The 72,089-nt window shown below is 44.4% G+C and overlaps 1 protein-coding gene across 1 annotated transcript; it reads left to right on the top strand.

Moving 5' to 3' along the window:
* Positions 1–17,539: 17,539 nt before the first annotated feature.
* Positions 17,540–48,142, top strand: LOC112238632 (perforin-1-like; the record flags this gene model as incomplete). The annotated part of the gene is made up of 9 exons (XM_042314743.1): positions 17,540–17,887; positions 17,990–18,229; positions 27,357–27,573; positions 28,047–28,076; positions 28,166–28,354; positions 41,063–41,256; positions 42,880–43,164; positions 43,260–43,358; positions 47,948–48,142. Coding segments are annotated over exons 1-9 (1,796 nt in total), but the record flags the coding sequence as incomplete, so codon positions are not given.
* Positions 48,143–72,089: the final 23,947 nt, after the last annotated feature.

Genomic DNA, 72,089 nt, shown 5'->3' with positions numbered 1-72,089 from the left:
ATTATGGGCTACATTCACCTGTGTGACTGTTTTAGTTTTATGGGGCTGTTGTCTATGAGGGCTTATTTCCAGGACTCTGGAGAAATCAATGGAAATAGATGGTGATGTACCAGCGGATTCCAGGTTCTGACCCGTGGAGTGCTGAATGTATGTCTACAGAACAAGTGGACGAAAATTATAAATGAAATTATATTAAATTGGGAGGGTGTCCGTATGGGGATTACATGATAACCGACTTGGGACAGTTCTGGGATTGGAGAAGAGGGTATCCTTATAGCATAGGGAAAACCTGGGAGCACTGTTGAACTTTGTAAAGGTGATGAAATCCTACTAACCATCAAAACTATTAAGCTCTCTGATGCAGACACTTACACCCTCGGACTACAAAGGACCGGGACAGACACGATGGGTGGGTTTTCTATTAAGGTGCTGCCAAAACCAGAGGTCCCAGATGAACCAGGGCCAGACACACTCCTCTACCACCCCTGGACCGAACCTGCCACCACTGTGTTAAAAATCCCATTCAGGTAATTAATGTTAGAGACTATTCAGCTATTGATCAATTAGACACTGAGACTGGTTTTGATGGTAGGGACAATTTGTGGCTGTCTTATATGAGGTATACAGCTAAGACCCTGAAAAGAAAGGACTGCATGAGTTACATGAAACATTGGTCATGCTAGACCTGTTCTGGCTACACACCCATTTGCTACAGGAGAAGGAGAGGGGTGGTTGTGTATTCTGAGAGGTTTTTTACCAGGTTTAGCCCAATTCAACTCTCTGTTCCTCTTTGAGCCTTATGTCTCCTACAGTACCTCCTCATCGGGCCCCTTGGGGTGTTGAGGCATATGGGGGCAATTACAGTTGCATCACGGGTACAGGTAATGGCATTGATTATGAGAGATTGCCTGAAGCTGATTGCAGTAGTAACATAGCCATTAATTCCACTTGGCCAGTTACAGGCCTAAACCAAACTAGTGGTCTGGCTGATGTGTGGTGGATCTGTGGACCCAAAAGAGTGCTGAGACCCATTCTTAGAGGAGACTGGCAAGGTACGTGTGCTCTGACCAGTTTGATAATTCCACTGACCATTGTTGATGTTACTGCTGAACAGCTGTTGGGTTCTGTATCCAGGGGACCTGAAAACATTCCATTCCATGGGAGACATAGACTTAGTGCTCCATGGACAGAGGATGTAGTTGACATACACACTAACCTGTTGGGAGTGCCAATGGGGGTTCCTCATGAGTTTCAGGTCTTGGGTAGGAATGATGGATTATAGGTCCAGCCATAGTGGATGCAAGGCAGACTGCATGGATTCATTACATCTACTATGATCAACAGCGTTTTGTTAATTACCCCCGTGATGCACTCACTAGTATGTCTGAACAGTTTGAGGCCACATCTAGGGTTGCCAGACAGAATAGACTTGCTTTGGGTATGCTTCTTGCCAGTCAGGGGGGCGTCTGCAAGATGTTCGGTGAACAATGTTGCACGTAACACCAGTCCAGATGGTAGTATATCTAAGGCCCTTAGTGGGCTTGATGCACTTGATGCATTATCTGCTGAGATGAGGACCATGGCGGGGGTGGAGGAGTCTGGCCTGTTCTCTTGGGTGGGAGCCTGTTTTGGTAAGTACACTAGTACGGTGGTTACTGGATTTCTGACCCTAATTCTTGTATTTTTGTTATTGATGTGTTGTGATGCTTGCATCATACCGTGTTTCAAGAAGTCTGTTACAGATGTGGTGAAGGCTTCAGGCATGATGATGCCTTTGCTTGATGCTCCAGTTGGAGATGCTGATACTGAAGCATGCTTTCAGGGGAGGATGAGACTGACTGAGGATGACCCATGGTATGCTGTGGGTGAGGTAGTAGAATAAATCTTACACCACCACAGTTCCTTGTTATACATTTTTATGATAGGTTTTCTTTCCAGTATGTTTGTTCTCCCTGTTGTGAAGGTTTCGAGTCCCTGGGTGGCATGAAGCCCAACTGGTGCAGGATAGGAGTAGATGAGGACCAGATGGTTTATAATAATGCTTTGCTCTGCTTTACTCTGTTTTCCATGACCAAAGTTTTATCCTGTATCTTACATGTCAATAAACAAAGTGTTATCCTGTTTTTGCTAAGTGACACCCTTGTGGGTGTCAAAAGGGGACTTAAATTTCACACCATTTTCTTTTGTTCTGTTTTTGAATGAGCTGTTCTCTTTTGACATGAAGGTATTTTAAACTTTGTGACTGTTATATGATTCATTGCTGAATTTTTGTTCACACCCTTGGGGGTGTGAAAAAGAGGGATTATTGGATCCTGTGTTTTACATTATAGCCATTACCATATATATGATTGAATATTATCTGCTGTTGGCTTGTGTTGATGTATGTAAGTGGTATACAACATAGCTGACTTGAAACATTGTTAAGAGTGTCAGGGCCAGGGGACTTTCTCATGCTGAAAAAAAAATAAAAATACAGAAGGGAGGGCACAGAGAGTTCAGAGCCCAGGTGCGAGATAACGGTATGGAGCATGAGAGCCTGGCTGCAACTTCTCTTATGACATTCCAGAATCGTATTGCCATTGATATGTTACTCTCTGAGAAGGGCGGAGTTTGCTCTATGTTTGGTGACCAGTGTTGTACTTTCATCCCTAATAACACAGCCTCGGATGGTAGCTTGACCATAGCTCTGGAAGGTCTGCGGACGCTTAATGGTAAAATGAAATCTCATTCAGGGATTGATACCTCGATGTGGGACTCCTGGATGAGTGCGTTTGGTAAATATAAAACCCTGGTGTCCTCCATTTTGGTATCCATTTCGGTGTTCGCTGCCATTTTAGTTCTCTGTGGATGCTGTTACATTCCATGCATCCATTCCCTTACCACTAGGGTTATCTCTAGAGCCATTGACCCTTCCTCCCCTTCCCAGATGTTTCCTCTGCTGGATAAAGACCTACTTGAATTCGAAGATGAGGAGGAGAGTGCCTATTAGGTTTACATTATCTGCTGTTGCCTTATGGGGATGTATGTATGTGTTATGCAAGTGGATCATTCCGCCTGACTTGCCTAGTTTAATTCACATCTCTTTGGAGATGTGAAGAGAGGGAATCACAACTTTTTCCTGCGGGAAAAAGTTGGCTTATGTAGACAAGCATTTTACTTTTATTTTGAGCTGTTCTCCGCTCTGTTAAATGAGGGTTGTAAGTTCCTAGGTGGCTGGTAGCCAACTTAGTACATAGTGGGATTGAATGGAGAACATGATGGTAATACATATCTATTTCTGTTTAATACCGTGCCTTATTTCATAGTCCCCTTGGGAGAAGTTTCTTTTTGTGTCTGGATCTAGTTAAGTTGTGTCACGTCTCTGGTGAGACGTGAAGAGAGGGTTTTGTAGAGAAATGCTATTTCTCATATAGGTGACCAAACTATTGTTAATACAGGGCTACAACTCAAAGTAAAGCTTATGGGGTCCCCTACAGGATAGCTCCCGCATTACACTAATTGCCAAAACCAGCGCGCACACACATAATCTCCTTTGTAGCTGAACATTGTGTGCCCGAAGAGGATTCTACGATGACGGACAGACAACTGAGCCAATGGCGGAAGACTATAGACTACACCCCAGCTGAACCAATCCAAAGATCCGATCTTCCAGAATCAACCTACTTTCTGTTCTATATATAAGTGGTGTATTGATTGTAACGGCCTCTTTGCCTGCAGTTCCGTACGAACCAGCGGGAGAGCCGTATTTACGCTGTTCTAGATATCTTCACTCTGAATAAACTGTCGCTTGTCATACAATTTACCACCTTGTCTGAATCGATCCTTGACCGACTCGCCCGTCTACATATCTAATTTCTAACAGTAACATGTAATATTACTGTCATCTGATGAAGATTTTCAAAAGGTTAGTGAATTATTTATTTTTTAATCCTACTTTTAAATTTTATATTTTCTGGGACAAAATGGCCGCCGTTTGCCTTTTGTTTCGGTGGTGGTCTAATATAAATGTGTGCTATGTTTTCGCCGTAAAACATTTTAGAAATCTGACTTGCTGGGTAGATGAACAAGGTGTTTATCTTTCATTTGAGCTATTGGACTTGTGTAGGTGTGGAGGTTAAATATGTCTAAGAATATTTTTTCACATTTTGTGTTATGCTAATGAGCTTGAGTTTCGAGTCACGATCCCGGATCCGGGATGGGTAGCATCAAGAGGTTTAACTGTTTTGTCCTCACCTTTAGTTTAATAGTTTTCCCATAATCTCCAACTGTTCCCTTTTGATTCCATGGTTATGCATTTACTTTCCACATTTGTTCTGTAAGAAACATTTCAGTTTATCAGGACAATTCCCAATATCACAAAGGGTTAAGGACTCTAGCTTTAGGAAGGTTTTCCGGAAAAGTTTGTGGTAGTCAGAAAGTCAGCTGTTCTGTATAAAAGACCATCCCTGGCTGTAGAGAAAAACAGACAGACAGAGAGGAGGGAGAGACAGACTTCATCACTGACTCCAGATCTGAGGACAAACTCATCTGAATAACCACTCACACCAATTCAAACAGGTGAGTGGATTTAAAGCCTCTAATGACAAGGTTTAGATTCAGAGGATCTAGGTCTGATTTCCGACTTCACAGATTTTTTCAAATCATAGTTGTGTATTTCAATTCAATCCAAAATCATTAGAGTGGTGTGACTTTTAAATTGTCACTAGTCTATTAACCAAACAAAGGTTTGGTAATTATCGGGATAATGGTAAAACGCTAAATATTTCACATAATTTATATATTTTGGTTCAACAGCTCCGGTGTGTGTGTGTTGAGAAGACTATGTAATCCCAATGATAATTAATAATAATTAGACTGTAATTATAATATTAAGTAATAATAATAATCTAATAATTGTTATTCTGTAATTCTGGAGACTTCCTCTGGAGACTTCCTCTGGAGACTTCCTCTGGAGACTTCCTCTGGAGACTTCCTCTGGAGACTTCCTCTGGAACTTCCTCTGGAGACTTCCTCTGGAGACTTCCTCTGGAGACTTCCTCTGAAGACTTCCTCTGGAGACTTCCTCTGGAGACTTCCTCTGGAGACTTCCTCTGGAGAAGGTATAAGACCAGCAGGAAGTCTTTTTTTTTTTACTTCTGCCAAAAGTAAGGAGATAAGATTTTCTGGCCAACTGAAAGCCCTTATAATTTAAAAAAGCCCTTATAATTTAAAAAAAGCCCTTATAATAAATACACACTCTGACACACACCTATCACAGCAAAAACATACACTTATGGAATACTGAAGGGTTAATGAACATGTGAATGAGTGATTCAATATGTGAATGAGTGATTCAATATGTGATTGAGTGATTCAATATGTGATTGAGTGATTCAATATGTGATTGAGTGATTCAATATGTGATTGAGTGATTCAATATGTGAATGAGTGATTCAATATGTGAATGAGTGATTCAATATGTGAATGAGTGATTCAATATGTGAATGAGTGATTCAATATGTGATTGAGTGATTCAATATGTGAATGAGTGATTCAATATGTGATTGAGTGATTCAATATGTGAATGAGTGATTCAATATGTGATTCAATATGTGATTGAGTGATTCAATATGTGATTCAATATGTGATTGAGTGATTGAATATGTGATTGAATATGTGAATGAGTGATTGAATATGTGAATGAGTGATTGAATATGTGAATGAGTGATTGAATATGTGAATGAGTGATTGAATATGTGAATGAGTGATTGAATATGTGAATGAGTGATTGAATATGTGAATGAGTGATTGAATATGTGATTCAATACATGAATGAGTGACTGAATTCATGAATCAGCGGTGAGACAAGGTCACTAATACAGGGAAGGATAGAAAATACACTTGTGGTCATACTACCTTGAACACGCCTGCCCTCTCGTCTGATCTCGGTGGCTGAGCAGGGTCGGGCCTGGTTAGTACTTGGATGGGAGACCACCTGGTAATGCCAGGTGCTGTAAACTCAAAACAATACATTTATAAAATACATGAATGACCAGAAGTAAAGTAGAAAATAATGTTTGTTGTTCAATGGGGACGAGACCGGGAGTTTTCACTGAGAGATTATCATTACAGTGTTTACTGTGGAAGCTCTTGAGTCAGATGAAGGGGTCTACACAGTCTATTAAAATGGATCTGACAGATCAAATCTAATTTTATTGGTGACATATATACGTGTTTAACAGATGTTATTGCAGGTGTAGAGAAATGCTTGTGTTTCTAGCTCCAACAGTGCAGTAATATCTAACAATTTCACAACAATCCAACACATCCGAAGTAAAGGAATGAATTAAGAATAGCAATGTCAGAGCGGCATAGACTAAGATACAGTAGTATAGAATACAGTAGATACATATGAGATGAGTAATGCATAGACTAAGATACAGTAGAATAGAATACAGTATATACATATGAGATGAGTAATGCATAGACTAAGATACAGTAGAATAGAATACAGTATATGAGATTAGATACGTAAACATTATTAAAGTAGCCAGTGTTCCATTATTAAAGTGACCAGTGTTCCATTATTAAAGTGACCAGTGTTCCATTATTAAAGTGACCAGTGTTCCATTATTAAAGTAGCCAGTGTTCCATTAGTAAAGTAGCCAGTGATTTCAAGTCTATGAATATAGAGCAGCCACCTCTAAAGTGCAACTGGTGTTCCATTATTAAAGTGGCCAGTGTTCCATTATTAGAGTGACCAGTGTTCCATTATTAGAGTGACCAGTGTTCCATTATTAAAGTGGCCAGTGTTCCATTATTAAAGTAGCCAGTGTTCCATTATTAAAGTAGCCAGTGTTCCATTATTAAAGTGGTCAGTGTTCCATTATTAAAGTGACCAGTGTTCCATTATTAAAGTAGCCAGTGTTCCATTATTAAAGTAGCCAGTGTTCCATTATTAAAGTAGCCAGTTTCCATTATTAAAGTAGCCAGTGTTCCATTATTAAAGTAGCCAGTGTTCCATTATTAAAGTAGCCAGTGATTTCAAGTCTATGAATATAGAGCAGCCACCTCTAAAGTGCAACTGGTGGCATTTTAACAGTCTGATGGCCTTGAGATAGAAGCTGTTTTTCAGTCTCTCTTTCCAGGTTTGATGCACCTGTACTGACCTCACCTTCTGGATGATAGCGGGGTGAACAGGCAGTGGCTCGGGTGGTGATGATGCACCTGTACTGACCTCGCCTTCTGGATGATAGCGGGGTGAACAGGCAGTGGCTCGGGTGGAGATGATGCACCTGTACTGACCTCTCCTTCTGGATGACAGCAGGGTGAACAGGCAGTGGCTCGGGTGGTGATGATGCACCTGTACTGACCTCGCCTTCTGGATGATAACGGGGTGAACAGGCCATTTACAGGTTTTCCATACATTTTCCATATATTTAGAGGTTGGACGATGGCATGTTGGGCGCACCAATTGGTGTCATCTTGTTATTAAGTATGTGTTACACCTGTGCTGGCTTGTCATCTCGTTAGTCAGAAGGTTTTCCAACTGTGCTGGCTTGTCATCTCGTTAGTCAGAAGGTTTTCCAACTGTGCTGGCTTGTCATCTCGTTAGTCAGAAGGTTTTCCAACTGTGCTGTGATGCACAGGTGATGTTGAATACCGGCTGGCCCAGTGCTTCAGTTGGCTTGAGAGATGCGCAGGGTTGACCTTTATTTGGCTCTCCCTATTTCTTCCCTGTTTTCGTTTTGCTCCACTTTTTGGTTTGCTTCCTTTTTTAAGTTTGGTGTGGGTTTTTATTTTGTTTGCCTCTTCTTGGGAACATTTAGTGGCTGCTCATAGTGAGTGTCTTTTTGGTCCCAGTTGTTGTTTATAGTCAGCTTTCAGTGGACACCTCCATGAGTGTCTTTCAGAACCCCGCCTGTTTTTTTGTTGTTGTTAATGACTCTTTGTTAGTTTCCCCTTCTTTTGAGCAACAGGTTTTGGTTTCTTGCGGGGGAACGTAACAAAATGGAGGCTCGTCCGGGATACGGTTTCCTCTAATCACCTAGTTGAAGCTCTACCGTGCCCAGATATTTTAGTGTTCAAAAACATAATTGGTAGAGTTTCTGTCACTGACATCCAACTACCCAGAGGGGTTATGAAATAAGAGGAATCATTTTGAAAGTTGCATAAACACACAGGCTAATAATAAAATAAAATCATGGACTTTAAATTAGAAACATTTGTGGAAAACTCTACATGGGAGATTCTAGATAAAAGTACAAAGGCAATTCTGCTCATCATTGCAAAGCATTATGACATCAAAGTTGCACATGCCAGTAGTCCAACTGCTTTGGTTGAGGAGGAAATCCTTCCGGAGAGGGAGGGAAGGGTCCAACGGGTGGTAGAGGACACCCCCTAGACATGCAACTGAGGTACAACTAAAGGTCAAATGGGCACAAACTGAAATTAGAGCTTCAGCACCAGGAAAGAGAAAGAGAATGTGAGGAGAGATTGGAGCAACAGAAAGTCAGACTTGAGCACAAGGAAAGAGAAAGAGAACGTGAGGAGAGATTGGAGCAACAGAAAGTCAGACTTGAGCACCAGGAAAGGGAAAGAGAACGTGAGGAGAGATTGGAGCAACAGAAAGTCAGACTTGAGCACCAGGAAAGAGAACGCGAGGAGAGATTGGGGCAACAGAAAGTCAGACTTGAGCACCAGGAAAGAGAACGCGAGGAGAGATTGGAGCAACAGAAAGTCAGACTTGAGCACAAGGAAAGGGAAAGAGAACGTGAGGAGAGATTGGAGCAACAGAAAGTCAGACTTGAGCACCAGGAAAGGGAAAGAGAACGTGAGGAGAGATTGGAGCAACAGAAAGTCAGACTTGAGCACCAGGAAAGGGAAAGAGAACGTGAGGAGAGATTGGAGCAACAGAAAGTCAGACTTGAGCACAAGGAAAGGGAAAGAGAACATGCAACCAGACTAGAACATGAAGAATGTGTGCATGCCATTTGATTAAAAGAGATGGAGATGGAAGCGCGACGAAAGGAGATCAAGTCAGGCCATCCTGCACCCTCAACAGAGTTTGATCTTGAATGGGAACAGCCGACTTGTACCGCCTTTCAACGAAAAGGAGGTGGACGTGTATTTGACTCTGTTTGAGTGGATTTCCACATCCCTAAAACGGCCACAAGATATTTGTTCACTGATCCTCCAAAGTGTTCTTGTGGGAAAAGCTCAGGAAATGTACACCACTTTATCTCTTGACCAGAGTTCAGATTATGACAGTAAAGCTGTGAAGCTGCTATCCTTCTTTTGATTGGTGGTTTATGACAGTAAAGCTGTGAAGCTGATATCCTTCTTTTGATTGGTGGTTTATGACAGTAAAGCTGTGAAGCTGCTATCCTCCTTTTGATTGGTGGTTTATGACAGTAAAGCTGTGAAGCTGCTATCCTTCTTTTGATTGGTGGTTTATGACAGTACAGCTGTAAAGCTGCTATCCTTCTTTTGATTGGTGGTTTATGACAGTAAAGCTGATATCCTTTTGATTGGTGGTTTATGACAGTAAAGCTGATATCCTTTTGATTGGTGGTTTATGACAGTAAAGCTGTGAAGCTGATATCCTTTTGATTGGTGGTTTATGACAGTAAAGCTGATATCCTTTTGATTGGTGGTTTATGACAGTAAAGCTGATATCCTTTTGATTGGTGGTTTATGACAGTAAAACTGATATCCTTTTGATTGGTGGTTTATGACAGTAAAACTGATATCCTGATTTTGATTGGTGGTTTATGACAGTAAAGCTGTGAAGCTGATATCCTGATTTTGATTGGTGGTTTATGACAGTACAGCTGTGAAGCTGATATCCTTCTTTTGATTGGTGGTTTATGACAGTACAGCTGTGAAGCTGATATCCTTCTTTTGATTGGTGGTTTATGACAGTAAAGCTGATATCCTTCTTTTGATTGGTGGTTTATGACAGTAAAGCTGATATCCTTTTGATTGGTGGTTTATGACAGTAAAGCTGTGAAGCTGCTATCCTTCTTTTGATTGGTGGTTTATGACAGTAAAGCTGTGAAGCTGCTATCCTTCTTTTGATTGGTGGTTTATGACAGTAAAGCTGTGAAGCTGCTATCCTTCTTTTGATTGGTGGTTTATGACAGTAAAGCTGTGAAGCTGCTATCCTTCTTTTGATTGGTGGTTTATGACAGTAAAGCTGATATCCTTTTGATTGGTGGTTTATGACAGTAAAGCTGATATCCTTTTGATTGGGGGTTTATGACAGTAAAGCTGATATCCTTTTGATTGGTGGTTTATGACAGTAAAGCTGATATCCTTTTGATTGGTGGTTTATGACAGTAAAGCTGTGAAGCTGATATCCTTCTTTTGATTGGTGGTTTATGACAGTACAGCTGTGAAGCTGATATCCTTTTGATTGGTGGTTTATGACAGTACAGCTGTAAAGCTGATATCCTTCTTTTGATTGGTGGTTTATGACAGTACAGCTGTGAAGCTGATATCCTTCTTTTGATTGGTGGTTTATGACAGTACAGCTGTGAAGCTGATATCCTTCTTTTGATTGGTGGTTTATGACAGTAAAGCTGTGAAGCTGCTATCCTTCTTTTGATTGGTGGTTTATGACAGTAAAGCTGTGAAGCTGATATCCTTCTTTTGATTGGTGGTTTATGACAGTAAAGCTGTAAAACTGATATCCTTTTGATTGGTGGTTTATGACAGTGAAGCTGCTATCCTTCTTTTAATTGGTGGTTTATGACAGTAAAGCTGTAAAACTGATATCCTTTTGATTGGTGGTTTATGACAGTAAAGCTGATATCCTTTTGATTGGTGGTTTATGACAGTAAAGCTGATATCCTTTTGATTGGTGGTTTATGACAGTAAAGCTGCTATCCTGATTTTGATTGGTGGTTTATGACAGTAAAGCTGTGAAGCTGATATCCTTCTTTGATTGGTGGTTTATGACAGTAAAGCTGTGAAGCTGCTATCCTTCTTTTGATTGGTGGTTTATGACAGTAAAGCTGTGAAGCTGATATCCTTCTTTTGATTGGTGGTTTATGACAGTAAAGCTGTGAAGCTGATATCCTTTTGATTGGTGGTTTATGACAGTAAAGCTGATATCCTTTTGATTGGTGGTTTATGACAGTAAAGCTGATATCCTTTTGATTGGTGGTTTATGACAGTAAAGCTGATATCCTTTTGATTGGTGGTTTATGACAGTGAAGCTGCTATCCTTCTTTTGATTGGTGGTTTATGACAGTAAAGCTGTAAAACTGATATCCTTTTGATTGGTGGTTTATGACAGTAAAGCTGATATCCTTTTGATTGGTGGTTTATGACAGTAAAGCTGTGAAGCTGATATCCTTCTTTTGATTGGTGGTTTATGACAGTAAAGCTGTGAAGCTGCTATCCTTCTTTTGATTGGTGGTTTATGACAGTAAAGCTGATATCCTTTTGATTGGTGGTATGACAGTAAAGCTGAAATCCTTTTGATTGGTGGTTTATGACAGTAAAGCTGATATCCTTTTGATTGGTGGTTTATGACAGTAAAGCTGATATCCTGATTTTGATTGGTGGTTTATGACAGTAAAGCTGATATCCTTTTGATTGGTGGTTTATGACAGTAAAGCTGTGAAGCTGATATCCTTCTTTTGATTGGTGGTTTATGACAGTAAAGCTGTGAAGCTGCTATCCTTCTTTTGATTGGTGGTTTATGACAGTAAAGCTGATATCCTTTTGATTGGTGGTTTATGACAGTAAAGCTGATATCCTTTTGATTGGTGGTTTATGACAGTAAAGCTGATATCCTTTTGATTGGTGGTTTATGACAGTAAAGCTGATATCCTTTTGATTGGTGGTTTATGACAGTAAAGCTGATATCCTGATTTTGATTGGTGGTTTATGACAGTAAAGCTGATATCCTGATTTTGATTGGTGGTTTATGACAGTAAAGCTGATATCCTTTTGATTGGTGGTTTATGACAGTAAAGCTGTGAAGCTGATATCCTTCTTTTGATTGGTGGTTTATGACAGTAAAGCTGATATCCTTTTGATTGGTGGTTTATGACAGTAAAGCTGATATCCTTTTGATTGGTGGTTTATGACAGTAAAGCTGATATCCTTTTGATTGGTGGTTTATGACAGTAAAGCTGATATCCTGATTTTGATTGGTGGTTTATGACAGTAAAGCTGATATCCTTTTGATTGGTGGTTTATGACAGTAAAGCTGATATCCTTTTGATTGGTGGTTTATGACAGTAAAGCTGATATCCTTTTGATTGGTGGTTTATGACAGTAAAGCTGATATCCTGATTTTGATTGGTGGTTTATGACAGTAAAGCTGTGAAGCTGATATCCTGATTTTGATTGGTGGTTTATGACAGTAAAGCTGATATCCTTTTGATTGGTGGTTTATGACAGTAAAGCTGATATCCTTTTGATTGGTGGTTTATGACAGTAAAACTGATATCCTTTTTGTATATACTGATTGGTGGTTTATGACAGTAAAACTGATATCCTGATTTTGATTGGTGGTTTATGACAGTAAAGCTGTGAAGCTGATATCCTGATTTTGATTGGTGGTTTATGACAGTACAGCTGTGAAGCTGATATCCTTCTTTTGATTGGTGGTTTATGACAGTACAGCTGTGAAGCTGATATCCTTCTTTTGATTGGTGGTTTATGACAGTAAAGCTGATATCCTTCTTTTGATTGGTGGTTTATGACAGTAAAGCTGATATCCTTTTGATTGGTGGTTTATGACAGTAAAGCTGTGAAGCTGCTATCCTTCTTTTGATTGGTGGTTTATGACAGTAAAGCTGTGAAGCTGCTATCCTTCTTTTGATTGGTGGTTTATGACAGTAAAGCTGATATCCTTTTGATTGGTGGTTTATGACAGTAAAGCTGTGAAGCTGATATCCTTCTTTTGATTGGTGGTTTATGACAGTAAAGCTGTGAAGCTGCTATCCTTCTTTTGATTGGTGGTTTATGACAGTAAAGCTGATATCCTTTTGATTGGTGGTTTATGACAGTAAAGCTGATATCCTTTTGATTGGTGGTTTATGACAGTAAAGCTGATATCCTTTTGATTGGTGGTTTATGACAGTAAAGCTGATATCCTTTTTTGATTGGTGGTTTATGACAGTAAAGCTGATATCCTTTTGATTGGTGGTTTATGACAGTAAAGCTGATATCCTTTTTGATTGGTGGTTTATGACAGTAAAGCTGATATCCTTTTGATTGGTGGTTTATGACAGTAAAGCTGTGAAGCTGATATCCTTCTTTTGATTGGTGGTTTATGACAGTAAAGCTGTGAAGCTGCTATCCTTCTTTTGATTGGTGGTTTATGACAGTAAAGCTGATATCCTTTTGATTGGTGGTTTATGACAGTAAAGCTGATATCCTTTTGATTGGTGGTTTATGACAGTAAAGCTGATATCCTTTTGATTGGTGGTTTATGACAGTAAAGCTGATATCCTTTTGATTGGTGGTTTATGACAGTAAAGCTGATATCCTTTTGATTGGTGGTTTATGACAGTAAAGCTGTGAAGCTGCTACCCTGATTTTGATTGGTGGTTTATGACAGTGAAGCTGCTATCCTTCTTTTGATTGGTGGTTTATGACAGTAAAGCTGTAAAACTGATATCCTTCAGGCTTACGAATTTGTCCCAGAAGCATACAGACTACAGTTTCATAAGGACGAAAGACAATCGCAAAGCCATGTTGAATTCATAAGGGAACATCCATGTATTTTTGTGGAGAGGTTTAAGGACCTTGAGAATTTAATGACACTCATACTTCTCGAGCAGTTCAAGAATTGCCTTCATGAAGGGGTTTCTTACCTAAAACAACCTTCTCAAACAAAGCACCCGGTAGTTATCCACACCCCTAGCCTACCAATGAAGGGGTGTCATTCATTTGGGGAAATTATTTGGCTGGAGGGAAGGTCGTTACAAATCCTGTATTTGTAAGGAATCCAGAGTAGAGGAAACTGATGGGTTATCAGAAATGTACCCTAGAGTGTTCCCAGCGTTATACATGCTATGTCTAAGAAAGTCACAGGGAGAAAAGGTTCGCAACAGTTGATACTTCAATGTCTAGGAAGGAGCTGATTTCTGAACAGTGTAAAGCCAACACCTCTTTGGCTGCCTTTCCTTCCAGTTCTCTGCTGCCAATGACTGGAGCGAATTGCAAAAATCTTATATCTTATATAAGATAATAGAGACAGTGATATCTTATATCTGCCTGTGTTACCTACCGTCACCGTTGACTATAGTCTTCCTTGAGAACACAAGGAAAGCCCAGTACTCATTCCAGAACACAAGGAAAGCCCAGTACTCATTCCAGAGTATAAGGAAAGCCCAGTACTCATTCCAGAACACAAGGAAAGCCCAGTACTCATTCCAGAGTATAAGGAAAGCCCAGTACTCATTCCAGAGTATAAGGAAAGCCCAGTACTCATTCCAGAGTATAAGGAAAGCCCAGTACTCATTCCAGAGTATAAGGAAAGCCCAGTACTCATTCCAGAGTATAAGGAAAGCCCAGTACTCATTCCAGAGTATAAGGAAAGCCCAGTACTCATTCCAGAGTATAAGGAAAGCCCAGTACTCATTCCAGAGCATAAGGAAAGCCCAGTACTCATTCCAGAGCATAAGGAAAGCCCAGTACTCATTCCAGAGCACAAGGAAAGCCCAGTACTCATTCCAGAGTATAAGGAAAGCCCAGTACTCATTCCAGAGCATAAGGAAAGCCCAGTACTCATTCCAGAGCATAAGGAAAGCCCAGTACTCATTCCAGAGCATAAGGAAAGCCCAGTACTCATTCCAGAGTATAAGGAAAGCCCAGTACTCATTCCAGAGCATAAGGAAAGCCCAGTACTCATTCCAGAGCATAAGGAAAGCCCAGTACTCATTCCAGAGCATAAGGAAAGCCCAGTACTCATTCCAGAGCATAAGGAAAGCCCAATAGACCCTGTACCTGTCTGACAGCTGAGCAACTCAGAGATTCATTCCATTGATGTATTTTTGGCACACCTACCTCCAGAGGAAAAAGGCAACATTGTTGCATTCTTTTAGAATATAAGGGTTCATTCTCAATGTGCCAACTCAAACATTGACTTTGGGGACTCTGCCCAAACCAAACAACATGCCTATTGAGCGAATCCTGAAAAGAGAGAGAAACTCCGCAGTCAGGATGAGTTCATTTGAGCACAGAATTGTACAACATGGCAACAGTCCGTGGAGTTCACCCTGTATTTAGTACCATGAACATGAAAACAAATCTGTTGCAGCACCGTAGCATTATATTAGCACCTATGGAAGATAGGTCTCTGTGGTTCTGTTCCATTTTTGCAAACTCAATGCCATTACTAAGCCTCAATAGACCCTTTGCCCAGGGTCGATGATTGTGTGACTGCGTTGGTGCTGCTAAGTACGCTAGCAAGTTCAACCTATCTGCTGAAGGGATATTTGCAGGTCCCTCCAGATGGAAAAATTGCCTGCATTTGTCACTCCACTTTTTTCTACCTCTTCCTCTGGGACTTCCTTTCATCTCCCTATGTTTGCTGGAACCAAACTTTGACTTTGCACCGGACTGCTGCCCAAACCAAATTTGCACACTGATGCCAGCCATGTGGAGCAGGGGCTCCTGAAAAGAGAGGAAACTCCGCAGTCACTGATGCCAGTTCATGTAGGAGCAGGGGCTGCTTTGTACACTGATGCCAGCCATGTAGGAGTTCAGGGGCTGTATTTGTACACTGATGCCAGCCATGAAAACAAATCTGTTTGCACACTGATGCCAGCATTATATTAGCAGGGGCTGCTATGTAAGATGGGTCTCTGTGGTTCAGGGGCTGCTTTGTAAACTGATGCCAGCCATGTAGGAGCAGGGGCTGCTTTGTACCTGTTCTGATGCCAGCCATGTAGGAGCAGGGGCTGCTTTGTACACTGATGCCAGCCATGTAGGAGCAGGGGCTGAGTTCAATCTGCTGAAGGGGCTGATTTGTACACTGATGCCAGCGATGTATGCCAGGGGCTGATTTGTACACTGATGCCAGCCATGTAGGAGCAGGGGCTGCTTTGTACACTGATGCCAGCCATGTTCCTCTGGGACTTTGTACACTGATGCCAGCGATGTAGGAGCAGGGGCTGATTTGGAACACTGATGCCAGCCATGTAGGAGCTGGGGCTGATTTGTACACTGATGCCAGTTTAGCAGAGGCTGATTTGTATACTGATGCCAGTGATGTAGGAGCAAGGGCTGCTTTGTACACTGATGCCAGTGATGTAGGAGCAGGGGCTGATTTGTACACTGATGCCAGCCATGTAGGAGCAGGGGCTGATTTGTACACTGATGCCAGTGATGTAGGAGCAGGGGCTGATTTGTACACTGATGCCAGCCATGTAGGAGCAGGGCTGATTTGTACACTGATGCCAGCCATGTAGGAGCAGGGGCTGCTTTGTACACTGATGCCAGCCATGTAGGAGCAGGGGCTGATTTGTACACTGATGCCAGCCATGTAGGAGCAGGGGCTGATTTGTACACTGATGCCAGCCATGTAGGAGCAGGGGCTGATTTGTACACTGATGCCAGCCATGTAGGAGCAGGGGCTGATTTGTACACTGATGCCAGCCATGTAGGAGCAGGGGCTGATTTGTACACTGATGCCAGCCATGTAGGAGCAGGGGCTGATTTGTACACTGATGCCAGCCATGTAGGAGCAGGGGCTGATTTGTACACTGATGCCAGCGATGCCATTACAGGGTATTGATGAGAATTCTTATAATTAATCAATTTTGGAATAAGGCTGTAACGTAACAACATGTGGAAAAAGTCCAGGGGTCTGAATACTTTCAAAATGCACCATAACCCCTCTGTATATAGTGAATGCACCATAACCCCTCTGTATATAGTGAATGTCCATAACCCCCCTCTGTATATAGTGAATGCACCATAACCCCTCTGTATATAGTGAATGCACCATAACCCCTCTGTATATAGTGAATGCACCCCTCTGTATAACCCCTCTGTATATAGTGAATGCACCATAACCCCTCTGTATATAGTGAATGCACCATAACCCCTCTGTATATAGTGAATGCACCATAACCCCTCTGTATATAGTGAATGCACCATAACCCCTCTGTATATAACCCCTCTGTATATAGTGAATTTAAACAGTCCCTCTGCCTATCTCTCTCCCCCCACACCTCTCACTTTCTCTCTCCCCCACACCTCTCACTTCTCTCCCCCCCACACCTCTCTCTTCTCTCTCCCCCCACACCTCTCTCCTTCTCTCTCCCCCACACCTCTCTCCTTCTCTCTTCCCCACACCTCTCTCCCCCACACCTCTTCCCTCTTCCCCACACCTCTCTCCTCTCTTCCCCACACCTCTCTCTCTCTCTCTCCCCCACACCTCTCACTTTCTCTCTCCCCCACACCTCTCACTTTCTCTCCCCCACACCTCTCTCCTTCTCTCTCCCCCCACACCTCTCTCCTTCTCTCTCCCCCACACCTCTCTCCTTCTCTCATCCCTTCTGTCTCACCTCCCTCCCTTTAGGTCAGTAATGCCCTTATCAGCCCCTCCTCTTTTCTCCCTTCCTCTCCTCCTTCTCCTTTCTCAACTGGACTCCGCCCTCACCTGTCGTACTGCCAGCCAATCCAAGTGTGACTCCGCCTCCTTCGTCCCCGGTCACAACCTGGCAGGGGAGGGTTTCGATGTGGTGACCCTGAAACGTAAAGGGGCCTACCTGATCGACCTGAGGACCTACCTGTCCCCCAGTAAAACCTGTACACTGTGTAGTAACCCCCTACAGGGGAACGAGCTGCAGAAAATACCCCTGTCTGTTGTAGACTGGAGGTCTTACAGCCACTGTACTGAGGATATCTCCAGCCACTCTCATGCCTCTGTCAGGTGAGTAGGGTGGTTTCTGACTGTTTACTTTGGATGGAAATTGGACAGAAAACATCTCTCCTCACCTCTCCTCTCCTCACATCCTCTCCTCCTCTCTTCCAGTAACCTGGCACAGTCCACTACCAACGAGATCTCTACAAAATGGAAGGTGGGTTTGAGTAGTGAGGCGAAGGTGTCTGTAAGCGTACCTGTGGGACCGGTGAGTGTGAGTGTGGAGAAGGACGTGGGTGCTAGCATAGAGATGGGAGGGTCCCAGTCGGATGTAGCCATCTTTGCCACGACCAAGACCAAAGAGGACCTCCACTCTTTCTTCTCACAGAACCTACGCTGCCGTTACTACAGGTAATAACAACAATAATGATTTGTTGAACTTTTATAGTGCTTCCCTTACAGATGCAACATTTCACATGTGACACAAAAAAACTAAACAAAATGTGAAAACAATATGATCTCATGTGATTTTATTTACAACATGGGGATGCAAAATGTAAAAATGACAACATTTTAGACAAAAACATCCAGGGGACCATTCAACAGCATCCCAAGGACGTCCTAAAACGTCCTCGGGGACATCCCTGGAACAAACTGGGAACTAGACAAAAACCTCCAGGGTACCATGACAAAACGTTCTGAGAACATCCCAAAAAACATCCTTGCTTCCCTGGAAAAAAACTGAGAATTTACTGTGCTGAGAATATAACATAATTTTCCAGAATGTTCTGGAACGATTGTTTTAGGTTGGAGGAAGTGATTGGCTTGCTCTGAAAAGACAGTGCTAACCCTCCTATGGAACAGGACCAACTAGCCCTGGGCTAAGTGGTGCATGTTTTAATAGATGCTTAACCACAGGCTTGAATGTCTCATGCAGGTCTAAGTGCAGTGATAACACAGCTAGAAAGTTTCAAAAAGGACACCAAGTGGGTCCATTTAAACTCTGAGAACTCATCCATATACTTCTTTCCATTCCACGCAGAAGGAAGTCTTTGAACTGTTGTGTTTTATAGGGAGCTCATTCCAGGGTTGGCTTGCTGGAGAAACTAAAGTACTTCTGATTCAAAGCTTTAATAAATCAGATATTTATCACCTTTTTTAAAAATTAAGAATATATCTATTGAAAACCATCCACTTTCTGCAAGAATCTCATCATTCTGTAAATCAAATCAAATCAAATTTATTTATATAGCCCTTCGTACATCAGCTGATATCTCAAAGTGCTGTACAGAAACCCAGCCTAAAACCCCAAACAGCAAGCAATGCAGGTGTAGAAGCACGGTGGCTAGGAAAAACTCCCTAGAAAGGCCAAAACCTAGGAAGAAACCTAGAGAGGAACCAGGCTATGTGGGGTGGCCAGTCCTCTTCTGGCTGTGCCGGGTGGAGATTATAACAGAACATGGCCAAGATGTTCATAAATGACCAGCATGGTCGAATAATAATAAGGCAGAACAGTTGAAACTGGAGCAGCAGCACAGTCAGGTGGAAGTTGAAACTGGAGCAGCAGCATGGCCAGGTGGACTGGGGACAGCAAGGAGTCATCATGTCAGGTAGTCCTGGGGCATGGTCCTAGGGCTCAGGTCCTCCGAGAGAGAGAAAGAAAGAGAGAAGGAGAGAATTAGAGAACGCACACTTAGATTCACACAGGACACCGAATAGGACAGGAGAAGTACTCCAGATATAACAAACTGATCCCAGCCCCCGACACATAAACTACTGCAGCATAAATACTGGAGGCTGAGACAGGAGGGGTCAGGAGACACTGTGGCCCCATCCGAGGACACCCCCGGACAGGGCCAAACAGGAAGGATATAACCCCACCCACTTTGCCAAAGCACAGCCCCCACACCACTAGAGGGATATCTTCAACCACCAACTTACCATCCTGAGACAAGGCTGAGTATAGCCCACAAAGATCTCCGCCACGGCACAAGCCAAGGGGGGGGCGCCAACCCAGACAGGATGACCACAACAGTGAATCAACCCACTCAGGTGACGCACCCCCTCCAGGGACGGCATGAGAGAGCCCCAGCAAGCCAGTGACTCAGCCCCTGTAATAGGGTTAGAGGCAGAGAATCCCAGTGGAAAGAGGGGAACCGGCCAGGCAGAGACAGCAAGGGCGGTTCGTTGCTCCAGAGCCTTTCCGTTCACCTTCCCACTCCTGGGCCAGACTACACTCAATCATATGACCCACTGAAGAGATGAGTCTTCAGTAAAGACTTAAAGGTTGAGACCGAGTTTGCGTCTCTGACATGGGTAGGCAGACCGTTCCATAAAAATGGAGCTCTATAGGAGAAAGCCCTGCCTCCAGCTGTTTGCTTAGAAATTCTAGGGACAATTAGGAGGCCTGCGTCTTGTGACCGTAGCGTACGTGTAGGTATGTACGGCAGGACCAAATCAGAGAGATGGGTAGGAGCAAGCCCATGTAATGCTTTGTAGGTTAGCAGGAAAACCTTGAAATCAGCCCTTGCTTTGACAGGAAGCCAGTGTAGAGAGGCTAGCACTGGAGTAATATGATCAAATTTTTGGTTCTAGTCAGGATTCTAGCAGCCGTATTTAGCACTAACTGAAGTTTATTTAGTGCTTTATCCGGGTAGCCGGAAAATAGAGCATTGCAGTAGTCTAACCTAGAAGTGACAAAAGCATGGATTAATTTTTCTGCATCATTTTTGGACAGAAAGTTTCTGATTTTTGCAATGTTACGTAGATGGAAAAAAGCTGTCCTCGAAATGGTCTTGATATGTTCTTCAAAAGAGAGATCAGGGTCCAGAGTAACGCCGAGGTCCTTCAGTTTTATTTGAGACGACTGTACAACCATTAAGATTAATTGTCAGATTCAACAGAAGATCTCTTTGTTTCTTGGGACCTAGAACAAGCATCTCTGTTTTATCCGAGTTTAATAGTAGAAAGTTTGCAGCCATCCACTTCCTTATGTCTGAAACACATGCTTCTAGCGAGGGCAATTTTGGGGCTTCACCATGTTTCATTGAAATGTACAGCTGTGTGTCATCCGCATAGCAGTGAACGTTTACATTATGTTTTCGAATAACATCCCCAAGAGGTAAAATATATAGTGAAAACAATAGTGGTCCTAAAACGGAACCTTGAGGAACACCTAAATTTACAGTTGATTTGTCAGAGGACAAACCATTCACAGAGACAAACTGATATCTTTCTGACAGATAAGATCTAAACCAGGCCAGAACATGTCCGTGTAGACCAATTTGGGTGTCCAATCTCTCCAAAAGAATGTGGTGATCGATGGTATCAAAAGCAGCACTAAGGTCTAGGAGCACGAGGACAGATGCAGAGCCTCGGTCTGATGCCATTAAAATGTCATTTACCACCTTCACAAGTGCAGTCTCAGTGCTATGATGGGGTCTAAAACCAGACTGAAGCACTGAACATTGTTTACATTGTACATTGACTGAGAGTAAAATAATTTTGCAGGACTGGGCAGGGATGACATTCTCTACTTTTAAACCAACAATTTTTTTATAGTATTTTGACTAATCAGATCAGATTTGGTGTTTCTGTGTGCAAAAGATCAGAATTGTTGTGCCTGTGTAAACCACAGTGTCACAGATACATTGTCAGTGTGTCCCCGGCCCAGAATGGTGTCAAACTTTAAACATAACATTAAACACTGGCACTTACACAGGTCATACACATGTTTATGACCTCATACTCACACATGAGTTTCATGCATAACACAGAACACTGGAAATCATGTGTATTACAGAAAAGGATAACTACACATTCAGTATCTATTATACATCTCTGCACTTAACAAAAGAGCACCATCTGCCCTGCTATTCTAGTTAATCTGACTATTCTCTCTGTCATCGTTGATTTAATTGACTTACTTCAGCAGTTTGAGAGTTTTCTGTATTGTTGTATAATTTGTTTTAATGTTACTTTAATGTTACTCCTGAATCACTTACCAGCATTACGACCAGCAATATGACCAGCAATACGACCAGCAATACGACCAGCAATACGACCAGCATTACGACCAGCATTACGACCAGCATTACCCAGCATTACGACCAAGAATACGACCAGCATTACGACCAGGAATACGACCAGCATTACGACCAGAATACGACCAGCATTACGACCAGCATTACGACCAGGAATATGACCAGCATTACGACCAGCAATACGACCAGGAATACGACCAGCATTACGACCAGGAATATGACCAGCATTACGACCAGCATTATGACCAGGAATACGACTTTCCAGAAATGGATCCTTTGAATTGATTTCAGACTTCGACCCTAAACAAAGTCGCTGGAAGAGCAGTCTTCTATTGAGACTTCTGAGGAGTGCCACCACCCACCGCTTCCGAGTATATTATTCGCTAATGTCTCTAGATAACAAAGTCGACGAAATCGGGTCAAGGGTTTATTTCCAAAGAGACATCAGGGATAGTAACATACTCTGTTTCACTAAAACATGGCTCTTTCAGGATTTGTTGTCGGAGTCGGTACAGCCACCTGGATTTTCAGTGCATCGCGCCGACAGGAATAAACATCTCTCTGGGAAGAAGAAGGGCGGAGTTGTCTGTTTCATGATTAACGACTCATGGTGTAATTGTAACAACATACAGGATCTCAAGTCCTGTTGTTCACCTGACCAAGAATTCCTCAAAAACAAATGTCCACCTTATTATCTCCCAAGAGATAATTATCTTCGGTTATTGTCACGACGTGTATATCCCCGCCTCAAGCCGATACCACAAAGAACTTCACTGGACTTTATGCAAACTGGGAACCATATATCCTGAGGCTGCATTTATTGTAGCTGGGTATTTAAGAAAAGCTCATTTGAGAACAATGCTACCTACATTCTATCAGCATATCCACTGTAGCGCTGGAAAAACACTGGACCATTGTTACTCTCACTTCTGCAATGCAAAGTCCTTCTTTTTGGCAAATCTGACCACAACTCCATTTTGCTCCTACCTTCCTATAGGCAGAAACTCAAACCCGTGCTAGGGACAATTCAACGCTGGCCTGACCAATCGGAATCCACACTTCAAGATTGTTTGATCACGCGGACTGGGATATGTTCCGGGTAGCATCAGAGAATAATATCGACGTATAGGCTGTTTCGGTGAGTGTGTTTATAAGGAAGTGTTTAGGAGATGTTGTACCCACTGTGACTAATAAAACCTACCATAACCAGAAACTGTGGATAGATGGCAGCATTTGCACAAAACTGAAACCCCTGCATTAAACCATGGCAAGGTGACTGGGAATATGGCCGAATACAAACATTGTAGTTATTTCCTCTGTAAGGCAATCAAACAAGCAAAATGTCAGTATATAGACAAAGTGGAGTCACATTTCAACAGCTCAGACAAGAGACGTATGTGGCAGGGTCTACAGACAATCACCGGCTACAAAAGGAAAACCAGCCACATCGCGATCACCGACGTCTTGCTTCCAAACAAACTAAACACCTTCTTTGCCCACTTTGAGGATACTGCAGTGCGACCGACGCGGCCCACTACCAAGGTCTGTGGGTTCTCTCCTTCTCCGTGGCCGATGTAAGTAAGACATTTAAACGTGTTAACCCTCACAAGGCTGCCGGCCCAAATGGCATCCCCAGCCGCATCCTCAAAGCATGTACAGACCTGCTGGCTGTTGTGTTTACGGGGATATTAACTTCATTGGGATAGGGGGCAGCATTGGGACGTTTTGATGAAATGCGTAACCAGAGTATTGGGACGTTTTGATGAAAAAAAAAGTGATTGCCTATCCAATATCCTGTGTCTATGAGGTCAGATTGCACTTCCTAAGGCTTCCAGTAGATGTCAACAGTCTTTAGAAGTTGTTTCAGGCTTGTATTGTGAAAGTGGATCGAGTAAGAGCTGTTTCAACAAGTGGTCAGGCTGAAAGCCTTTAGTTCCGTGAGCGCGAGCTTCGTTCCCTTTCCTTTCTAATGACAGAATTGTCCAGTTGGAAAATTATTGAAGATATATGATACAAACATCCTAAAGATTAATTATATACATCGTTTGACATGTTTCTACGAACTTCAATGGAACATTTTGGACTTTCGTCTGGACTTTGTGCCCGCACTTTGTGGATTTGGATTACTGGACTAAATGCGCAAATTTTAAAGGAGGTATTTGGACATAAAGATGAACTTTATCGAACAAAACACACATTTATTTTCTAACATGGAGACCTAACATGGAGACCTGGGAGTGCCATCAGATAAAGATCGTCAAAGGTAAGTGATTCATTTTAACGCTATTTCTGACATTTGTGACACCTCTCCTTGGTTGGAAAACTTCCCAGAGAAGTTAAATCTATCCCAATCCAAGTCTGCTGTCCCCACATGCTTCACGATGGCCACCTTTGTTCCTGTACCCAAGAAGGCAAAGGTAACTGAACTAAATGACTATAGCCCCTTAGCACTCACTTCTGTCATCATGAAGTGCTTTGAGAGACTAGTCAAGGATCATATCGCCTCCACCTTACCTGTCACCCTAGACCCACTTCAATTTGCATACCGCCCCAATAGTTTTGGACGATGCAATCGCCATCAGACTGTCCTATCCAATCTGGACAAGAGGAATACCTGTGTAAGAATGCTGTTAATTGATTATAGCTCAGCATTTAAACTCACAGTACCTCCAAGCTCATCATTAAGCTTGTGAAATTGGGTCCTGGACTTCCTGACAGGCTGCCCCCAGGTGGTGAAGGTAGGACACAACATCTCCACTTCGCTGATCCTCAACACTGGGGCCCCACAAGGGTGCGTGCTCAGTCCCCTCCTGTACTCCCTATTCACAAATGACTGCATGGCCATGCACCCCTCCAACTCAATCATCAAGTTTGCAGACGACGCAACAGTAGTGGGCTTGATCACCAACAACGACGAGACGGCCTACAGGGGGCGGTGAGGGCACTCGGAGTGTGGTGTCAGGAAAACAACCTCTCACTCAACGTCAACAAAACAAAGGAGATGATCGTGGACATCAGGAATCAGCAGAGGGAACACCCCCACCATCCACATCGACGGGACAGCAGTGGAGACGGTAGAACGTTTTAAGTTCCTCTGAGTACATATCACTGACAAACTGAAATGGTCCACCCACACAGACAGTGTGGTAGAGAAGGCGCAACAGCACCTCTTCAAACTCAGGAGGCTGAAGAAATTTGGCTTGCCACCCAAAACCCTCAAACTTTTACAGATGTACAATTGAGAGCATCCTGTCGGGCTGTATCACCACTTGGTACGGCAATTGCACCGCCCACAACCGCGGGGCTCTCCAGAGGGTGGGGTGGTCTGCACAACGCATCACCGGGGGCAAACTACCTGCCCTCCAGGACATCTATAGCACTCGATGTCACAGGAAGGCCAAAAAGATCATCAAGGACACGAGCCACTGCCTGTTCACCACGTTACAATCCAGAATGCGATGTCAGTACAGGTGCATCAAAGCGGGGACAAGAGACTGAAAAACTGCTTCTATCTCAAGGCCATCAGACTGTTAAACATCACTAACACAGAGAGACTGCTGCCTACATACAGACTTGATATCAGTGGTCACTTTAATAAATATATCACGAGTCACTTTAATAATGCCACTTTAATGGTGTTTACATATCTTGTATTACTCATCTCATATGTATATATTGTATTCTATACTATTCTACTGTATATTAGTCTGTACATTACTCATCTCATATGTATATATTGTATTCTATACTATTCTACTGTATATTAGTCTATGCATTACTCATCTCATATGTATATATTGTATTCTATACTATTCTACTGTATATTAGTCTGTACATTACTCATCTCATATGTATATATTGTATTCTATACTATTCTACTGTATATTAGTCTGTACATTACTCATCTCATATGTATATATTGTATTCTATACTATTCTACTGTATATTAGCCTCATGCATTACTCATCTCATATGTATATATTGTATTCTATACTATTCTACTGTATATTAGCCTATGCATTACTCATCTCATATGTATATATTGTATTCTATACTATTCTACTGTATATTAGCCTATGCATTACTCATCTCATATGTATATATTGTATTCTATACTATTCTACTGAATCTTAGTCTATACATTACTCATCTCATATGTATATATTGTATTCTATACTATTCTACTGTATCTTACTTTGTACGAAGCAATCCTTGATGCTCAGGACCTCAGACTGGGGCGACGGTTCACCTTCTAACAGGACTATGACTCTGAGTACACAGCCAACACAACGCAGAAGTGACTTCAGGAAAAGTCTCTAAATGCCCTTGAGTGGCCCAGCCAGACTTGAACCCGATCAAACATCTCTGGCAAGACCTGAATATAGCTGTGCAGCAACGCTCCCCATCTAACCTGACAGAGCTTGAGAAGAACTGCAGAGAAGAATGGGAGAAACTCCCCAAATACAGGTGTGCCAAGCTTGTAGCGTCATACCCACGAAGACTCGAGGCGGCAATCACTGCCAAAGGTGATTCAACAAAGTACTGAGTGAAGGGTCTGAATATATAATATTTATGTAAATGTCATATTTCAGTTTTTTTCTATACATTTCCATGTCTTTTGAAATATCCAATAAATGTCGTTCCACTTCATGATTGTGTCCCAATTCTTCACAAAAAATACAGTTTTATATCTTTATGTTTGAAGCCTGAAATGTGGCAAAAGGTTGCAAAGTTCAAGGGGGCCGAATTTTCACAAGGCACTGTATGTAAATGTCATATTTCCCTTTTTTTCTATACATTTGCAAACATGTCTAAAAACCAGTTTTTGCATTGTCATTATGGGCTATTGTGTTTAAATTAATTTTATACATTTTAGAATCAGGTTGTAATGTAACAAAATGTGGAAAAAGTCAAGGGGTCTGAAAACTTTCAGAATGCCCTGTACGTAAGTTGAAAACGCTATGTTAAAATATCTGTTTGTGTTTCATCGTGACTAACAGGGCATCTCGTGAAAATGTGAATCCACATGTGAAAGGTTGTGTGTAAAAATCCACATCTGAAGTGTTCCAAAAACACATGGTTCCACATGTGAAATTGTATCTGAAAAAAAAGTTGAGCAAAATGTGGAATTTTCCCATGTGAAATCATGCGAATTTTCCATAAGGGTCTTCATTTCATAAAGGCTTTGTTCACACAGTCACCTCACTTCTGATGTATTGGCATATCTGATACATATCTGATCTTTCCTCAATATGTGAACTGCAACAACAACAAAATACATGGAATCTGATCTTTTGAGATCCGATTTGTAACACAATCAAGTTTAATTGGATTTTTTGTATGTGACCTGCTGTTACCGCGACACCCACCAAAAAGTTGAAAGGACCATTGCTTCTGTGTGCTATAGGCTGAGAAAGGGTCGACCAATTGTAGATCAAGGTCGTCTCTGTGTCGTATTTGAATTCACATCTGATTAGCTAATTCCTGTGTTCCAGTTATCGCACGCCAAACACTCCAACTCTCAGCGATGAGTTCCGTAAGGACATTGATCGTCTGAGTTCATACTCTAAGACTTCCAAGGCCCAGTACCGCCGGCTCATAGACACCTATGGGACTCACTACATCCGCCAAGTTGACCTGGGAGGCCGGCTGACGATGACCACAGCAATACACACCTGTCAGGCTTCACATAGTGGCCTCTCTACAAACCAGGTGACTTACTTAGTCTCAATGCCTGTTGTAATAGAGGACATTTTCCATGAAAGGAAGCTACAGGAATTCAAACAGCAATCTGTAATCATTACGTACCACCAGAGCCGTATACTGTTAGATCATGGCTCTTGAACACTGTTCCTGGAGAGATACCCTCCTGTACGTTTACATCTATCTAGTCTATTGCTCTCCAACCCAGTTTTTTGAGAACTATCCTCCTGTATGTTTTCGCTCCAACCCCAGTTGTAACTAACCTGATTCAGCTCATCAACCAGCTAATTATTAGAATCAGGTGTACCAGATTAGAGCGAAAAACTACAACACAAGATTTTTTGCATGTATTTCTAGACGTTTAGTTGCATTCAGAAAACTCCATTGATTAATATTGCCCACGTAGCAAATGCATCAGTATTTTATGGAAGAAACCTTATAAACAACTCTCTGAATATATGGCTCTGTATTCCATCTCTCAGGTGGAATCCTGCTTGTCCTGGGGCTTTAAGGTAAACGCTGGGATATCTGTTTCCTCTAGTGATGAAAGGTGCTCCAAAGTTCTGGACAACCACGACTCGAAGACCTCCTACAGCTCTAGCTTCCTCAGCCACCACACCAAGGTGGTGGGAGGCTCTGGTTGGCCGGGGAGCTGTCACTCAACCGTAACGACTCAGTGGGGTTCCGTAGATGGATGAGAACCTTGAAGAACTTCCCGGACGTAATCTACTATTCTCTAACACCTCTGCACCTGCTCATACCCAACACGGCTGTCCAGCAGGGAATGAAGGTAACCTTTGGTTGTTGATATTTCCCTTAAATTCATTACTGGACCTTGAAGCCAGTTCCACAGCTATTTTTCTTTCTTGTCCTCTAATCAGGGACTGATTTAGACCTGGGACACAAGGTAGGTGAAATAATAAGGTCTGGACACACACATTTTTCTAGGTTGCAAAGGTCTGGCTTGATATTGTCATTTTTCGGTGTAGTAACAATGTCTTACATGTGTTCAAGTGATGGGGTTGGGACCCACTGGGGGTTGAGGCATAAATACGCAATGAGTAAAGATAACGTGTCTGTATATATATATATATATACACACATACAGTGTAGCCCAGCTTGAACTTATGGGTGTTCGCGGTCAGACCTGCATCCCTTAGTGCATCTACCACTGCCTGTAACCTACAAAGATGGGACTCCCATCTGTCACTGTGCACAATTATGTCATCCAAATAAGCTCTATTTTTGTTTCATCAGACCAGAGGACATTTCTCCAAAAAGTACAATCTTTGTCCCCATGTGAAGTTGCAGACCGTAGTCTGGCTTTTTTATGACCGTTTTGGAGCATTGGCTCGTTTTACTGTGGATATAGATACTTTGTACCCGTTTCCTCCAGCATCTTCACAAGGTCCATTGCTGTTGTTCTGCGATTGATTTGCACTTTTCACACAAGTTTGTTCATCTCTAGGAGACCGAATGCTTCTCCTTCCTTAGAGGTGTGACAACTGCGTGGTCCCATGGTGTTTATACTTGCGTACTATTGTTTGTACAGATGAACTTGGTACCTTCAGGCACTTGGAAACTGCTCCCAAGGATGAACCAGACATGTGGAGGTCTACAATTTTTTCTTCTGAGGTCTTGGCTGATTTCTTTTGATATTCCCATGATGTCAAGCAAAGAGGCACTGAGTTTGAAGGTAGGCCTTGAAATACATCCACAGTTACACTGCCAATTGACTCAAATTATGTCAATTAGCCTATCAGAAGCTTCTAAAGCCATGACATAATTTTGTTTATAGGCACAGTCATCTTAGTGAATGTAAACTTCTGACCCACTGGAATTGTGATACAATAAATTATCAGTGAAATAATCTGCTCAAAGTAGATGTCCTAACCGACTGTGGAGTGGTTGAAAAACGAGTTTTAATGACTCCAACCTAAGTGTATGTAAACTTAAAATAACTAGATAAGATATTCAAATCAAATTGTATTTGTTACATGTGCCGAATAGAATAGGTGAAATGCTTACTACCTTAATAACCTCTTGAAACTAGGGGGCACTATTTTTATTTTTGGAAAAATAACGTTCCCAAAGTAAACGGCCTATTTCTCAGGACCAGATGCTAGAATATGCATATAATTGACAGCTTAGGATAGAAAACTCTAAAGTTTCCAAAACTGTAAAAATAATATTGTCTGTGAGTATAACAGAACTGATATTGCAGGCGAAAGCCTGAGAAGAATCCAATCAGGAAGTGACTCTGATTTTGAAACCTCTGTGTTCCTATGCATCCCTATTGCCCATTTAAAGGGATATCAACCATATTCTTTTCTACGGCTTCCCTAAGGTGTCTACAGCCTTTAGACATAGTTTCAGGCCTTTATGTTGAAGAATGAGTGTGAACGACACATTGCATAAGTGGTCAGCTGATGGCTCTCAGAGTGATTCTTGCGCAAAAGAGAGAGGTAGCCATTATTCCTCCCGGTTGAAAAGCCAACTGTCCCGGTTGATATATTATCGAAAAGATATTTGAAAAACACCTTGAGGATTGATTTAAAAAAACGTTTGCCATTGTTACGAATCCCTTTTGGCCCGACAGTCTAGGGGGATGGTAATGAGACCCGTAACATAACTCATGCAAATTATTATTGTGACAAAGTTAAATTGTGAACGAAATAACTACGACAACAGAAATCTACCGTCAAACTCCAGGTTTATTTATAAACACGGTAATGGGGGAGCAGGAAAAGGGGCTGAGCTGGACCCAAGGAATGAAACAATAAATATACAAAAACACCCCTAAGCTAGACTAGCCTACTTTAACAGCTAACTAACTAACTAACCAAAAATACAGTGGGTGGTCCGCCCAGTTCTAACTAGTGTATTTAACAAAGTTTACCTACGGGTAGTGTATGCCCATTGGCGACTTGTCTTGATTTCCCCCTTTTCCCACCAGCAACAAACAAACACCATAACCAAAAACAATACTCACAGGTGATGACAAAGTGCTATGGAGGTGCTCAAACAAAAGAGAGGTTAAGACACAAAGCGAGAGTGAAACACAGAGACCTACAGACATGGCATTTACAGAGAGATTGAGCTCTAGAGCAAACAAATGATGGGGTTTTTAAACCATGGGGAAGGAATTGTGATAGGGTAGGAAACAGGAGGAGGTGTGTCTTCTGATTGATGATTGATTGTTGACTGATTGGGGAGTGATGATTTTCACCTGTGAGGGGAGAAGGAGAGAAAAGTACACAGGATACCTGTATCCGTAACACTCCCACCCTTAAAAGAGCAACCCTAGGGGGGATTGCGACCACAGTATTAATGAATACTCACAACAAAGCAACAACCTTGCAAAACATACAAAAATCATCATTTACACACGAGACAAAGCATCTGCCAATACATTATCAGAACCCTTTTTGTGACGGATCTCCAAATTATAATTTTGTACAATCAGCGCCCAACGCATAAGGCGCTGGTTCTGGTTGTACATTCGGTGGAGAAAAACTAAGGGGTTATGGTCAGTATACACAATCACTGGTAGGGCACTGGAACCAATGTATACTTCAAAGTATTGCAGAGCCAACAACAAAGCAAGAGCTTCTTGTTCAATAGTTTGCCTGACATTTGTTAAACTTTTGTGAAAAATAACAAATGGGATGATCCACTCCACTCTTGTCCTACTGCAGTAGAACAGCACCAGCACCTCTGGCACTAGCATCTATCTCAAGTTAACGGTTGTTCAAAATCCGGAGCAGCAAGTACAGGGGTATTGCATAAGAGTGCTTTCGCAGTATCAAAAGCTATCTTACAATAAATGATCTTGCCAGACTGAGCAAATTGGTCAATGGAGCAACTACCTCAGAGAAGTTTTTACAGAAGCTACGGTAGTAGCCAACCATCCCCAAAAAGCGGCGTAGCTCTCGTCTGGTGGTAGGTGCGGGGAATTCAATTATAGCCAAGACCAACAGGGTGCACCTGTCCATGGCCGACCTCTTTACCGAGATAGGTAACAGTAGCCTTCCCAAACTCGCACTTTGCCAAGTTCAGGGTTAGAGAAGCAGCTGCCAACCGTTCACATACTACCCTTAGCGAGTCAACATGATCTGACCACTCAGACAAATAAATCACTAGGTCATCAAGGTATGCACTACAATTAGGAACGCCAGCTAATACGGAGTTAACCAGTCGTTGGAAGGTGGCTGGTGCATTTCGCATCCCAAAAGCCATGACTGAGTACTGTAGGAAGTTGTCTGGGGTCACAAAGGCAGAAATCTCAGAAGCACGTGAAGTTAACGGAACCTGCCAGTAACCTTTTAAGAGGTCTAACTTAGTTACATACTTAGCAGCACCAATAGTGTCGATACAGTCGTCCAGTCTGGGTAACGGGAACGAATCTGGCATTGTGACAGAATTTACCTTTCGATAATCCGTACATAACCTGGACGTACCATCAGGTTTAGGAACTAGAATGCAAGGAGAACTCCAAGGGCTTGAACTTGGCTTAGCCAGGTCATTCTCCAACAAATATCTCACCTCATCCCTCATTATCTTCCTCTTGGAAGCGTTGATACGATATGGGTGTTGCTTGATAGGTGTAGCATTTCCAACATTAATGTCATGTTCCAACACATTGGTGCGAGTAGGAACGTCATTAAAGAGACATGGAAAACTGTGTAGTAGCCTCACAATATCATTGGCCTGTCCATCCGTTAAATGAACCAGACCGGATTGGATAGACAGCAGCATTTCTGAGTTGGGCAATCTAACACACTGCTGTTGAGTGTTGCGCAACTCCAATCCATCATCATCATCATCAATATAACAGTCCACTATGATAGCAGTAGTAGCAGAGGAGACAGCAGTACCTTCCTCTGTTTTTGAACTATCTAACTGTGTGATGGGTTGGGTGTGGTAAGCTTTCAACATGTTAATGTGACACACGAGATTGGCGTTGTCTATCAGGAGTTTGAAGCACAGAGTCAGTTTCACTTATTTTCTTTTCAATTAAATAAGGACCAGAGAAACGAGCTGACAGGGAAGATCCTGGAACAGGTAATAACACCAGTACTTGGTCACCTGGCTGTAGTGGACGAGAAACAGCCTCTTTATCATAGTGTCTTTCCATGCTCTTCTGTGAGGAAGACAGAGCTTCCTTTGCGAGAGCACAAGCTTGGTGTAGGCGCTCACGAAAGCGACTAACGTAGTCCAACACATTCTCGTCTCCTGTACACAACTCTTGGGACAAGAACTGTTCTTTAAGGACTTTCATTGGTCCTCTCACTGTATGACCAAACACTAGTTCAGCCGGGCTGAAACCTAGGGACTCCTGCACAGTTTCACGAGCAGCAAACAAAACTAGAGGAACTCCCTCATCCCAATCTTTCTCAGATTCCAAACAATATTTACGTAGCATAGACTTCAGTGTCTGATGCCATCTTTCAAGCGCACCCTGAGACTCTGGGTGATAGGCGCTTGACACACGGTGCGTAATTGACAAGGATTTTAACACCTGCTTGAAGAGCTTGGATAGGAAATTGGTACCTTGATCGCTTTGTACCACCTTAGGTAACCCGAATGTCGTGAAGAATTTTATTAAGGCTTTACTCACTACCGGGGCTGTAACCCTTCTCAGAGGAATGGCCTCGGGGTATCTTGTAGCCATACACATTATCGTTAACAAAAACTGGTTACCCGATTTTGTCTTCGGTAACGGTCCGACACAATCAACCACCACATGCTCGAATGGTTCACCTATGACAGGTATGGGACAAAGAGGAGCGGGAGGAATAACCTGATTTGGGTTTTCCTGTTATCTGACATGTGTGGCATGCCCGACAGAACTGAGCCACATCTTGTTTTAAACCCGGCCAAAAGAAATGTTGAAGGATCCGATCATAAGTCTTTGTGATTCCTAAATGACCAGACCACTGGTGATCATGAGCAAGGGATAACACATTTTGTCGAAAGGCTGTAGGAATCACTATTTGGTAAACAGCATTCCAATCTCCATCCGCGTCAACATGGGATTTCCATTTACGCATGAGGAGATTACCATCAATGAAGTAAGCCACGTTCTTCTTCTTCACATCTTCCAATGAGACAACACTAGAAAAACATTTAGCAAGCTTGTTGTCAACCTTTTGGTTAGCAATCAGCTGCTCACGAGTGACTGGTAACTGTATTGCATCAGCAATAAGTTCAACATTCTTTGATTCTTTCCTGGGCTGTTTGTCAGAGGTGATCAGCTTCTCAGAGGTATCACACAATCCATCTTCTTGATCAACCTCTTTGAAGAGAACAGTGTTTGACAAATCTATCACGTCACCCTCTTGTCGTGCCTGAGCACGAGTGACAGCACAAGCAGGGAACACATGTGGATAACTCTGTGCCAGCTCATTGGAGAGAGAGTGGTCACTTTTATCCAACACTTCTAATACGGGTACTATCTTTCCTCTGGAAATATTGTTACCCATTATAAAGGTCACACCTTTTACTGGCAACATAGGAAGTCTGAATATTTCACTGATTAACTCAGAGTGTACTTTCGCAAAGTGCAATGGCACTGGGACAAAACCCATTTCAATACCCTGCACTAACACACTGGAACCACAGTATGTATCGTCAGATAAGGGCAACACATCAGACAATATAAACGACTGCGCCGCACCAGTATCTCGAAGGATTTTAACCGGTCGCTGAGACGCTTCGTCATTCGTTAGGGACACAAACCCCTCGAAAATGAATGGTTCATAACTGCGGTCGGGGACTGAGACTTTCAAACTACAGTTACCCTGAGGCACCTGTTTTGTTGCAGACCTCACAACCGTACGAATTAGAGCAACACCTGTTGGCGGCTTGGCACGAAGAGGCATCCCTTGTTTGCGTTTTAGCAGGAAACAATCATTAATCATATGTCCCACTTTATGACAATAGAAACAGGGACGCTCATTCTTCTGGCGTGCTTGATATACTACTGCTGGTCGACTAGGTCTAAAAGTAGGAAACTCAGTGGCTCTACTCTCAGTTTGAGCCGAAAACACACTCTTGTGCGTCAACACAAACTCGTCTGCCAACACAGACGCTTCTGCCAGGGAGGATACTTTCTGTTCGTTTAGGTAAACTACAATGCGTTCGGGTAAGCAATTTTTAAACTCTTCCAACAAGATTAACTCCCGGAGAGAGTTGAAATCAGTTACCTTACTAGCAGCATGCCATTTATCAAACAGATTTCCCTTGTCTCTAGCAAATTCCACATAAGTCTTACTAGAAGACTTTCTATGAGACCTAAATCTCTGTCGGTATGCCTCAGGCACAAGCTCATAGGCACGAAGAACAGTAGCTTTGACCACTTCATAATTCAAACTGTCCTCTAGAGGTAGCGCTGACAAAACCTCTTGGGCTTTACCAGTTAATTTACACTGAATAATAGACACCATACCTCTTCAGGCCATTTCAATGCTACGGCTATACGCTCAAATACACAAAAATAGGAGTCAACCTCTGACTCTCTGAACAAAGGTACTAAGGCAATCTGCCTACTAATGTCAAACGTGTTTGAGAACACAGCAGGTGAGGACGGCTCACAAACAGGCACAGTAGGAACGAAGGCTAGCCTTGCTGTCTCTGCCTCCAGTTCCATCTGGCGCATTTTGAACTCCAACTGCCTTTGTTCTCGTTCTGCCTCAATTTTACACATCTCCAACTGCCGTTGTTCTCGTTCTTTTTCTGCCTCAATTTTACACATCTCCAACTGCCGTTGTTCTCGTTCTTTTTCTGCCTCAATTTTACACATCTCCAACTGGAGAGTCTCTCGCCTAATTTGGGCTCTCTTCCGCCTCCAGTTGTAACTGTGCTATACGGACATCCCTCCTGGCATCACCATTTGACAGTGGGGAGAGTGGATCAAAACGGGACAATGTGGCTGGTGTTTTAGCCTCTCCCTCATTATCAGACACCAATGGGCTTACAGGAGCAGCAACATCCCCTACAGGGGTAGTAGACTCAGGCAGCGGTAACACAAGCACCTGCTCTTCAAACAACACATTTAATACTAGCTGTTTAACCGCCGCCTTAACTAAACTCTGCGGAAACGATACTGAATAATGGTCAGCCAAGGTCATTAAATCAACTCTACGACATTTGTCAAAAACCTCCCACGAAGGGTTATCCAAAAAGGATTTCAAATCAAAAGTAGTCATTTTACACTACTTCACAAGTGCCAAAGAAAATAGCAAAAACTAATGCTACTTCAGCTATGACGCTCAACACTGAACTATACCACTACAACAATCTACATGAGCGGCATGGGTGTCAGTTATGACAGATCCGGGATGAGGCTCCACTTATGTTACGAATCCCTTTTGGCCCGACAGTCTAGGGGGATGGTAATGAGACCCGTAACATAACTCATGCAAATTATTATTGTGACAAAGTACAAGTGTGAACGAAATAACTACGACAACAGAAATCTACCGTCAAACTCCAGGTTTATTTATAAACACACGGTAATGGGGGAAGCAGGAAAAGGGGCTGAGCTGGACCCAAGGAATGAAACAATAAATATACAAAAACATCCCTAAGCTAGACTAGCCTACTTTAACAACAGCTAACTAACCAAAAATACAGTGGGTGGTCCGCCCAGTTCTAACTAGTGTATTTAACAAAGTTTACTACGGGTAGTGTATGCCCATGGGCGACTTGTCTTGGTTTCCCCCTTTTCCCACCAGCAACAAACACCATAACCAAAAACAATACTCACAGGTGATGACAAAGTGCTATGGAGGTGCTCAAACAAAAGAGAGGTTAAGACACAAAGCGAGAGTGAAACACAGAGACCTACAGACATGGCATTTACAGAGAGATTGAGCTCTAGAGCAAACAAATGATGGGGTTTTTAAACCATGGGGAAGGAACTGTGATAGGGTAGGAAACAGGAGGAGGTGTGTCTTCTGATTGATGATTGATTGTTGACTGATTGGGGAGTGATGGGGAGAAGGAGAGAAACGTACACAGGATACACACACACAGACACAGGATACCTGTATCCGTAACAGCCATGTTTCTCTCGATATTATGGATATAATTTGGAATTTTTGCCTGCGTTGTCGTGAACGCTATTTCCGGGGATTCCTGGGCAAAACGCACTAAACTAACAGAGGTATTTGGATATAAAAATATCTTTATGGAACAAAAGGAACATTTGCTGTCTAACTGGGAGTCTCGTGAGTGAAAACATCCGAAGATCATCAAAGGTAAATTATTCATTTGATTGCTTTTCTGATTTTTGTGACCAAGCTTCCTGCTGCTAGGTGGACATAATGCTATGCTAGGCTATCGATAAACTTACACACGCTTGTCTTGCTTTCGCTGTAAAGCATAATTTCAAAATCTGAGATGACAGGTTGATTAACAAAAGTGTTTCAAAACATTACACTTGTGATTTCATGAATATGAATATTTTCTAGTAATATTTTTTGACTGTTGCGCTCTGCTATTCGGCGGTTGCTTATGACAATTCTCCCGAAGCAGGTAGGGGTAGTTCTAAGATTAACCAACAAATCAGTTCTATGAATATACATTTACTATATTTATAGTTTATTTACTAAATAAATGAAAGTTTAAAAAATCTATCAAAAAGTAACACAAGAAAATGACATAACAATAAGGAGGCTATATACAGGTGGTACCGGTACCGAGTCAATGTGCGGGGATTACAGGTTAGTTGAGGTCATTTGTACATGTACTGTAGGTAGGGGTAAAGTGACTATGCATTGATAATAAGCAGCGAGTAGCAGCAGTGTAAAAAAACAAAACAAAGGGGGTGGAAAATTGCTCAACAGTCTCATGGGTCTAGATGTGTTAAGGAGCCTTTTGGACCTAGACTTGGGTGACTGTAGTTTTTGAAACATTTTTGGGCCTTCCTCTGACACCGCCTAGTATATAGGTCCTGGATGGCAGGAAGCTTGGCCCAGCGACACCGCCGGTCCTGGATGGCAGGAAGCTTATAGTAGGTCCTGGATGGCAGGAAGCAGGATAGGTCCTGGATGGCAGGAAGCCCCAGTGACACCGCCTAGTATATAGGTCCTGGATGGCAGGAAGCTTGGCCCAGTGACACCGCCTAGTATATAGGTCCTGGAAGGCAGGAAGCTTGGCCCAGTGACACCGCCTAGTATATAGGTCCTGGATGGCAGGAAGCTTGGCCCAGTGACACCGCCTAGTATATAGGTCCTGGATGGCAGGAAGCTTGGCCCAGTGACACCGCCTAGTATATAGGTCCTGGATGGCAGGAAGCTTGGCCCAGTGACACCGCCTAGTATATAGGTCCTGGATGGCAGGAGGCTTGGCCCAGTGACACCGCCTAGTATATAGGTCCTGGATGGCAGGAAGCTTGGCCCAGTGACGCATTGGGCAGTACAAACTACTCTATGAAGCGCCTTACGGTCAAATGCCGAGCAGTTGACATACGAGGCGGTGAGTCAACCGGTCAGGATGCTCTCGATGTTGCAGCTATATAACTTTTTGAGTATCTGGGGACCCATGCCAAATATTTTCAGTCTCCTGAGGGGGATATTGTTGTGCCCTCTTCAAGACTGGATTGTTGTGTTTGAACCATGATAGTTTGTTGGTGAAGTGGACACCAAGGAACTTGAAACTCCCGACACGCTCCACTACAGCCCTATCGATGCTCATCGGGGCCTCCTTTTCCTTTAGTCCACGCTCAGCTCCATTGTTCTGCTCACAATGAGGGAGAGGTTGTTGTCCTGGCACCACACTGCCAGGTCTCTGACCTCCTCTCTATAAGCTCATCGTTGTCATAGATCATGTGACAGCAAATTTAATTATGGCATTGCAGTCATGGGTGAACAGGGAGTACAGGAGGGGACTAAGCACGCACCCCTGAGGGGCTCCAGTGTTGAGGATCAGCGTGGCAGACGTGTTGTTGCCTACCCTTACCACCTGGGAGCACCCTGGAATTCCAGGAACCATTTGCAGAGGGAGGTGTTTAATCCCAGGGTCCTTAGCTTAGCGATGAGCTTTGTGGGGACTATGGTGTTGAACACTGAGCTGTGGTCAATGAACAGCATTCTCACATAGGTGTTCCTTTTGTTCAACTGGGAGAGGGCAGTGTGGAGTGCGATTGAGATTGCGTCATCTGTGGACCTGTTGGTGCGGTATGCGAATTGGATTGGGTCTAGGGTTTCTGGGATAATTGTGTTGATGTGAGCCATGAACAGCCTTTCAAAGCACTTAATGGCTAGCGACATGAGTGCTACAGTCTGTAGTCATTTAGGCAGGTTACCTTCGCTTTCTTGGTTACAGGGACTATGATGGCCTGTTTGAAACATGTAGGTTTTACAAATTCAGTCAGGGAGAAGTTGAAAATGTCAGTGAAGACACGTGCCAGTTGGTCCAGGCATGCGTTGAGTACATGTCCTGGTAATCCATCTGGCCCCGCGGCTTTGTGATTGTTGACCTCTTTAAAGGTCTTGCTCATATCGGCTTCGGAGAGAGCGTGATCACACAGTTGTCTGGAACAGCTGGTGCTCTCATACATACTTCAGTGTTGCTTGCCTCGAAGCGAGTATAAAAGGCATCTTGTTTGCCTGTTAGGCTCGCTTCACTGGGCAGCTGGTTGCTGGGTTCCCCTTTGTAGTCCGTAATAGTTTGCAAGCCCAGCCACATTAGATGAGCATCAGAGCCGGGTGTAGTAGGATTTGGGCCTGTTCTTCCCAAAGCAGTATATCCTTAGCGTCGGAATCATTAAATAAAAAATCTTTGTCCAGTTCGAGGTGAGTAATCGCTGTTCTGATGTCCAGAAGCTATTTTCGCTCATAAGAGACGGTAGCAGCAACATTATGTACAAAATGAGTTGCAAATGATAAAAAAAAGAACAAAATAGCACAGTTGGTTAGGAGCCAATAAAATGCTAGCTATCCCCTCCGGTGCCATTTTAAGTGAGAGAGCCTTCCTCTGTTTCCTTCCTCAAAGAACTCTGCAGAACAACTTGTCAAAACCGTATTTGTTTTGGTGACGGTCTTTGTTTTGGCGATGAGCCCGCCACTGACACAACAGCCGGTTCCAACTGCCGCTGAGAAAGAGACTGAAGTACTAATTGGTGAATGCCTAGGAGAGGAGAAACCACTCCCCTTTAGCTGGTTAGCCTAACTTACCAACCTAGGTCATGACGTGGCCCTTTCTGGGTGTAGATCGTGCCCCGCCCCCAGACATCACATTAGGTGTCATGGACAGCCCTTTTCTACTGTTACGTATAAAACCCACTCTTGATGAAATTCATGAGCTGAGCATGAGCTGAGGTTGCAAATGGTTACATTTCTGAGACCAAAACATGCCGGGTGACACTGTGTGAAGTGGTTTAAACTACAACTCTACCAAATCTTAGACACACATTGCTCGTCTGCAGCTAGAAATGACATAACTGAGGACGAGAATACAGACAATCACCGAAACATTTATAGAATGGTACTCTGGAGTATCCATTCTAACCTCAAAATACTTTACGACTTCAATGAAAATGACTCGGTCGACTCTATCCAGCAGACGGACTGGATTCCAACATAGAAGACAACATCGACACAAGGGCGTAAATATAAATATAAATTCCTTTTCGAATGAGTGGCCGTTCATGGGCAAAGGATTTGCATTTCAATGAATATAATTATAGACTGTGTGTTATGGATCCATGTTGTCTTTCCCGCTCTTTCTCAGTCCACACCCCATTCCTTTGTCCACCAAGCCGTCATATCAGCTTAGCCCACTAGGGGATCTGCCCTATCATTGTTAGTAACCAATATCTACTGTTTGTTATGTATTTCTGTGATTATTTAGTTAGTTAGTAAATTAGTAATTAAGCCAATTTGTGTATGGATGATTCGTTGGAGAGGCTGGGTTTGTGCAGATAACCAAGAATTTCACGACATTTGAAATGAGACTGACGTGAGGTTAAGAATAATTAATGAATAGAAGACTAATTGATCAGATATTAAAATATCTGAAGAGTTACATTCAGAAAATTGTAACTTTGTAATCGGAAAATTTTCCATGGTGCCCCGACTTCCTAGTTAATTAAGTTCACATGATTAGTTTAGTCACGTAATAATAATAATTACACAGAGAATTGATTTGATAAAATAAGTTCAAATTTGATGATTCTAAAAACACAAAACTACCGGGCTGGTAGGATATGATATGTACATATAAAGTACACGAGGCACTTCAAGGATATTTCATTCTATTAATTTCTATTGTTATTGGCCAGAGATTACAAAGAGTTTGAACTTTGGAGAATAAAACCCAGAAGTTTGACGTAACCTGATGAACCTTGTTTGTTATATAATTATATTACCTCAGGTGGGTTTGCTTATTGGAGATTCTTGTCACAGGATGCATAAATATAACCTAAAATGTGGATCTTAAGTTATATGTTATATGTCAATTAATATGTTAACATTTTGTTCAAAATACAAAGGAGGCTGTCCAGGATTACCTGAAGGAGAACGCCCTCCCGAAGAGCACCGGGGAACTGCCCTGTGGGGATCGTTACTCTAATCGGGACTCAAACTGCTGCCTCAGGATGGTCTCACAGGGAAGACTGGTGGTGACAGTGGTCAGAGCCTGGGGACTGGTGGGAGACTACCACTGGATAGCAGGAGACACTGAAGGGTATGTAATATTACTGCACAATTTCAGTTCCCTACAGAGGTGTAGTGGAGGGTAAACACAGGTAAACTGTTCAGTTCCCTACAGAGGTGCAGTGGAGGGTAAACTGTTCAGTTCTCTAACAGAGGTGTAGTGGAGGGTAAACTGTTCAGTTCTCTACAGAGGTGTAGTGGAGGGTAAACTGTTCAGTTCTCTACAGAGGTGTAGTGGAGGGTAAACTGTTCAGTTCTCTAACAGAGGTGTAGTGGAGGGTAAACTGTTCAGTTCTCTACAGAGGTGTAGTGGAGGGTAAACACAGGTAAACTGTTCAGTTCTCTAACAGAGGTGTAGTGGAGGGTAAACTGTTCAGTTCTCTACAGAGGTGTAGTGGAGGGTAAACTGTTCAGTTCTCTAACAGAGGTGTAGTGGAGGGTAAACACCGGTAAACTGTTCAGTTCTCTAACAGAGGTGTAGTGGAGGGTAAACTGTTCAGTTCTCTAACAGAGGTGTAGTGGAGTGTAAACACCGGTAAACTGTTCAGTTATCTTGTCCCTTTCACTAGGTTGTAGTAATGACAGTTTGTCCCTTTCACTAGGTTGTAGTAATGACAGTTTGTCCCTTTCACTAGGTTGTAGTAATGACAGTTTGTCCCTTTCACTAGGTTGTAGTAATGACAGGTTGTCCCTTTCACTAGGTTGTAGTAATGACAGGTTGTCCCTTTCACTAGTTTGTAGTAATGACAGGTTGTCCCTTTCACTAGGTTGTAGTAATGACAGGTTGTCCCTTTCACTAGGTTGTAGAAATGACAGGTTGTCCCTTTCACTAGGTTGTAGTAATGACAGGTTGTCCCTTTCACTAAATGTAAGATAACCAGCAAACCACAGTTTACTAATCTTGATGCTCAAACAAGCGTGATAATGTTCCATTACAAGCCTTTTATTATCTATAGAGTGCACTACACTCTTAAAAAAAGGGTTCCAAAAGGGTTACTCTGCTGACCCCAGGAGAACCCTTTTTGGTTCCAAGTAGAACCCTTTTTGGTTCCATGTAGAATACTCTGTGTAAAGGCTTCTATATTGAACTCAAAAGATTTCTACCTGGAACCAAAAAGGGTTCTTCAAAGTCTTTTCCTATGGGGTCAGCCAAAGAACCCTGTTAGGTTCTAGATAGAACCCTTTTTTTCTAAGAGTGTACTTTGTACACTATATAGGGAATACTGATCCATTTGGGATGGCAAGCAATATGTGCCTACTGGAGTAGCCCACCTCTCATTCCACGGAGGGCCGAGTGTCTGACGGTTCTCTCTCCTCTCTCATTCCACTGAGGGCAGAGTGTCTGACGGTTTTCTCTCCTCTCTCATTTCACTGAGGGCCGAGTGTCTGACGGTTTTCTCTCCTCTCTCATTCCACGGAGGGCCGAGTGTCTGCCGGTGTTCTCTCCTCTCTCATACTTGATTGATGAATAAAGGTCACTAATTAGTAAGGAGATCCCCCTCACCTGGTTGTCTTAAGTCGTCATTGAAAGGAAAAATCTAAAACCAGTATAGACTAGGTCCTTCATGGAATGACTTTGATCCTCTTGTGGCAGGTCATAGTATTTTAATCTTTCCAGTTTGTTTCCAACTTCCTGTTTCTCCACCTGCTACAGGTACGCTGTGGTCACCTACGGTTCCAAGTCCATTGAGACCGATGTGATTCTGTCCAACAATCCTGTCTGGAATGTTACCTTTGACATGGGTCCCTTTGACAAAGACCTGAGTCTAAAGGTGGCGGTCTGGGATGACGATCTTTATCCTGTGGATAAAGATGATATCCTGATTGACTGTACCATCAACCTTGAGCAGGGGACACACGGACACTGGTGTACCAACAGTGGGGAGGGCTTTTATTTCCTGTACACCCTCACCTGTGACCCTCACCTGACTGGGGACAAGTGTGAAAAATACAAACCTTTCAGAGCCACAACACACAAACCTTCCACCCCGACAGTCCACTCTACTCCACTCTACTCAACCCCCACCCCGACAGTCCACTCTACTCCACTCTACTCAACCCCCACCCCGACAGTCCACTCTACTCCACTCTACTCAACCCCCACCCCGACAGTCCACTCTACTCCACTCTACAGTAAGAGTGTGCATCTCTTTCCTACCTTTCCTGTCCAGAGTTCAGCAGTCCTATACCTGTGGTTCTTTTACATCTCTGTATAATGTATCCCTCACAACACACTGGAGTAAATGCATCCCAGGCAGTGGGTCTGTTGCCTGTACAGCTCACCAGGAACCAGGTTGGAAACAAGGGGAATAATTAGAATATGTTTTCCCCTTTGTGGTACTCTGTGCATCTCCCCCCCCCCACACAATCTTTCAATCAACCATGTCTTTATCTGTCATGTATAATCAGGGAGTATATAGGGTTCAGATGACTATATAATGATTATTCACATCAAAGCTTGTATGTGACCTCAACAAATAAAATGTTACCATGTATTTTAATGGCGGCTGTCAAACAAATAAATACTGTATGTGTTAAATTTTTTAAAAACCTCTAAAACCTCTAAAGCCAAAGATGTCGGTGGTTTTGATAAAGTTCTTTAAAACACATGAAGATGTTTTAACTTCACCAATAACACATCCGATTAATCAGTACTAATCTAAGTAGTAATCTAAGTACTAATCAGTAGTAATCTAAGTAGTAATCTAAGTACTGATCAGTAGTAATCTAAGTACTAATCAGTAGTAATCTAAGTACTGATCAGTAGTAATCTAAGTATTAATCAGTAGTAATCTAAGTAGTAATCTAAGTACTAATCAGTAGTAATCTAAGTACTAATCAGTAGTAATCTAAGTACTAATCAGTAGTCGTTTAAGTACTAATCAGTAGTAATCTAAGTACTAATCTAAGTAATCTAGTATTAGCATTAGTCAGCTGCTGTTACCACCATGTTCAAGTCAATAATTATATACCTAGAAGTATTTTGCCAATTGTTTCAAAGGCTGTAGAGAGAGTAGTTGATGCTGAGTGTCACGTTCTGACCCTAGTTATTGTGTTAATTGTTTGTTTTAGTTGGTCAGGACGTGAGTTGGGTGGGCATTCTATGTTTTGTGTTTCTAGGTTGGTTTTCTGTGTTCGGCCTAGTATGGTTCTCAATAAGAGGCAGGTGTTGTAAGTTGTCTCTGATTGAGAATAATACTTAGGTTTCACTGTGGTTTTGTGGGTGATTGTTTCCGTGTCTATGTTAGTTGCTTGTCTCAGCACAGTTCTCATTACTGTTTCGGTTTTTGTTCACGTTTATTTTTTTTGTATTTTAGTGTTCAGTTTATGACTTTCAAATAAACAATATGGACACTTACGACTCTGCGCATTGGTCCTCTGATCCTTCTCGCTAGAGGAGGAAAACCCTTACACTGAGCAATTCACTGATCATTTGAATACTAGGGATTTCTCATTGTAACCCATACAATTTGGCTTCAGAGATGGTATTTTTTGGAGAAGGTTAAATAAACATTTGACAAAGGCGAAGTGACAGGAGCTGTGTTTTATATATTTGCTAAAAGCATTTGATACTGTAAATCACAGAATACTACTCTCTAATCTAGGAAGGTTAAATTATTCCCCCAATGCTTTAAAATGGATGGATTAGTTGATCTGACAGAATGCAGTGTTAGAATCAACCAGGAAGTCTAATTGTCTGGCAACTGTGCAATGGGATCCCACAAGGATCTGTTTTAGGGCCTTTACACTTTAACTTATATATAAAGGACATGCTTCATGTGTCACAGTGTTGATATATAATATGCAGATGATGTTGTTATATACACATGCAGCAAGTGAAAAATAATATCTGCACCAGGGACTACAGACAGACAGTTGTCTCAATCTGGAATATTTACAGAAATGTTCATTGTACTTTGTCCCTGTTATATAAATCAAATGACTGTAGTTTTGGTGTTGTACTAACTCAGTCTGTCCTATAGATGGCAGCACTGCTACAGCTGCAGTAACTCAGTCTGTCCTATAGGTGGCAGCACTGCTACAGCTGCAGTAACTGTCTGTCCTGTAGATGGCAGCACTGCTACAGCTGCAGTAACTCAGTCTGTCCTATAGGTGGCAGCACTGCTACAGCTGCAGTAACTGTCTGTCCTGTAGATGGCAGCACTGCTACAGCTGCAGTAACTCAGTCTGTCCTGTAGATGGCAGGCACTGCTAGAGAGATACATCATATTTTTATGGCATCCATCAGCCACAGATCTAGGAGCAATTTAACCTATACACATCATAATACAAACCATTGGGCCTACTCAACCTAAAAAGAGAGAGAGGGAGAGAGAAGAGGGGGGGAAAGAGAGATGAACAGACGGAAGAGAGAGGGAGGAAGAGAGGGGGAAGAAGAGAGGGAGGAACAGCAGGAGACAGGGGGAAGAAGAGAGAGGGAGGATGAAAGGAGAAGATGCACCAGTAGGAACCCCCTTTTTGCATTGGATTTGAGAGTAGTACTTATTGCTTATGATATCGCCATCTAGCCCAGCCCACTTGTGTCTTATTTTCAATTATTATGTGACACTTGTCCATTTTTAGTGTGTAATGTGATGATCCCCGTTCACCAGTAACGTATATGTGTCTCCACTCCCGAGTGGTGCAGAGGTCTAAGGCATCTCAGTGCGAGAGGCGTCACTGCAGAACCTGGTTTGAATCCAGGCTGCATCACATCCGGCCGTGATTGGGAGTCCCATTTTTTTGCCTTTATTTAACTAGGCAAGTCAGTTAAGAACAAATTCTTATTTTCAATGACGGCCAAGAAACATTGGGTTAACTGCCTGTTCAGGGGCAGAACGACAGATTTGTACCTTGTCAGCTTGGGGATTCGAACTTACAACCTTTCGGTTTCTAGTCCAACGCTCTAACCACTAGGCTACCCTGCCGCCCTGTTGGCCGGGGTTGGCTGTCATTGGCCCAGCGTTGGCCGGGGTTGGCCTTTCATTGGCCCAGCGTTGGCCGGGGTTGGCCTTTCATTGGCCCAGCGTTGGCCGGGGTTGGCTGTCATTGTAAATAAGAATTTGTTCTTAATTAACTGACTTGCCATGTTATATATAGATAAACATGTGTTCTGATGACGGCAAAACATTGGTCTGTAGGTGCTTTTTTGGTTTACCACTTTGTAGCTTTTTCTTCTTCTGTCTGAGAATTAAATGAAGTACATTTTAGCATCTGCCTCCTTATATTCTTCCTTGCTATGGTTTGAGTGAGAGTGATCTCTATACAGGGTATTCTGAAAGTATTCAGACCCCTGGACTTTTTCCACCCTTTGTTAAGTTACAGCCTTATTCTAAAATGGATTCAATTGTTTTTTCCCCTCATCAATCTATTTATTGATTGACCCACTGGGAATGTGATAAAGAAATAGAAGCTGAAATAAATCATTCTCTCTACTATTATTCTGACATTTCACATTCTTAAAATAAAGTTGTGATCCGAACTGACCTAAGACAAGGCCCATAAAGAAAAAACAGGCATTTAGACATTTTAGAGAATGTATAAAATAAATACAACTGAAAAATCACATTTACATATAGTTGAAGTCGGAAGTTTACATACAGTCATTAAAATTCATTTTTCAACCACTCCACAAATTTTTGTTATTAACAAACTATTAACAAACTATAGTTTTGGCAAGTCGGTTAGGACATCTACTGTGTGCATGACACAAGTCATTTTTCCAGCAATTGTTTGCAGACATATTATTTCACTTATAATTCACTGTATCACAATCCCAGTGAGGCAGAAGTTTACATACACTAAGTTGACTGTGCCTGGAATATTCCAGAAGATTTTGTCATTGCTTTAGAACCTTCTGATAGGCTAATTGACATAATTTGAGTCAATTGGAGGTGTACCTGTGGATGTATTTCAAGGCCTACTTTCAAACTCAGTGCTTCTTTGCTTGACATCAAGGGAACATCAAAAGAAATCAGCCAAGACCTCAGAAGCCCTCCCAACCGTGAAGCACGGGGTTGGCAGCATCATGTTGTGGGGCTGCTTGCTGCAGGAGGGACTGGTGCACTTCACAAAATAGATGACTTCATGAGAAAGGAAAATTACGTGGATATATTGAAACAACATCTCAAGACATCAGACAGGAAGTTAAAGCTTGGTTGCAAATGGGTCTTCCAAATGTACAATGACCCCAAGCATACTTCCAAAGTTGTGGCAAAATGGCTTAAGGACAACAAAGTCAAGGTATTGGATTGGCCATCACAAAGCCCTGACCTCAACCCTATAGAACATTTGTGGGCAGAACTGAAAAAGCGTATGTGAACAAGGAAGCCTACAAACCTAACTCAGTCATTTCAGTTCTCTCCAAAGATTTTTGATTGGGTTCAAGTCTGGGATCTGGCTGGGCCACTGTATATATTCAGACCCTTTAAGGACATTCAGAGGCTTGTCCCGAAGTCACTCCTGCATTGTCTTGGCTGTGAGTTTAGGGTTGTTGTCCTGTTGTAAGGTGAACCTTCACCCTGGTCTGTTTTCCTGAGCGCTCTGGAACAGGTTTTCACCAAGGATCTCTTTGTACTTTGCTCTGTTCATCTTCCCCTCGATCCTGAGTAGTCTGCCATTTCCACAGGATAATATATATTTATATATTTTTAAATATCCTGTAGGTTCAAAGGGGACCATGTTTATGTTTCCCCCCCTATGATCCCCCATGTTTCCCCCAGCCCTATGTTCCCCAGCCCTATGTTCCCCAGCCCTGTGTTCCCCCAACCCTGTGTTACCTCAGCCCTATGTTCCCCAAGCCCTATGTTCCCCAGCCCTATGTTCCCCCAAGCCCTGTGTTCCCCCAGCCCTATGTTCCCCCAGCCCTATGTTCCCCAGCCCTGTGTTCCCCCAACCCTGTGTTACCTCAGCCCTATGTTCCCCCAGCCCTATGTTCCCTCAGCCCTATTTAAAAAAAATATATTGTACCTTTATTTGATCAGGTTAGTCTCATTGAGATACAACATATATTATACAACAGAGATGTGGCCACACACAAGGTTTCAAACATTTCCAACACATTATACACAAAGCACTACAATTTAAAAACAGACATTAAAACATTGAGCAAGATGCTTTTGAGGAGTTATGGTGCATCTAGGGGTCCAAACATTGACAGCCCCAACCTTCATTATCCAACATAGTTTTCATCCTAGCTTTTACCCAGAGTGTAGAGTGTAGATGGAATTAACATTCCAATTGTTTCATTCAAAAAGTTTGACAACATATCAATTGTCTTAGTTTAGGAAGATTGTTTCCAGTGTCAGGGATTTCCTCCTCTTCATCTGAAGAAGAGAGGCGAGAAGGATCAGAGGACCAAAATGCGGCGTGGTAAGTGTCCATGGTTCTTTTAATATGTAAATGTACACATGAACACTACAAAACAATAAACATGGAAAACCTAAACAGTCCTATCTGGTGCAAAGACAGAGACAGGAACAATCACCCACAAACACACAGTGAAACCCAGGCTACCTAAGTATGATTCTCAATCAGAGACAACTAATGACACCTGCCTCTGATTGAGAACCAAACTAGGCCGAAACATAGAAATACCCAAATCATAGAAAAACAAACATAGACTGCCCACCCCAACTCACGCCCTGACCATACTAAATAATGACAAAACAAAGAAAATAAAGGTCAGAACGTGACATCCAGATAATACATGACATGTCATACCCTCAATCCTGTTGGCCCAGCGGACCTCATGTGGTCACAACATTAATATCAGTGATAACCATATTTAGCTACCTCAGATATGTTGCTATCGTAACAAAATACCATCTGTCTCCATGTTTATAGTTCCCTCCCCTATGTCATGTACTATGTACTGATTCACTGTATCCCCCATGTTCCAGAGAACTACATTACCCAGAATGCACGTGGGGAAGGTTTTTTGTTAGCTTGAATCTGCTGAGAGGCACTTCATATGACCTGTTAATTTCCCACCATTAAACCTGTAAACCTGTCTGGACTTTTATTTTGTTTGGTGTCTGTCTGATGCTTTCACTGCGGGTGGGTTCGAGGTACACGTGGGGTGTGTTCAGTTCAATAAACGTTGCATGACAGTTTGTATTGAACCACCCGTTTCACCTAAACGTGGGGTGTGTTCAGTTCAATAAACGTTGCATGACAGTTTGTATTGAACCACCCGTTTCACCTAAACGATGTGCTGCATCCTTTGATGGCCTTTGAGAAACAGTATGTTTCTGGAGGTGTGACTGGACCAATATGGGTGGTAGGATGTGACATGATCAATATGGGTTGTGAGATGTGACCTGATAAATAAAGTGATGATGTGTGACCAGACCAATATGGGTGGTGAGGTATGACCTGATTAATATGGGTGGGGATGTGTGACCTGATCAATGTGGATGGTGAGGTGTGACCGGACCAATATGGGTGGTGAGGTGTGACCTGATTAATATGGGTGGTGAGGTGTGACCTGATCAATATGGGTGGTGATATGTGACCGGACCAATATGGGTGGTGAGGTGTGAACTGATCAATATGGGGGTGAGGTGTGAACTGATCAATATGGGGGGTGAGATGTGACCTGATCAATATGGGTGGTGCGGTGTGACCTGATCAATACGGGGGGTGAGATGTGACCTGATCAATATGGGTGGTGATTTGTGACCTGATCAATATGGGTGGTGGGGTGTAACCTGATCAATATGGGTGGTGAGGTGTAAGCTGATAAATATGGGTGGTGAGGTGTAACCTGATCAATATGGGTGGTGAGATGTGACCTGATCAATATAGTGATGATGTGTGACCAGACCAATATGGGTGGTAAAGTGTGACCTGATCAATATGGGTGGTGAGGTTTGACCTGATCAATATGAGTGGTGAGGTGTGACCTGATCAATATGGGTGGTGAGATGTGACCTGATCAATATGGGTGGTGAGGTGTAACCTGATCAATATGGGTGGGGAGGTGTGACTGGACCAATATGGGTGGTGATATATGACCTGATCAATATGGGTGGTAATATGTGACCTGATCAATATGGGTGGTGAGGTGTGACCGGACCAATATGGGTGGTAAGGTATGACCTGATTAACATGGGTGGTGAGGTGTGACCTGATTAATATGGGTGGTGAGATGTGACCTGATCAATATGGGTGTTAATGTGTGACTGGACCAATATGGGTTGTGAGGTGTGACCTGATCAATATGGGTTGTGTTGTGTGACCTGATCAATATAGGTGGTGAGGTGTGACCTGATCAATATGGGGGGTGAGATGTGTCCTGATCAATATGGGGGTGAGATGTGACCTGATCAATATGGGTGGTACTGTGTGACCTGATCAATATGGGGGTTGAGATGTGACCTGATCAATATGGGTGGTAGGGTGTGACCTGATCCATATGGATGGTGAGGTGTGACCTGATCAATATGGGGGGTGAGATGTGACCTGATCAATATGGGTGGTGAGATGTGACCTGATCAATATGGGTGGTGAGGTGTGACCTGATCCATATGGGGGGTGAGATGTGAACTGATCAATATGGGTGGTGAGGTGTGACCTGATTAATATGGGTGGTGAGGTGTGAACTGATCAATATGGGTGGTGTTGTGTGACCTGATCAATATGGGGGGTGAGATGTGACCTGATCAATATGGGTGGTACTGTGTGACCTGATCAATATGGGGGTTGAGATGTGACCTGATCAAAATGGGTGGTGAGGTGTGGTCTGATTAATGTGGGGGGTGAGGTGTGACCTGATCAATATGGGTGGTGAGGTGTGACCTGATCCATATGGATGGTGAGGTGTGACCTGATCAATATGGGGGTGAGATGTGACCTGATCAATATGGGTGGTGAGATGTGACCTGATCAATATGGGTGGTGAGGTGTGACTGGATCAATATGAGTGGTGAGATGTGACCTGGTCAATATGGGTGGTGAGGTGTGACCTGATTAATATGGGTGGTGATGTGTGGTCTGATTAATGTGGGTGGTGAGGTGTGACCTGATTGATATGATGGTGAGGTGTGACCTGATCAATATGGGTGGTGAGGTGTGACCTGATCAATATGGGTGGGGAGGTGTGACTGGACCAATATGGGTGGTGAGGTGTGACCTGATTAATGTGGGTGGTGAGGTGTGACTTGATTGATATGATGGTGAGGTGTGACCTGATCAATATGGGTGGTGAGGTGTGACCTGATCAATATGGGTGGGGAGGTGTGACTGGACCAATATGGGTGGTGAGGTGTGACCTGATTAATGTGGGTGGTGAGGTGTGACCTGATTGATATGATGGTGAGGTGTGACCTGATCAATATGGGTGGTGAGGTGTGACCTGATCAATATGGGTGTTGATGTGTGACCTGATCAATTTGGGTGGTAATGTGTGACTGGACCAATATGGGTGGTGAGGTGTGACCTGATCAAATGGGGTGAGATGTGACCTGATCAATATGGGTGGTAGGGTGTGACCTGATCCATATGGATGGTGAGGTGTGACCTGATCAATATGGGGGGTGAGATGTGACCTGATCAATATGGGTGGTGAGATGTGACCTGATCAATATGGGTGGTGAGGTGTGACCTGATCCATATGGGGGGTGAGATGTGAACTGATCAATATGGGTGGTGAGGTGTGACCTGATTAATATGGGTGGTGAGGTGTGAACTGATCAATATGGGTGGTGTTGTGTGACCTGATCAATATGGGGGGTGAGATGTGACCTGATCAATATGGGTGGTACTGTGTGACCTGATCAATATGGGGGTTGAGATGTGACCTGATCAAAATGGGTGGTGAGGTGTGGTCTGATTAATGTGGGGGGTGAGGTGTGACCTGATCAATATGGGTGGTGAGGTGTGACCTGATCCATATGGATGGTGAGGTGTGACCTGATCAATATGGGGGTGAGATGTGACCTGATCAATATGGGTGGTGAGATGTGACCTGATCAATATGGGTGGTGAGGTGTGACTGGATCAATATGAGTGGTGAGATGTGACCTGGTCAATATGGGTGGTGAGGTGTGACCTGATTAATATGGGTGGTGATGTGTGGTCTGATTAATGTGGGTGGTGAGGTGTGACCTGATTGATATGATGGTGAGGTGTGACCTGATCAATATGGGTGGTGAGGTGTGACCTGATCAATATGGGTGGGGAGGTGTGACTGGACCAATATGGGTGGTGAGGTGTGACCTGATTAATGTGGGTGGTGAGGTGTGACTTGATTGATATGATGGTGAGGTGTGACCTGATCAATATGGGTGGTGAGGTGTGACCTGATCAATATGGGTGGGGAGGTGTGACTGGACCAATATGGGTGGTGAGGTGTGACCTGATTAATGTGGGTGGTGAGGTGTGACCTGATTGATATGATGGTGAGGTGTGACCTGATCAATATGGGTGGTGAGGTGTGACCTGATCAATATGGGTGTTGATGTGTGACCTGATCAATTTGGGTGGTAATGTGTGACTGGACCAATATGGGTGGTGAGGTGTGACCTGATCAAATGGGGGGTGAGATGTGACCTGATCAATATGGGTGGTAGGGTGTGACCTGATCAATATGGGGGTTGAGATGTGACCTGATCAATATGGGTGGTGAGATGTGACCTGATCGATCTGGGTGGTGAGGTGTAACCTGATAAATATGGGTGGTGAGGTGTGACTGGACCAATATGGACGGTGAGTTGTGACCTAATCAAATGGGGGGTGAGATGTGACCTGATCAATATGGGTGGTAGGGTGTGACCTGATCAATATGGGGGTTGAGAGATGACCTGATCAATATGGGTGGTGAGATGTGACCTGATCAATATGGGTGGTGAGGTGTGACTGGACCAATATGGGTCGTGAGGTGTGACCTGATTTAATATGGGTGGTGAGGTGTTAGTGGACCATTGTGGATGGTGAGGTGTGACCTGATCAATATGGGTGGTGTGGTGTGACCTGATTAATATGGGTGGTGAGGTGTGACCTGATTAATATGGGTGGTGAGGTGTGACCTGATCCATAGGGGTGGTACGATGTGACCTGATCAATATGGGTGGTGGGGTGTGACCTGATTGATATGATGGTGAGGTGTGACCTGATCAATATGGGTGGTGAGGTGTGACCTGATCAATATGGGTGGGGAGGTGTGACTGGACCAATATGGGTCGTGAGGTGTGACCTGATAAATATGGGTGTTGAGATGTGAGATGTAACCTGATCAATATGGGTGGTGAGATGTGACCTGATCAATATGGGTGGTGAGATGTGACTGAACCAATATGGGTGGTGAGGTGTGACTGGACCAATATGGGTGGTGATGTGTGACCTGATCAATAAGGGTTGTGAGGCGTGACCTGATTAATATGGGTGGTGAGGTGTGACTGGACTATTATGGGTGGTGAGATGTGACCTGGTCAATATGGGTGGTGAGATGTGACTGGACCAATATGGGTCGTGAGGTGTGACCTGATCAATATGGGTGGGTGGTGAGGTGTTAGTGGACCATTGTGGATGGTGAGGTGTGACCTGATCAATATGGGTGGTGTGGTGTGACCTGATTAATATGGGTGGTGAGGTGTGACCTGATTAATATGGGTGGTGAGGTGTGACCTGATCCATAGGGGTGGTACGATGTGACCTGATCCATATGGGTGGTGAGGTGTGACTGGACCAATATGGGTGGTGAGGTGTGACCTGATTAATGTGGGTGGTGAGGTGTGACCTGATTGATATGATGGTGAGGTGTGACCTGATCAATATGGGTGGTGAGGTGTGACCTGATCAATATGGGTGGGGAGGTGTGACCTGATCAATATGGGTGGTGAGGTGTGACCTGATTTGATATGATGGTGAGGTGTGACCTTAATATGGGTGGTGAGGTGTGACCTGATCAATACAGGTGGTGAGATGTGACCTTATCAATATAGTGATGATGTTTGACTGGACCAATATGGATGGTGAGGTGTGACCTGATCAAATGGGGGTGAGGTGTGAATGCACCAATATGGGTGGTGAGGTTTGACCTGATCAATATGGGGGTGAGATGTGACCTGATCAATATGGGTGGTGAGGTTTGACCTGATCAATATGGGGGGTGAGGTGTGACCTGATCAATATGGTGGGTGAGATGTGACCTGATCAATATGGGTGGTGAGATGTGACCTGATCAATATGGGTGGTGAGATGTGACTGAACCAATATGTTTGGTGAGGTGTGACTGGACCAATATGGGTGGTGATGTGTGACCTGATCAATAAGGGTTGTGAGGCGTGACCTGATTAATATGGGTGGTGAGGTGTGACTGGACCATTATGGGTGGTGAGATGTGACCTGGTCAATATGGGTGGTGAGATGTGACGATCAATATGAGGGGTGAGATGTGACCTGATCAATATGGGTGATGAGGTATGACCTGATTAACATGGGTGGTGAGGTGTGACCTAATCAATATGGGGGTGAGATGTGACCTGATCAATATGGCTGGTGAGATGTGACCTGATCAATATGGGTGGTGAGGTGTGACTGGACCAATATGGGTGGTGAGGTGTGACTGGACCAATATGGGTGGTGAGGTGTGACTGGACCAATATGGGTGGTGATGTGTGACCTGATCAATAAGGGTGGTGAGGTGTGACCTGATCAATGTGGATGGTGAAGTGTGATTGGACCAATATGGATGGTGAGATGTGACCTGGTCAATATGGGTGGTGAGATGTGACCTGATCAATAAGGGTGGTGAGGTGTGACTGGATCAATATGAGTGGTGAGATGTGACCTGATCAATATGGGGGTGAGATGTGACCTGATCAATATGGGTGGTACTGTGTGACCTGATCAATATGGGGGTTGAGATGTGACCTGATCAATATAGTGATGATGTGTGACCAGACCAATATGGGTGGTGAGGTATGACCTGATTGATATGGGTGGTGAGGTGTGACCGGATCAACATCGGTGGTGAGGTATGACCTGATCGATATGGGTGGTGAGGTGTGACCTGATCAATATAGGTGGGGAGGTGTGACTGGACCAATATGGGTGGTGAGGTGTGACCAGATCAATATGGGGGTGAGATGTGACCTGATCAATATGGGCGGTGAGGTATGACCTGATTAATATGGGGGTGAGATGTGACCTGATCGATATGGGTGGTGAGGTGTGACTTGATTAACATGGGTGGTGAGGTGTGACCTGATCAATATGGGGGTTAGATGTCACCTAATCAATATGGGTGGTGAGATGTGACCTGATCAATATGGGTGGTGAGGTGTGACTGGACCAATATGGGTGGTGAGGTGTGACTGGACCAATATGGGTGGTGAAGTGTGACCTGATCAATAAGGGTGGTAGGTGTGACCTGATTAATAAGGGTGGTGAAATGTGACCTGATCAATGTGGATGGTGAGGTGTGACTGGACCAATATGGGTGGTGAGATGTGACCTGGTCAATATGGGTGGTGGGTGTGACCTGATCAATATAGTGATGATGTGTGACCAGACCAATATGGGTGGTGAGGTATGACCTGATTGATATGGGTGGTGAGGTGTGACCGGATCAATATGGGCGGTGAGGTATGACCTGATTAACATGGGTGGTGAGGTGTGACCTAATCAATATGGGTGGTGAGGTGTGATCTGATCAATATGGGGGTGAGATGTCACCTGATCAATATGGGTGATGAGATGTGACCTGATCAATATTGGTGGTGAGGTGTGACTGGACCAATATGGGTGGTGAGGTGTGACTGGACCAATATGGGTGGTGAGGTGTGACCTGATCGATATGGGTGGTGAGGTGTGACCTGATCAATATAGGTGGGGAAGTGTGACTGGACCAATATGGGTTGCGATATGTGGCCTGATCAATATGGGTGGTGAGGTGTGACCAGATCAATATGGGGGTGAGATGTGACCTGATCAATATGGGTGGTGAGGTATGACCTGATTAACATGGGTGGTGAGGTGTGACCTGATCAATATGAGGGGTGAGATGTCACCTGATCAATATGGGTGGTGAGATGTGACCTGATTAACATGGGTGGTGAGGTGTGACTGGACCAATATGGGTGGTGAGGTGTGACTGGACCAATATGGGTGGTGATGTGTGACCAGATCAATAAGGTTGGTGAGGTGTGACCTGATTAATATGGGTGGTGAGATGTGACCTGATCAATATGGGTGGTGAGGTGTGACTGGACCAATATGGGTGGTGAGGTGTGACCTGATCAATAAGGGTGGTGAGGTGTGACCTGATTAATATGGGTGGTGAAATGTGACCTGATCAATGTGGATGGTGAGGTGTGACTGGACCAATATGGGTGGTGAGATGTGACCTGGTCAATATCGGTGGTGAGATGTGACCTGATCAATATGGGTGGTGAGGTGTGACTGGACCAATATGGGTGGTGCGGTGTGACTGGACCAATATGGGTGGTGAGGTGTGACTGGACCAATATGGGTCGTGAGGTGTGACCTGATTTAATATGGGTGGTGAGGTGTTAGTGGACCATTGTGGATGGTGAGGTGTGACCTGATCAATATGGGTGGTGTGGTGTAACCTGATTAATATGGGTGGTGAGGTGTGACCTGATTAATATGGGTGGTGAGGTGTGACCTGATCCATAGGGGTGGTACGATGTGACCTGATCAATATGGGTGGTGAGGTGTGACTGGACCAATATGGGTGGTGAGGTGTGACCTGATTAATGTGGGTGGTGAGGTGTGACCTGATTGATATGATGGTGAGGTGTGACCTGATCAATATGGGTGGTGAGGTGTGACCTGATCAATATGGGTGGGGGGTGTGACTGGACCAATATGGGTCGTGAGGTGTGACCTGATAAATATGGGTGTGAGATGTGAGATGTAACCTGATCAATATGGGTGGTGAGATGTGACTGAACCAATATGGGTGGTGAGGTGTGACTGGACCAATATGGGTGGTGATGTGTGACCTGATCAATAAGGGTTGTGAGGCGTGACCTGATTAATATGGGTGGTGAGGTGTGACTGGACCATTATGGGTGGTGAGATGTGACCTGGTCAATACTGGTGGTGAGATGTGACTGGACCAATATGGGTCGTGAGGTGTGACCTGATTTAATATGGGTGGTGAGGTGTTAGTGGACCATTGTGGATGGTGAGGTGTGACCTGATCAATATGGGTGGTGTGGTGTGACCTGATTAATATGGGTGGTGAGGTGTGACCTGATTAATATGGGTGGTGAGGTGTGACCTGATCCATAGGGGGTGGTACGATGTGACCTGATCAATATGGGTGGTGAGGTGTGACTGGACCAATATGGGTGGTGAGGTGTGACCTGATTAATGTGGGTGGTGAGGTGTGACCTGATTGATATGATGGTGAGGTGTGACCTGATCAATATGGGTGGTGAGGTGTGACCTGATCAATATGGGTGGGGAGGTGTGACCTGATCAATATGGGTGGTGAGGTGTGACCTGATTTGATATGATGGTGAGGTGTGACCTTAATATGGGTGGTGAGGTGTGACCTGATCAATACAGGTGGTGAGATGTGACCTGATCAATATAGTGATGATGTTTGACTGGACCAATATGGATGGTGAGGTGTGACCTGATCAATATGGGGGTGAGGTGTGACCTGATCAATATGGTGGGTGAGATGTGACCTGATCAATAAGGGTGGTGAGATGTGACCTGATCAATATGGGTGGTGAGATGTGACTGAACCAATATGGGTGGTGAGGTGTGACTGGACCAATATGGGTGGTGATGTGTGACCTGATCAATAAGGGTTGTGAGGCGTGACCTGATTAATATGGGTGGTGAGGTGTGACTGGACCATTATGGGTGGTGAGATGTGACCTGGTCAATATGGGTGGTGAGATGTGACGTGATCAATATGAGGGGTGAGATGTGACCTGATCAATATGGGTGATGAGGTATGACCTGATTAACATGGGTGGTGAGGTGTGACCTAATCAATATGGGGGTGAGATGTGACCTGATCAATATGGCTGGTGAGATGTGACCTGATCAATATGGGTGGTGAGGTGTGACTGGACCAATATGGGTGGTGCGGTGTGACTGGACCAATATGGGTGATGAGGTGTGACTGGACCAATATGGGTGGTGATGTGTGACCTGATCAATAAGGGTGGTGAGGTGTGACCTGATCAATGTGGATGGTGAAGTGTGATTGGACCAATATGGATGGTGAGATGTGACCTGGTCAATATGGGTGGTTAGATGTGACCTGATCAATATAGTGATGATGTGTGACCAGACCAATATGGGTGGTGAGGTGTGACCTGATCGATATGGGTGGTGAGGTGTGACCTGATCAATATGGGTGGTGAGGTGGGACCTGATCAATATGGGGGTGAGATGTCACCTGATCAATATAGTGATGATGTGTGACCAGACCAATATGGGTGGTGAGGTATGACCTGATTGATATGGGTGGTGAGGTGTGACCGGATCAACATCGGTGGTGAGGTATGACCTGATCGATATGGGTGGTGAGGTGTGACCTGATCAATATAGGTGGGGAGGTGTGACTGGACCAATATGGGTGGTGAGGTGTGACCAGATCAATATGGGGGTGAGATGTGACCTGATCAATATGGGCGGTGAGGTATGACCTGATTAATATGGGGGGTGAGATGTGACCTGATCGATATGGGTGGTGAGGTGTGACTTGATTAACATGGGTGGTGAGGTGTGACCTGATCAATATGGGGGGTGAAGTGTGACCTGATCAATAAGGGTGGTGAGGTGTGACCGGATTAATAAGGGTGGTGAAATGTGACCTGATCAATGTGGATGGTGAGGTGTGACTGGACCAATATGGGTGGTGAGATGTGACCTGGTCAATATGGGTGGTGGGTGTGACCTGATCAATATAGTGATGATGTGTGACCAGACCAATATGGGTGGTGAGGTATGACCTGATTGATATGGGTGGTGAGGTGTGACCGGATCAATATGGGCGGTGAGGTATGACCTGATTAACATGGGTGGTGAGGTGTGACCTGATCAATATGGGTGGTGAGGTGTGATCTGATCAATATGGGGGGTGAGATGTCACCTGATCAATATGGGTGATGAGATGTGACCTGATCAATATTGGTGGTGAGGTGTGACTGGACCAATATGGGTGGTGAGGTGTGACTGGACCAATATGGGTGGTGAGGTGTGACCTGATCGATATGGGTGGTGAGGTGTGACCTGATCAATATAGGTGGGGAAGTGTGACTGGACCAATATGGGCTGCGATATGTGGCCTGATCAATATGGGTGGTGAGGTGTGACCAGATCAATATGGGGGTGAGATGTGACCTGATCAATATGGGTGGTGAGGTATGACCTGATTAACATGGGTGGTGAGGTGTGACCTGATCAATATGAGGGGTGAGATGTCACCTGATCAATATGGGTGGTGAGATGTGACCTGGTCAATATGGGTGGTGAGGTGTGACTGGATCAACATCGGTGGTGAGGTATGACCTGATCGATATGGGTGGTGAGGTGTGACCTGATCAATATAGGTGGGGAGGTGTGACTGGACCAATATGGGTGGTGAGGTGTGACCAGATCAATATGGGGGTGAGATGTGACCTGATCAATATGGGCGGTGAGGTATGACCTGATTAATATGGGGGTGAGATGTGACCTGATCGATATGGGTGGTGAGGTGTGACTTGATTAACATGGGTGGTGAGGTGTGACCTGATCAATATGGGGTGTGAGAAGTGACCTGATCAATATGGGTGGTGAGGTGTGACCTGATCAATATGGGGGTTAGATGTCACCTAATCAATATGGGTGGTGAGATGTGACCTGATCAATATGGGTGGTGAGGTGTGACTGGACCAATATGGGTGGTGAGGTGACTGGACCAATATGGGTGGTGAAGTGTGACCTGATCAATGTGGATGGTGAGGTGTGACTGGACCAATATGGGTGGTGAGATGTGACCTGGTCAATATGGGTGGTGGGTGTGACCTGATCAATATAGTGATGATGTGTGACCAGACCAATATGGGTGGTGAGGTATGACCTGATTGATATGGGTGGTGAGGTGTGACCGGATCAATATGGGCGGTGAGGTATGACCTGATTAACATGGGTGGTGAGGTGTGACCTGATCAATATGGGTGGTGAGGTGTGATCTGATCAATATGGGGGTGAGATGTCACCTGATCAATATGGGTGATGAGATGTGACCTGATCAATATTGGTGGTGAGGTGTGACTGGACCAATATGGGTGGTGAGGTGTGACTGGACCAATATGGGTGGTGAGGTGTGACCTGATCGATATGGGTGGTGAGGTGTGACCTGATCAATATAGGTGGGGAAGTGTGACTGGACCAATATGGGTTGCGATATGTGGCCTGATCAATATGGGTGGTGAGGTGTGACCAGATCAATATGGGGGTGAGATGTGACCTGATCAATATGGGTGGTGAGGTATGACCTGATTAACATGGGTGGTGAGGTGTGACCTGATCAATATGAGGGGTGAGATGTCACCTGATCAATATGGGTGGTGAGATGTGACCTGGTCAATATGGGTGGTGAGGTGTGACTGGACCAATATGGGTGGTGAGGTGTGACTGGACCAATATGGGTGTTGATGTGTGACCAGATCAATAAGGTTGGTGAGGTGTGACCTGATTAATATGGGTGTTGAGATGTGACCTGATCAATATGGGTGGTGAGGTGTGACTGGACCAATATGGGTGGTGAGGTGTGACCTGATTAATATGGGTGATGAAATGTGACCTGATCAATGTGGGTGGTGAGGTGTGACTGGACCAATATGGGTGGTGAGATGTGACCTGGTCAATATCGGTGGTGAGATGTGACCTGATCAATATGGGTGGTGAGGTGTGACTGGACCAATATGGGTGGTGCGGTGTGACTGGACCAATATGGGTGGTGAGGTGTGACCTGATCAATAAGGGTGGTGAGGTGTGACCTGATCAATATGGGTGGTGAGGTATGACCTGATTAACATGGGTGGTGAGGTGTGACCTGATCAATATGGGGGTGAGATGTGACCTGATCAATATGGGTGGTGAGGTGTGACCTGACCAATATGGGTGGTGAGGTGTGACTGAACCAATATGGGTGGTGATATGTGACCTGATCAATATGGGTGGTGATATGTGTCCTGATCAATATGGGTGGTGAGGTGTGACCAGATCAATATGGGGGTGAGATGTGACCTGATCAATATGGGTGGTGAGGTATGACCTGATTAACATGGGTGGTGAGGTGTGACCTGATCAATATGGGGTTACGATGTGACCTGATCAATATGGGTGGTGAGGTGTCACCTGATAAATATGGGTGTTGAGATGTGAGATGTGACCTCATCAATGTGGATGGTGAGGTTGACCGACCAATATGGATGGTGAGGTGTGACCTGATCAATATTGGTGGTGAGGTGTGGCTGGACCAATATGGACAGTGAGATGTGACCTAATCAAATGGGGGTGAGGTGTGACTGGACCAATATCGGTGGTGAGGTTTGACCTGATCAATATGGGCGGTGAGGTATGACCTGATTAACATGGGTGGTGAGGTGTGACCTGATTAATATGGGTGGTGAAGTGTGACTGGACCAATATGGGTGGTGAGGTGTGACCTGATCAATATGGGTGGTGTTGTGTGACCTGATCAATATGGGTGGTGATGTGTGACTGGACCAATACGGGTGGTAAGGTGTGACCTGATCAATATATGTGACCTGATCAATTTGGGTGGTGACCTGATCGATCTGGGTGGTGAGGTGCAACCTGATAAATATGGGTGTTGAGATGTGAGATGTTACCTGATCAATGTGGATGGTGAGGTTTGTCCGGACCAATATGGATGGTGAAGTGTGAACTGATCAATATGGGTGGTGAGGTGTGACTGGACCAATATGGACGGTGAGATGTGACCTAATCAAATGGGGGTGAGGTGTGACTGGACCAATATGGGTGGTGAGTTTTGACCTGATCAATATGGGGGGTGAGGTGTGACCTGATCAATATGGGTGGTAGCGTGTGACCTGATCAATATGGTTGGTGAGATGTGACCTGATCAATATGGGTGGTGAGGTGTGACTGGACCAAAATGGGTGGTGAGGTGTGACTGGACCAATATGGCTCGTGAGGTGTGACCTGATTTAATATGGGTGGTGAGGTGTGAGTGGACCATTGTGGATGGTGAGGTGTGACCTGATCAATATGGGTGGTGTGGTGTGACCTGATTAATATGGGTGGTGAGGTGTGACCTGATTAATATGGGTGGTGAGGTGTGACTGGACCTATATGGGTGGTGAGTGACCTGATTAATGTGGGTGCTGAGGTGTGACCTGATTGATAGGATGGTGAGGTGTGACCTGATCAATAGGGGTGGTGAGGTGTGACCTGATCAATATAGTGATGATGTGTGACCAGACCAATATGGGTGGTGAAGTATGACCTGATTGATATGGGTGGTGAGGTGTGATCTGATTAATATGGGGGGTGAGGTGTATCCTGATCAATATAGGTGGGGAGGTGTGACTGGACCAATATGGATGGTGTTGTGTGACCTGATCAAATGGGGGGTGAGGTGTGAATGCACCAATATGGGTGGTGAGGTTTGACCTGATCAATATGGGGGGTGAGATGTGACCTGATCAATATGGGTGGTGAGGTGTGACCAGACCAATATGGGTGGTGAGGTATGACCTGATTAACATGGGAGGTGAGGTGTGACCTGATTAATATTGGTGGTGAGGTGTGACCTGATCAATATGGGTGGTAATGTGTGACTGGACCAATATGAGTGGTGAGGTGTGATCTGATCAATAGGGGGGTGAGATGTCACCTGATCAATATGGGTGATGAGATGTGACCTGATCAATATTGGTGGTGAGGTGTGACTGGACCAATATGGGTGGTGAGGTGACTGGACCAATATGGGTGGTGAGGTGTGACCTGATCGATATGGGTGGTGAGGTGTGACCTGATCAATATAGGTGGGGAAGTGTGACTGGACCAATATGGATTGCGATATGTGCCCTGATCAATATGGGTGGTGAGGTGTGACCAGATCAATATGGGGGTGAGATGTGACCTGATCAATATGGGTGGTGAGGTATGACCTGATTAACATGGGTGGTGAGGTGTGACCTGATCAATATGAGGGGTGAGATGTCACCTGATCAATATGGGTGGTGAGATGTGACCTGGTCAATATGGGTGGTGAGGTGTGACTGGATCAACATCGGTGGTGAGGTATGACCTGATCGATATGGGTGGTGAGGTGTGACCTGATCAATATAGGTGGGGAGGTGTGACTGGACCAATATGGGTGGTGAGGTGTGACCAGATCAATATGGGGGTGAGATGTGACCTGATCAATATGGGCGGTGAGGTATGACCTGATTAATATGGGGGTGAGATGTGACCTGATCGATATGGGTGGTGAGGTGTGACTTGATTAACATGGGTGGTGAGGTGTGACCTGATCAATATGGGGGTGAGAAGTGACCTGATCAATATGGGTGGTGAGGTGTGACCTGATTGATATGGGTGGTGAGGTGTGACCGGATCAACATCGGTGGTGAGGTATGACCTGATCGATATGGGTGGTGAGGTGTGACCTGATCAATATAGGTGGGGAGGTGTGACTGGACCAATATGGGTGGTGAGGTGTGACCAGATCAATATGGGGGTGAGATGTGACCTGATCAATATGGGCGGTGAGGTATGACCTGATTAATATGGGGTTGAGATGTGACCTGATCGATATGGGTGGTGAGGTGTGACTTGATTAACATGGGTGGTGAGGTGTGACCTGATCAATATGGGGGTGAGAAGTGACCTGATCAATATGGGTGGTGAGGTGTGACCTGATCAATATGGGGGTTAGATGTCACCTAATCAATATGGGTGGTGAGATGTGACCTGATCAATATGGGTGGTGAGGTGTGACTGGACCAATATGGGTGGTGAGGTGTGACTGGACCAATATGGGTGGTGAAGTGTGACCTGATCAATAAGGGTGGTGAGGTGTGACCTGATAAATAAGGGTGGTGAAATGTGACCTGATCAATGTGGATGGTGAGGTGTGACTGGACCAATATGGGTGGTGAGATGTGACCTGGTCAATATGGGTGGTGGGTGTGACCTGATCAATATAGTGATGATGTGTGACCAGACCAATATGGGTGGTGAGGTATGACCTGATTGATATGGGTGGTGAGGTGTGACCGGATCAATATGGGCGGTGAGGTATGACCTGATTAACATGGGTGGTGAGGTGTGACCTGATCAATATGGGTGGTGAGGTGTGATCTGATCAATATGGGGGGTGAGATGTCACCTGATCAATATGGGTGATGAGATGTGACCTGATCAATATTGGTGGTGAGGTGTGACTGGACCAATATGGGTGGTGAGGTGTGACTGGACCAATATGGGTGGTGAGGTGTGACCTGATCGATATGGGTGGTGAGGTGTGACCTGATCAATATAGGTGGGGAAGTGTGACTGGACCAATATGGGTTGCGATATGTGGCCTGATCAATATGGGTGGTGAGGTGTGACCAGATCAATATGGGGGTGAGATGTGACCTGATCAATATGGGTGGTGAGGTATGACCTGATTAACATGGGTGGTGAGGTGTGACCTGATCAATATGAGGGGTGAGATGTCACCTGATCAATATGGGTGGTGAGATGTGACCTGGTCAATATGGGTGGTGAGGTGTGACTGGATCAACATCGGTGGTGAGGTATGACCTGATCGATATGGGTGGTGAGGTGTGACCTGATCAATATAGGTGGGGAGGTGTGACTGGACCAATATGGGTGGTGAGGTGTGACCAGATCAATATGGGGGTGAGATGTGACCTGATCAATATGGGCGGTGAGGTATGACCTGATTAATATGGGGGTGAGATGTGACCTGATCGATATGGGTGGTGAGGTGTGACTTGATTAACATGGGTGGTGAGGTGTGACCTGATCAATATGGGGTGAGAAGTGACCTGATCAATATGGGTGGTGAGGTGTGACCTGATCAATATGGGGGTTAGATGTCACCTAATCAATATGGGTGGTGAGATGTGACCTGATCAATATGGGTGGTGAGGTGTGACTGGACCAATATGGGTGGTGAGGTGTGACTGGACCAATATGGGTGGTGAAGTGTGACCTGATCAATGTGGATGGTGAGGTGTGACTGGACCAATATGGGTGGTGAGATGTGACCTGGTCAATATGGGTGGTGGGTGTGACCTGATCAATATAGTGATGATGTGTGACCAGACCAATATGGGTGGTGAGGTATGACCTGATTGATATGGGTGGTGAGGTGTGACCGGATCAATATGGGCGGTGAGGTATGACCTGATTAACATGGGTGGTGAGGTGTGACCTGATCAATATGGGTGGTGAGGTGTGATCTGATCAATATGGGGGGTGAGATGTCACCTGATCAATATGGGTGATGAGATGTGACCTGATCAATATTGGTGGTGAGGTGTGACTGGACCAATATGGGTGGTGAGGTGTGACTGGACCAATATGGGTGGTGAGGTGTGACCTGATCGATATGGGTGGTGAGGTGTGACCTGATCAATATAGGTGGGGAAGTGTGACTGGACCAATATGGGTTGCGATATGTGGCCTGATCAATATGGGTGGTGAGGTGTGACCAGATCAATATGGGGGTGAGATGTGACCTGATCAATATGGGTGGTGAGGTATGACCTGATTAACATGGGTGGTGAGGTGTGACCTGATCAATATGAGGGGTGAGATGTCACCTGATCAATATGGGTGGTGAGACGTGACCTGGTCAATATGGGTGGTGAGGTGTGACTGGACCAATATGGGTGGTGAGGTGTGACTGGACCAATATGGGTGTTGATGTGTGACCAGATCAATAAGGTTGGTGAGGTGTGACCTGATTAATATGGGTGTTGAGATGTGACCTGATCAATATGGGTGGTGAGGTGTGACTGGACCAATATGGGTGGTGAGGTGTGACCTGATTAATATGGGTGATGAAATGTGACCTGATCAATGTGGATGGTGAGGTGTGACTGGACCAATATGGGTGGTGAGATGTGACCTGGTCAATATCGGTGGTGAGATGTGACCTGATCAATATGGGTGGTGAGGTGTGACTGGACCAATATGGGTGGTGCGGTGTGACTGGACCAATATGGGTGGTGAGGTGTGACCTGATCAATAAGGGTGGTGAGGTGTGACCTGATCAATATGGGTGGTGAGGTATGACCTGATTAACATGGGTGGTGAGGTGTGACCTGATCAATATGGGGGTGAGATGTGACCTGATCAATATGGGTGGTGAGGTGTGACTGGACCAATATGGGTGGTGAGGTGTGACTGAACCAATATGGGTGGTGATATGTGACCTGATCAATATGGGTGGTGATATGTGTCCTGATCAATATGGGTGGTGAGGTGTGACCAGATCAATATGGGGGTGAGATGTGACCTGATCAATATGGGTGGTGAGGTATGACCTGATTAACATGGGTGGTGAGGTGTGACCTGATCAATATGGGGTTACGATGTGACCTGATCAATATGGGTGGTGAGGTGTCACCTGATAAATATGGGTGTTGAGATGTGAGATGTGACCTCATCAATGTGGATGGTGAGGTTTGACCGGACCAATATGGATGGTGAGGTGTGACCTGATCAATATTGGTGGTGAGGTGTGGCTGGACCAATATGGACAGTGAGATGTGACCTAATCAAATGGGGGTGAGGTGTGACTGGACCAATATCGGTGGTGAGGTTTGACCTGATCAATATGGGCGGTGAGGTATGACCTGATTAACATGGGTGGTGAGGTGTGACCTGATTAATATGGGTGGTGAAGTGTGACTGGACCAATATGGGTGGTGAGGTGTGACCTGATCAATATGGGTGGTGTTGTGTGACCTGATCAATATGGGTGGTGATGTGTGACTGGACCAATACGGGTGGTAAGGTGTGACCTGATCAATATATGTGACCTGATCAATTTGGGTGGTGACCTGATCGATCTGGGTGGTGAGGTGTAACCTGATAAATATGGGTGTTGAGATGTGAGATGTTACCTGATCAATGTGGATGGTGAGGTTTGTCCGGACCAATATGGATGGTGAAGTGTGAACTGATCAATATGGGTGGTGAGGTGTGACTGGACCAATATGGACGGTGAGATGTGACCTGATTAATGTGGGTGCTGAGGTGTGACCTGATTGATATGATGGTGAGGTGTGACCAGATCAGGTGGTGAGGTGTGACCTGATCAATATAGTGATGATGTGTGACCAGACCAATATGGGTGGTGAAGTATGACCTGATTGATATGGGTGGTGAGGTGTGATCTGATTAATATGGGGGGTGAGGTGTATCCTGATCAATATAGGTGGGGAGGTGTGACTGGACCAATATGGATGGTGTTGTGTGACCTGATCAAATGGGGGGTGAGGTGTGAATGCACCAATATGGGTGGTGAGGTTTGACCTGATCAATATGGGGGGTGAGATGTGACCTGATCAATATGGGTGGTGAGGTGTGACCAGACCAATATGGGTGGTGAGGTATGACCTGATTAACATGGGAGGTGAGGTGTGACCTGATTAATATTGGTGGTGAGGTGTGACCTGATCAATATGGGTGGTAATGTGTGACTGGACCAATATGGGTGGTGAAGTGTGACCTGATCAATATGGGTTGGTGAGATGTGACCTGATCAATGTGGGTGGTGATGTGTGACCTGATCAATATTTTGGGGTGAGATGTGACCTAACCAATATGGGTGTTGAGGTTTGACCTGGTCAATATGGGTGGTGATTTGAGACCTGATCAATATGGGTGGTAAGGTGTAACCTGATCAATATGGGTGGGGTTATGTGACCTGATCGATCTGGGTGGTGAGGTGTAACCTGATAAATATGGGTGTTGAGATGTGAGATGTGACCTCATCAATGTTGATGGTGAGGTTTGACCGGACCAATATGGATGGTGAGGTGTGACTGGACCAATATGGACAGTGAGATGTGACCTAATCAAATGGGGGGTGAGGTGTGACTGGACCAATATGGGTGGTGAGGTTTGACCTGATCGATATGGGGGGTGAGATGTGACCTGATCAATATGGGTGGTAGGGTGTGACCTGATTTAATATGGGTGGTGAGGTGTGAGTGGACCATTGTGGATGGTGAGGTGTGACCTGATCAATATGGGTGGTGTGGTGTGACCTGATTAATATGGGTGGTGATGTGTGACCTGATCAATATGGGTGGTAGGGTGTGACCTGATCAATATGGGGGGTGAGATGTGACCTGATCAAAATGGGTGGTGCGATGTGACCTGATCAATATGGGTGGTGAGGTGTGACTGGACCAACATGGGTGGTGAGGTGTGACTGGACCAATATGGCTCCTGAGGTGTGACCTGATTTTATATGGGTGGTGAGGTGTGAGTGGACCATTGTGGATGGTGAGGTGTGATCTGATCAATATGGGTGGTGTGGTGTGACCTGATTAATATGGGTTGTGAGGTGTGACCTGATTAATATGGGTGGTGAGGTGTGACCTGATTAATGTGGGTGCTGAGGTGTGACCTGATTGATATGATGGTGAGGTGTGACCTGATCAATATGGGTGGTGAGGTGTGACCTGATCAATATGGGTGGTAAGATATGACCTGGTCAATATAGTGATATTGTTTGACTGGACCAATATGGATGGTGAGGTGTGACCTGATCAAATGGGGGGTGAGGTGTGAATGCACCAATATGGGTGGTGAGGTTTGACCTGATCAATATGGGGGGTGAGATGTGACCTGATCAATATGGGTGGTGAGGTGTGACTGGACCAATATGGGTGGTGAGGTGTGACTGGACCAATATGGGTGGTGAGATGTGACCTGGTCAATATGGGTGGTGAGATGTGACCTGATCAATATAGTGATGATGTGTGACCAGACCAATATGGGTGTCGAGGTATGACCTGATTAATGTGAATGGTGAGGTGTGACCTGATCAATATGGGGGGTGAGATGTGAATTGATCAATATGGGTGGTAAGGTATGACCTGATCAATATGGGGGATGAGATGTCACCTGATCAATATGGGTGGTGAGGTGTGACCAGATCAATATGGGGGTGAGATGTGACCTGATCAATATGGGTGGTAAGGTATGACCTGATTAACATGGGTGGTGAGATGTCACCTGATCAATATGGGGGGTGAGATTTGACCTGATCAATATGGTTGGTGAGGTGTGACCTGATCAATATGGGGGTGAGATGTCACCTGATCAATATGGGTGGTGAGATGTGACCTGATCAATATGGGTGGTGAGGTGTGACTGGACCAATATGGGTGGTGAGGTGTGACTGGACCAACATGGGTGGTGAGGTGTGACCTGATTAACATGGGTGGTGAGGTGTGACCTGATAAATATGGGTGTTGAGATGTGAGATGTAACCTGATCAATGTGGATGGTGAGGTTTGTCCGGACCAATATGGGTGGTGAGGTGTGACCTGATCAATATGGGCGGTGAGGTATGACCTGATTAACATGGGTGGTGAGGTGTGACCTGATTAATATGGGTGGTGATGTGTGACCTGATCAATATGGGTGGTGTGGTGTGACCTGATTAATATGGGTGGTGAGGTGTGACCTGATTAATATGGGTGGTGAGATGTGACTGGACCTATATGGGTGCTGAGGTGTGACCTGATTGATATGATGGTGAGGTGTGACCTGATTAATATGGGTGGTGAGGTGTGACCTGATTAATATGGGTGGGGGATGTGACCTGATTAATGTGGATTTTGAGGTGTGACCGGACCAATATGGGTGGTGAGATGTGACCTGATCAATATAGGTGGTGAGATGTGACCTGATCAATATAGTGATGATGTTTGACTGGACCAATATGGATGGTGAGGTGTGACCTGATCAAAAAGGGGTTTGAGGTGTGACTGCAGGAATATGGGTGGTGACGTTTGACCTGATCAATATGGGGGGTGAGATGTGACCTGATCAATATGGGTGGTGAGGTGTGACCTGATCAATATGGGGGGTGATGTGTGACCTGATCAATATGGGTGGTGATGTGTGACTGGACCAATATGGGTGGTAAGGTGTGACCTGATCAATATATGTGACCTGATCAATTTGGGTGGTGACCTGATCGATCTGGGTGGTGAAGTGTAACCTGATAAATATGGGTGTTGGGATGTGAGATGTTACCTGATCAATGTGGATGGTGAGGTTTGTCTGGACCAATATGGACGGTGAAGTGTGACCTGATCAATATGGGTGGTAATGTGTGACTGGACCAATATGGGTGGTGAGGTGTGACCTGATCAATATGGGTGGTGTTGTGTGACCTGATCAATATGGGTGGTGATGTGTGACTGGACCAATATGGGTGGTGAAGTTTGACCTGATCAATATGGGGGGTGAGATGTGACCTGATCAATATGGGTGGTGATGTGTGACTGGACCAATATGGGTGGTGAGGTTTGTCCGGACCAATATGGATGGTGAGGTGTGACATGATCAATATGGGTGGTGAGGTGTGACTGGACCAATATGGACGGTGAGATGTGACCTAATCAAATGGGGGGTGAGGTGTGACTGGACCAATATGGGTGGTGAGGTGTGACTGGACCAATATGGGTGGTGAGGTGTGACTGGACCAATATGGGTGGTGAGGTGTGACCTGATCGATAAGGGTGGTGAGGTGTGACCTGATTAATATGGGTGGTGAAATGTGACCTGATCAATGTGGATGGTGAGGTGTGAGTGGACCATTGTGGATGGTGAGGTGTGACCTGATCAATATGGGTGGTGTGGTGTGACCTGATTAATATGGGTGGTGAGGTGTGACCTGATTAATATGGGTGGTGAGGTGTGACCTGATCCATAGGGGTGGTACGATGTGACCTGATCAATATGGGTGGTGAGGTGTGACTGGACCAATATGGGTGGTGAGGTGTGACCTAAATTAATGTGGGTGGTGAGGTGTGACCTGATTGATATGATGGTGAGGTGTGACCTGATCAATATGGGTGGTGAGGTGTGACCTGATCAATATGGGTGGTGAGGTGTGACCTGATTTGATATGATGGTGAGGTGTGACCTTAATATGGGTGGTGAGGTGTGACCTGATCAATACAGGTGGTGAGATGTGACCTGATCAATATAGTGATGATGTTTGACTGGACCAATATGGATGGTGAGGTGTGACCTGATCAAATGGGGGGTGAGGTGTGAATGCACCAATATGGGTGGTGAGGTTTGACCTGATCAATATGGGGGGTGAGATGTGACCTGATCAATATGGGTGGTAAGGTGTGACTGAACCAATATGGGTGGTGAGGTGTGACTGGACTAATATGGGTGGTGATGTGTGACCTGATCAATAAGGGTGGTGAGGTGTGACCTGATTAATATGGGTGGTGGGTGTGACTGGACCATTATGGGTGGTGAGATGTGACCTGGTCAATATGGGTGGTGAGATGTGAAGTGATCAATATGAGGGGTGAGATGTGACCTGATCAATATGGGGGTGAGATGTCACCTGATCAATATGGGTGGTGAGATGTGACCTGATCAATATGGGTGGTGAGGTGTGAATGGACCAATATGGGTGGTGAGGTGTGACTGGACCAATATGGGTGGTGAGGTGTAACCTGATCAATATAGGTGGGGAAGTGTGACTGGACCAATATGGGTGGTGATATGTGACCTGATCAATATGGGTGGTGATATGTGACCTGATCAATATGGGTGGTGAGGTGTGACCAGATCAATATGGGGGTGAGATGTGAC

This window comes from Oncorhynchus tshawytscha, unplaced genomic scaffold (genome assembly GCF_018296145.1).
Source record: "Oncorhynchus tshawytscha isolate Ot180627B unplaced genomic scaffold, Otsh_v2.0 Un_contig_622_pilon_pilon, whole genome shotgun sequence".
Classification (NCBI taxonomy): Eukaryota; Metazoa; Chordata; class Actinopteri; order Salmoniformes; family Salmonidae; genus Oncorhynchus; species Oncorhynchus tshawytscha.
This window is presented reverse-complemented; position numbering and strand designations above follow the sequence as displayed.